Source organism: Vitis vinifera, chromosome 15 (genome assembly GCF_030704535.1).
Source record: "Vitis vinifera cultivar Pinot Noir 40024 chromosome 15, ASM3070453v1".
NCBI classification, from domain to species: domain Eukaryota; kingdom Viridiplantae; phylum Streptophyta; class Magnoliopsida; order Vitales; family Vitaceae; genus Vitis; species Vitis vinifera.
In genome coordinates, this window is record NC_081819.1 from 16,944,693 (window position 1) to 17,016,781 (window position 72,089).

Genomic DNA, 72,089 nt, shown 5'->3' on the forward strand with positions numbered 1-72,089 from the left:
TGAAATTGTGTTGCCTTGAGAAAATCCATACTGATGAGAATGGATTCGATATGATGACAAAACCAATACCTACAGAGAAACTATAATTATGAAATCGACATTCAATCGTCAAGTAATGCATTTATCTTCTCCTTACACTACATCTCTCATCTCCTTTTGACAAACTCTTTGAGTCTCCACCTAACTACACTAAACTTCGGGTGTTCAGTTTCTTATGTTATCCATGGATTCGTTCTTATTTTCAACATAAACTTGACTCTCGTTCCACTCCTTGTGTTTTTCTTAGTTACTCTTCAACACAAAGTGCCTACATCTGTCTTGATCTATCCACTTCTAAAACATATATTTCTCGTCATGTCAAATTTCTTGAAAACTCTTTTCCCTTTACCACTCATCAATCTCATATAGCTTGTCCCACCCTAGAGATCATTTCCACCTAGCTTCCTTCAGTCCAAGCTCTAACCATTTCAAATGGCTCACTCAATATGCCTCCACAAAGGGATTCCTCGTTTCAACATCCATCCCAAAATGCCCAACCTGTCGACTGCCCCTCCTCACTAATCGACCATTTACCACCAGAACCACACAATTCTGAGACCTCTTATGCTTTAACCACAACTCCACCCACCCATCAAAATACCCATCCCATGACCACTAGAGCCAAAAACAACATTCATAAACCCCTAACCAAGATGAATCTCACTGTTGTCCTTTCTCAACCATTAGACATTGAGCCTCATATTGTTAACCAAGCCCTAACAGATCCCAAATGGAGACAAGCTATGAATGATGAATTTGATGCTCTTGTTCGGAATGGAACTTGGGAGCTTGTTCCATCTATTTCTATGCAGAATTGTTGGATGTAAGTGAGTTTTTCGTATTAAACGACTTCCTGATGGCTCTATTGACAGGTACAAAGCCAGATTAGTTGCCAAAGGTTTTCATTAGCGACCTAGTGTGGATTATCATGACACCTTTAGTCCGATTGTCAAGCCGACAACAATATGACTTGTTCTAAGCTTGGCAATCAGTAAGGGTCATTCGTCTTGCGGTGCGCGATACGTAGGTAAAGGACCTTCGTTAGGCCATACACCGCGCACATTAGGGGGGGGGGGGGGGTTCCGCATTTCCAGGATATGTGGCCTCCTGGTTATGTTTGGAGTTTTTCCCTTGGCCTCTCGGTCGCTGGTCACGAGGAGGCCCTGATAATGAAACTTGGATTCTCAACACATCGTTTTCTTCCGTGAGTCTCTTTGTTTCTTGGAGTAGGGCTTGTACTTGCCGCTCACTTTCTTGCTGTCGTCTTTCCATGGTTTCACGCCAGTCAAAATAACTTTCATCACCCATGGCTAATGAACGACTTCTTAAGAGTATGGACATCTTCGTAAATGAAGTTCCCACAGACAACGCCAATGTTGATGTCGCGACCCGTTGGGATTACTGTATCTCTCTGATGTTGACGCTCGATCAACTAAGAGTGATGCTTCCTTCCACTCTCCTGCAAAAGATGTCCGAACAGGTTATCTAGACACACCCTCCGAAGCTCTAGTTAGATTGACAGTTCTATATAATCTCTCATCTTGGGAGTTTTTCTGAAGTAGTTGTCTTACCTCCCCTTTTATTGAGTTATGAGAAAACTTTTATAGAGTCTGGATTTTTGCCACGTTTAGGCTGGAGGGGTCCTTTGACTTTTACAGTCATGATAACGGCTCATAGGGTGGCAACCCAATCATCACTCTTTAGGCTGTTGATAGAGATTGCTAGTGGGGCAACAAGGCGGCTCATTTGTCACTTCATTCTGCAGGCAGCGCAGTGCAGAATGTGGCAGGTCACCTGAAAGGACATATGAATGTCCAATTGAGCATGCCTTTGATGGAAGGAGAATAATTGCCCGTGGAGTATGGTCAGGGACCCTACTTAGAGCGCATCATGCAGTCTTGGAAGAGCATAAGACAACTGTCCATTGACTGTTAAACCCGGATTGGATGGATTCGGATTATGAGTTCCTAACTAATGGAGCACGTCCGGATAGAGGCGAAGGGGTGCCACATGTTCATAGAAGGATTGCTTGAGAGGTTAAGGTAGGTCGCCGCGTGTTAGCTCAATGGGAAGTCCCTACAGTTGGGGCTTTTGATACAAGAAAATGATGGGGAAAAAAGTAGGAATCATGTGTATGGCATGATTGGGCAACCATAAAATAACAAGACATGAGTAAAGACTACATATCGTGAAGCCTGAAAGGAGGGGAGGGAGGGGAATGCAGTGTGTGGTTGGGAAGACGGAGCGAATTTATAAGCGAAGAGATTGAATAGTTGGTCCTCAAGTCTACATAAGCAGTTTTGCTCGGAATAGTCCCTCTCCCCCGAGTCTAGTCTTTTTACGAAATAGTCTCTCTCCATATTTTGTTTTTACCTGACCGATGTTTTGAGTCTAGTGTTTTTACGGAATAGTCCCTCTCGTCAAAGTGTTTAAGTGTGTGTTTTTTTATTGGTTGTGCTTGCATTTTTTAAGGGTATCAAAGTTTTAATAAATATATATAATATTTTTAGTTTTGAAGCGATGTGGGATAAATAATTTTTATTTCTTTTAAAAATACAGATAACACAATATCAAAGACAAAAAAAAATCTATATATCAAAAAAGAAAGCTAACTCAAAAAAAAAAAAATTATATTACAATTTAAAAACTCTTATAAACAAAAATAAAAATAAAATTCCTTACTACAATCTAATCATGTAAATCATTAAATACTAACTAATAAGTGATTTATTTTATCATTCATTTTTTTTCATTTGCTTAATATATCTTCTCTTAATTGATGTAAATTGGGATATACTTCTCTTTTATTTTTAACGTTTTAATTTTATAAATAGAAAATAAAGATAAAATTCACAAATGTATATATAAAGATGTCCAAGAAAAGATTTCACATTTCAAAAGTTTTAAAGAGATAGAAACTTGTTTTCAAATTTTATTATTAAGTTTTGAAGGTGGAAAATCATAATAAGATATTATGTTTAACTACTGCAACCACTTTAAAAACTATTTTGTTTATCATTTATCAATATTTATTACAAGTTTATAAATTTACCAAAAATTCTTCATCAATTATTAATTTTTTCTTTAAATATTTTGATCATTTCACTTAAAATTATATGACAGATAATCTTTTATCATTTTTTCGACCATATGCTAATATGTGAACAATGGATGGTAAAAGTACAAAATAATAATAATAATAATGAATATATTTTGTTTTTATTATTTATTTTTTACTATTAGTAACCACTCAATACTTTTGCACGAGGTTAAGGTCATGGTGATGGTAGTTCACCAAATAGCATTTTCCTAATAGGTGAATTTATGGCTTTTTATATAATATTAGGAAACTTAGGAAGTAGGTGATTTTAGGAATTTTTATATAATGCTAGGGAACTTGGAAGTCGGAATTTAGGACAAAACATAACTCTATATATATATAATCTATATTACAATTTACAAACCCTTGTACAAAAAAAAATTCTACACCACCATGAAATGCATTTAAAAAGAAAAAAGAAAAGAAAATCCTTATTATAGTCTAATAATGAAACCATCGACCCATACTACTATTTATTAAGTGATTTATTTAAACTTTAATTATTTTTCATATTTTTTATTTGCATAGTATATTGTTCCTTAATTAGAGTGTGTTTGATGGTAATTTTAAGAAGTGTTTCTAGTATCTTTAATATATGAAAGATAAAAATTTTCAAGTGTTAGAAAAACTAGAAACACTTTCTAAAATCACTATCAAACGCACTCTTAATATAAGTTGGAATGCAATTTTTTCTTCACAACTTTAATTTTGTTTTTTTCATTTTAGAATAAAAAATAAAGATGTTTAATTAATATAAGTTGTGAAATACTTTCTTTTCGTATTTTCTAAGAATTTTAATTTTTTATTTAATTTTAAAATAAAAAATAAATATATGAGTGATGATAAAATTTACAAAATAATAAAATACAATGTTCTACAATCAAAACAACATTAAAAACAACTTCTCCCATCAAGATATCAATAATCTAACCATGGTGGATGAAGTCATTAACACTAGCCCATTTGATTCTTTGAGGAATGGTGGGAAATGAGATTTATTTTAAGCCCCACTACAATTTTGTAATGCTTAAGAAAAGTAAAAACACATCTCACCATGAGATAAAATATTAAATGGAAAAATATTTTGTTCCCATTGATGTGGGATAAATTATTTTAAATCGAGTAAAAAGAAAATATACTCATATTTTAAACTTATAATAATTTCCAACCACTAAAAATTTATTTTTTATATAAGTAAAAATATGCTAAGGACAATACTAGACTTGTCTAATAATATTTTGAAAAACATCTCTCAAATAGTTTTTTTATAGCAGATTTTAAAAATGCTTTTCAATTATTTTTAGGAATAAAATTATTTGACAGCTCAGAATATGAAAATAATTTTCTCATCTTATCTTTTATTTATTTACATGTATTACAAAAGTTTTAAAAAATATTTTTCATATTTTTAATTGTTGTTCATAACATTTTACAAAAAATTACTAAAAACCTCAAATTTATTCTAAAAAATAACTTGCTTTCAAAACATTTTTTTAGAAAACTATTTTTTGTAAAATGTTTATCAAATTTGTTTTGGACTTAAAATCTATTTTCTATTTTAGAGAATAAAAAAACCCTATAATGGTTTTCATATATATATCACATGTATCATAAATTTATTCTTTTCATATTTTTTATATTACTTATTTTATAAAATAAAAAATTTTAGTTAAAAAAATTAATTTAAAATTTTAAAACTAAAAAAATTGTATAAAATTTATTATAAAATAATATTATTATATGTATTATTCAATATAAAAAAATATTTTTATATATTATATAACATAATATAACATATCTCAAAGAATACTATGTTCATTAAATATGATATTTTATTAAAAATAATATCATAAAATATGCATATTTTATCCTATCAACCAAATATAATATTTGAGTTTGACAACATATAATCTGTGGACAATGAGATTATGAGTATGATGGCATTGTGGAAGGTTAAACATTTTTAATATTGCTTATTTTTAAATTCTCTTAAGAGGTTATGTTTCTTAAGATTTTTGTCTTTCGAAAGCTTGTACATGTCTCATAATCCCTTTTGGCTGATGTCATGCAGAAGAATCAACTCTGCCACCAACAGGACAAAAAATTCAAATTATTGACTATAATTCATAATGCATAGGGAGATTACAGATTCTATAGATTCAACAATTGATAAGCATACGTGTTTAGATTATTGTCCCTAGCCAACAATCCCACTTTTAGATTTACTTTTGGTGTGCTTAGTTTGTAACTCACCTTTTTGTTTTACTTATTTTCAAAAATTTTAAGGTTTAAATAGAATTTAAAAAAAAAAAATCTTTTGTGCCATAACTTGATTATGTTTTTATTCTCATTTTTAATCATTTTTTCAATGAGGATGTAAATTAAGTAATGAAAAATTGAGTCTTTTTTTTTACAGAATTGTAGGAAGTGGATTGAGTAGGAAAATTCATTTGGGCCAGTTTGTGTTTCACTTCTTGGGAGATACAGCTAAGTGGGCCTATAATAAAAAAAAATAGGCATGTAAACGGACCATGCTAGCCCAAACCATCTTAACTTGCCCTAGTGGGCCTTTGGAATTGCTCCAACGCCTACTCACTTTCCTTGGGTCATAAGTTGTGCAATTTTTATTTTTTTTTTAAAATGTTTGTGTTAGTATAATGTTTGTCTCTTACAAAAATTGAAAATGGGTGAAATATAATTAAATAATAAAAAGAAAAATAAGTGAAACCCAATAGATGAAACTTAGTAAGTGATAAATTTTGGAAACGATACATTTACTTGATAATTATTTGAAAAAATAAAATAAAATTGACTTATGTTATCATAATAACAAATAATATATTCATTTGAAGTTTGAACCCAACAATCATATTGTAAGTGAGTGTCCTATTAATTTAGTCTATCATATGATGTTCTCATCTTCATTAAAAGTATACTATTTGCATTTGCAGAGAAGTAAAAAGTATATTCCAACTAAAATATTTATGCAAGTTAATTTTATAACATACACATTGTTATGCAGGGAAGAAACCAAGCCTTCATCATTTCCATGTTTGGGGATGTAAGGCTGAGGTTAGGCCATATAATCCACAGTCAAAGAAACTTGATCCTAAAACCATCAGTGGTTTCTTTGATGGTTATTGCATTGGATCAAGGGGTTCCAGATTTTATTGTCCATCTCATACCACCAGGATCATTGAGTTAGACAGGGTTGTATATTTTGAAGATGTGAGCTCTGTTGATGAAAGATCTAGTGGTATTTGAAGTTTGATAAGATTATCACCCAAAATGGCTTTAAAGATAATACAGTTGACAGATGCATATATTTGAGGGTCAGTGGGAGTAGTTACATATTTCTTGTTTTATATGTTGATGATATACTACTCGCATCAAATGATCCTGACTTGTTGATTGAGACAAAGCACATGTTGTTAACCCATTTTGACATGAAGGATCTTGGTGAGGCTTCTTATGTCTTGGGCATAAAGATTCTTCGTGATAGGGCTAATGGAGTGCTTAAATTGTCTCAAAGAGCCTATATTGAAAAGATATTGAAGAGGTTCAATATGCACAATTGTAAATCTAATAAAGCGCCAATTGTGAAGGGTGATAAATTTTCAAAGGCTCAGTGTCCTCAAAATGATGATGAGAGAGAGGAAATGAAGACCATTCCTTATTCATCTGTGGTGGGCAGCCTTATGTATGCTCAAGTATGTACACGCCCTGATATTGCTTTTGTTGTGGGCATGTTGGGAAGGTACTTGAGCAATCCTGGGAGTCAACATTGGAAAGCAGCTAAGAAGGTCCTTAGGTATTTGCAAGGAACTAAGGACTTAATGTTGAAATATTAGCGCACCAACTTACTTGATGTAGTTGGGTTTTGTGATGCTGATTTTGCTGGCTGCATAGATGATAAGAAATCCACTACGGGCTATATTTTTATGATGGCAGGAGGAGCTGTATCTTGGAAAAGTGTCAAGCAGACACTTACAGCATCCTCAACTATGGAGGCAAAGTATGTGGCATGTTATGAGGCTTGTTGTCATGCTATGTGGATACGGAATTTTATTTCAGCTTTGGGAGTTGTTGACTCCATTTCTAGACCGCTGAAATTATTTTGTGATAATTCTGCAGCTGTTGCTTTCTCCAAGAACACTAGGAGTATTTCTCGCTCCAAACATATTGATGTAAAGTTTTATTTTATTAAGGAGAAAGTGGCAGAGTCTCTTATTGATATTGAACACATGTCCACAAAAAGTATGTTGGCGGATCCATTGACAAAAGGCTTACCCATAATTGCGTTTCAGGAACATGTATCTCAAATGGGGTTATTGGAAGCCTAGGTTGTATTAAGTTAGTGGGAGCCATTTTTTGGTATTGTAATACTATGTTATTGTTGAAAGTATTGCTATTATTGTACATTTCCCTATGAATCAAGCAATGAAGCATATATGATTGCTTTTGATTATTTATTTCTGATGAGATTTTATGGGACATTGATTTATGATTATGTGTATGTTGTAATGTTTGATTATGTAGTCCAAGTGGGAGATTGTTGGAATTTTTATGTGTGGACTTACATAATCAATTTAATAATGTCATAAATCAGTGTTATTTATTTTTCCATTGTGGTCCATAATGGGACTGGACACATATTGTTGCTTGATTTTTTTATGGGCTCACCCTAATTCACTTGACTAGCCCATTAAGTCAAGTGGTGGTCCAAATAATGTGTGTGATATATATATATATGAAAGAAAAGAGAGGGCTCTCCAACTGGCTGACTGGCTCCCTGCTCCTTCCTCCTTTGGCTGAAAGAGAGCACGCACTCTCGTTTTGGACTGAATCTGGGTGTAGAAGGGAAGAGCTCATTAACCCGTAATTCTCGCACCATCAAGCACTGGAGGAGCTTCCTGAATACCAGAAAAGAGCAAGAAATGGTCTTTCACGGAATTAACCAAGGTGAACGTTTCCGTTTTTGCCGTTCAATGCATGCTTAAATGTCAACATGTGATCCTATGCTGTTTAAATTTTCTTCATGTAATTCTGAGAGCAATTTTTTTTTTTTTTTTTTTTTTGTGTAAAGAGAGAAAGTGTCAGGAAAATCAGATAGAAAATACGGAGCGAAATGCAATAAATTTTTGGTTTGATAAAGAGAAGCTTTCTTGAACAAGATCTATCAAAGAAAAACTGATCTGGAAGACCAAAAATTGCAACAAGTGGTATCAGAGCGGTTCAAGAAATGGGATCTGCGAAGTTCGATACTGAAAAGTTCTGTGGTGAAGCATTCTTCAATCAGGATGATCTTAGCTTTGGTTTCTGATAGAAACATGGAATTGGAGCAGCTAGATGTCAAAACAGCATTCCTACATGATGAACTGGGAGAGACAGTTTATATGCAACAACCTGAGGGGTTTGTGAAGGACAAAAACAAGGTATGCTTATTAAGAAAGTCTTTATATCCTAGACAGTGGTACAACTACAAGCGTTTTGATGAGTATATGCTGCATATTGGTTTCACTAGGAGTAAGTTCGATGGTTGTGTTTATATCAAATTTGAGAATGATCAGATTTGGGATGAAAGATGCTAAACCAGTTTCTACACCCATGGTGCATCATTTTAAGCTAACATCATCTCAGTCTCCAAGTACTGATGAAGAGGAGAAGTTTATGGCGATTTGGCCTATGTTGTGAGTTTGGTTAGTAGAGGTTCATGGGAAACCCGGGGAAGACCCATTGGGAGGCTTTGAAATGGATACTAAGGTATCTAAAGGGAACACAGACAAAGCTGGAAGTAGAGGTGACAATGCTAAATACAAGAAAGTAAGGTAAGGCATACCTCGCCATGCTCTGCCTTGCTTCAGTTCTGCTTCTCTTGCCTGCCTGCCTTCGATTCTGCGAGAGATGAGATGAGTTGATATTGATTCTGCAATATTGAATCTGACTTGATGACTATTCGCATATTGAATCCAACAATCCTGCTCCCTCTGCTCGTACCAACCTCTGCACTTTACAACTTTACATTGTGTGAATGGACTCCAACATCTGCTCGTACCAACCTCTGCACTTTCCATTGTGTGAATGGACTCCAACCTCTGCTCGTACCAACCTCTGCTCGTATATTTCGAGTATTCGCATATTGAATCCAACCTCACATATATGACGCACTTTACATTGTGTGAATGGACTCCAACTTTACAAATTGATTCCAATATTACATATTACATTGTCTTTGCTCACATTTTCGGAATCAATATTACATTGTGTGAATGGAACCCCCGTTCCGTTACCTGTTTTGGAAATCTTCATATCACTTTTCATTCTCCAATCCTTACACTTCCTTGAATAAAATCAAAGTTTTATTAAATATATATAATATTTTTAGTTTTGAAGTGATGTGGGATAAATAGTTTTTATTTCTTTTGAATCACCGAGACAACAGAATATCATAGAAAAAAAAAACCAAATATATATATATATATAGAAAAAGGTCACTCAAAAAAAAAGAAATCCATAAAATTTAAAAACTCTTATTCAAATAAATCTCTACACTACCATGAAATATATTTATATAAAAAAAAAATGAAAATCTCTACCACACTCTAACAATGTAAACCATTAACACATAATACTAATTTATACATTATTTATTTTTATCATTAATCATTAATCATTTTTTTATTCTTCATTTGCTCATTATATCTCCTCTTAATTGATGTAAGTTGAGATATACTTCTCTTTCATTTTTAGCATCTTTAATTGTGTCATTTAATTTTACTTCTTGAAAATAAAGATACATTCATAATAAAATTTACAAAAAAAATAAATAAATACAAATATATCCAAGAAAAGATTTCATAGTTTAAAATGTTTTTGATAAATATAAATTTGTTATTGAATTTTATTATTAAGTTTTAAAGTTGGAAACAATAACAAGATATGATTTTTTTTTAATTCTATTATTTAACAAAAAAAAAAACTCTCAAAATATATATTTTTTAAATAAAAAAATATTTAAAATTATGTGTGAGAGTATTGTTATCTATTTATTTCTTTTTTTTCATTCTCGTTTTGATTGTTACCAAACATTGGTATGAAAATAAACAATCATTCTAATCTAAGTAATCTTACATTTGTAAGTGTATTGAAACACAAATTAAAATCATTAAATTCATTCATATTCACATATAAATAAGAATCGGAATAAAATGTTCAATTTTATGCCTCATTTTCATATATCAAATATGCCTTTATAATATTGTATTATTGAACATTTTCTTTTTATTCACAAGACAATTGAAGTACAAAATAAAAACAAAATGTTAGAATATGCTAAAAGTAGTGGTTGATAAACTAAAAATTAAATATTAAATTTTAGTGTTTAATGATAAATAAATAAAGTCTAAAAACTATTTATTTTTCAAATTTTTTCTTTTATTTAACCACCATCATTTTTAATTGGACTAGGTTCCACGTGCTAAAAGCATATATTGATAGATGAAATTATTAACATTGAGCTCACTTGTTCCTACTTCCTAGAAGGATGAAGGGGATTAAGACTTAGATGATGTTTGTTTTTTTTAGTTTTTTGTTGAAAACAATTTGCTTTTAGAATTTATGTTGTTTGTTTTTATAATTTTTTTTATAACTTGCTATAAATTTTTTGCTGAATAAAAAATACTAAAATATTTTGAATCTTTCTAAATAAAAAAAGTAATATGTTGATTTTTCTTTACTTTTTAATATTCAATAAAAATAAAATATTAAAAAAATAAACAATCTAATGTTTAATAATATTAAAAATTAAAGTTCTATTTAAATTACCTAACGCTCTACAATTCTGTAATGCTTAAGAGATGAAAAAACTCATATTTTAATGAGATAAAATATAAGTCGATAAATATTTCATTCCCCGATTGATATAAGATAAATTCTTTTAAATGATGTAAACTACATGAGAATTTTATATATGAAAAAAAAAATTAAGAAGAAAAATATAACAGCCATTTAACATTATAGTTCTCAAATCGTTTTTATATAATAGTTTTTTTTTTAATTTCTCATTTATTTTCATAAACAAAATTATTTGAGAACTCAAATATGAAAATAAAAATTTCAACTTATGCATTTACTCATATATATATATATATATATCTATAATACAATTTTTTTTTATAGAGAATTCGTCATATTTTTAATTATGGTATATAATATTTCATAAAAATAATTAAAAACACCTCAAATTTATTTTTTATTTAAAAATTTAAAACATATTTTCAAAATACTATTTTCTATAAAAAAAATTATTAAATTTGTTTTTGACTTTAAAAACTACTATCTATTTTAAAGAATAAATAAAACTCAAAAATAATTTTCAAAATAGGCCATAATATACTATTTCAATATAAAACTTAATAATACAATTAATTATTGGAACGTAAAATCATATTTGGGACTAAACCCAAAAGGAAAATAATCCAATTAATAAGCTTTAAAATGAAATGAATGGATTTCAATTAATGAAAAAGTTGGTATAAAAAAGAATTGAGGCGAAAGAAATTCTTTCCCTATGAAGGGACAAAAAAAGAAATATATTTTTTTTCTTATTTTAATCACACGGTAAATCATGCCGTTTGTTGTTTGTTTTTCTTTAATTAATTCAGTTTTTTTTTATTTAGTAAAAAATGTATAATAAGTTATGTACAAATAGAAAAATAAATCATGTAAAATTTGAAAACAAATTATTTTTGACAAAAAGTAAAAAAAGAAACCCATCATTTATTTAAAATTATAAAAATAGTAAATTAATTTAACAAAAATAAAGGGGATATAAGTATTGTGAACTTCTTACTCTTCTTAAAAATGAAAATTTTACTTATATTATTTAAAAATTTAAAGAATGTATTAATTACATTTTTTTCTTTAAATTCCTTTATTATTCAACCATCAATTATAAAATTAAAATAAAAGTAATTGAGAAGAAAATTCCAGAATTCACTCAAGAAGAAGAATGATTCATCTTAGCAAAATTCTTTTTATTTATTTTTTTTTTCTCTCTCTCCTTTCATTTCATGCAAATCACGTTAAATTGAGAAGAAAAAAAAATCATGCATATTTGATATATTTTTTTCCTGAGAACATTCTAACTAAAAAATAATAAAAATCCATGGAATTAAATAAGATAAGGGTAACGGTGGAAAAGATGAAATTGTGGCTCAATGTAATGAAATTAAAATCCCATGAAATTCCACCAAATTTTTTTTAAGGAATTGAAAACTTAAATTTCTTCCTCCTAAGCCCTTTCAAATCTTTTCTCTTTGATGATTTCACATCAATTCTTTGCTTTTCTGTCCAGATTTCTCAATTCCAAATACAGCAAAACGGAAATTAAAATTATCCCTACATCGAACCATAAACATTTTATACTCATTATTTTATTAAGTGTGACAAACTATTTAGAAGAGATAACATATAAATATACCATCCAAGAAATTTAGTATATTGATATTAAAATTAAGTCTAATCTGTCCTTATTCTAATTAGCTGAAATATATGTGAAATATAGTACTTATCTAACATGATAAAAAAATACTAATAGTAATTAAAAATGTTTATCAAATGGTTTAAACTAAAATAATTAACCACTTTTGAGATTATGGTATAAATTATGAAAATTGAAAATGTACATAGGGCACCACTTAATTGGTAATAATTTTTAAAAGTACATTTTCCTACTCTAGGTAGGTGTAAACCAATATGAAGTTATGATGTACATGTTAAATATATATTTTCTATTTCTATATATTTAGGATTTCTTGAGTTTTGTTTAAAGTTATGATTTGTTGAAAATTTATTGTTATAACTTTAAAGTAATTTGTTATTGTTATAAAGAATTGTAGTGGTACCTATTGAACTCCAAATGTGGACAATTGAATATGTATGTTGAAATATAGGTCATAAAATTAGGGTATAAACAAATTAAATCAAAGTATAAAAATATAAATAAATGAGATTATGATGCAAATAATGGAATTTGAAAATGTATATGAGACATCAGTTAATTGGTGATGATTTTTAAAAGTATATTTCTATATTATAGGTGGGTCCAAATCAATACGAAGTTATGGTGTACAAGTTAAATATATATTTTTTATTTCTACATATTTAGGATTTCTTGAGTTTTATTTACAATTATGATTAATTAAAATTTTTTTGTTATAACTTGAAGACTATTTTTTTCTATTTAAGAAAGGTTAACAACAAAAAGTAAATAAAGTAAAACATGATTTTTTTTTTTCTTTTTTTATTCTCTTCTCACTAACCAATACCAATAAAAAAACCCCCTTAAAATATGATTTTTTTTAAAAATTATATGTTTTTATGAATTTCTTTTGACTTATTTTAAAAATATATATATGTTAAGCAAGTAGATTCCAAATCAAGTAACAATCGATGCAAAAAAAATATTAATTTTCAAAAATAATTTGAAACTAAAAAATGGTTCAATTAATATTAGAAAGTCATGGAACTCAAAATCTATCAAATTAACACTAGAAAGTCACAAACCTAAGCTCATTTTGAATGACTTTCCTATTTTTTTCTACATACAATCATAATTTTATTAATTTTTTCACTAGATAAATAAACTTCAAATTAAGCAAAAATTAATGCATTGAATTTGCTACCAAGTCTAGTAATTTTAATAAATAATTTTAAAACTTAAATAACGATTTAATAAATATCATAAATTTCTAAATAAAAATTGATTTGACTTTATTATTTTTCTTTTGCATAGAACAATATTTTCTTTTCAATTTTTTCACCCAAAGAAAATTAACATATTGCTAATATTTTGTTGAAAAATCAACAATGGGTAATTTGGAATTTTGATTTAGATAATCTTATTTTTTAAATTATTTATAAAAATATGACATTTTAAAATCTTTTTTTATTTAAAAAAATGATATATATCATCTTTGATATTTTATTCTTTTCTTATTTTAGGTAAAAACATCTTTTCAAAATGAGATTTTAATATGAACATAATTTATAAGTTTACACTGAAGTTTGTCTTTTTAAAATAGCAATTTTAACATTAAGCAAAAGGAAATTTTAGTATTTTTTAAATTTAATGATTTTTATTGTGTTCTATTTTTTAATATATATATATATATATATATATATATATATAGTTTTGAAAAAAAAACCAATATAATTTAATTTAACCAATAAATCATAGGTTAAAATAAAACAAATAAATAAGTTAACACAAGCCCAAGCCAAGAAGGGATGTCTTCCCATGTGCATGGACATGGGCAGCCCGATTAAATGATTTTTGGTTTAACTTTTTCTTGAAACTTGAGAAATTTGAGAAAAAAATGTAAGGAAAAAAATAGAAAAAGAAAAGAAAAAAGATTTAAAATTAATAAATTATTTTCTTATGTTATTTTAAGCTAATTTTACAATCTTTATAGCGATTAAATAATTTTAAAATATATAAATTTTCAACTATTTTTAATTATATTTAATTTAATTAGATATTTTTTTATAATAAAATCAAGAAAATAATTTTATTTTTTTAAAACTTTTTTCATCTTTCCTTCGTAGTTCTTTATTGTTTTTGTTATATTAGTTCCATAATAAAGTATATGATGTCCATAGGATCCATAATGTAACTTCCCAAAAGTTGCTCAACCTATACATTCCTCAATTGATTTTTGTGGTGTTAATCAGTTTTAGTCTTTTTTAGATTTTTCATTGTTTGGGAATACAGAAATTGAATTGTGATAGATAAGAGGAGTGATTGGAAATTTGAAAAGAGAATTGCAAAAATTTTAGTTCTATTTCTCCTGCAGTCAAACCCTAAAATGAGAATTAAGATTTATGAATTGTGCAATTCATGACGGATCTCTTGCATATATTTTCTAAATACTCTCCTTCTTGGGTTACGCTTAAGCATTAAACTAATCTCTCATATCATTATTATTTGACTTTTTCAAAATCCTCTTTCATTCTTTTACTTTATATTAATTAAGGTTTACGATAGAATGTCTTGTCTTAACATGGTTATTTGGCTTTGGCAACTATGCTGCAGCCTTCAATTGTTTCCACCGTTGGATTTGGGCTTTGGTAGGATTCCCATCTTTGTTGTCGGTCGCCAGCCACCATTGTTGACGTCCTGCTGTGGAAATAGATAAAGGAACGTCTTAAATAAGGGATTTTTTTATCAAAAATATAAAAAAAAAACTGTCTTTTTCATAAAATATTTATTAGAATATGATAATTTTGAAACTATTTCCAAATAAGTATGGATTTGAAAAAAGCTTGTGATTTGAGATTTGAAAGTCTCACTTAAGAATCTAATATTCAAAATAGTAAGATAGTTTGTGATTTGAAATTTGAAGGTTTGTTAATCATAACTATTATAGAATAGACAAATATTATAAAATAGGCACCTAAGAAGTTTAGGACACCACCGTCCATACATGCAGACTTCTTATCTTTGTTACTGATTTTGCTCTACTTTCCTATGGATTAAGATGTAACTTATTATTAGAATACCGTTGGAAAGCTCAGAACCTCAAACTTCAAAAGTTATTCAACTGCTGAAAGTGATCTACACAGTTCAAAACAGAGCAAGCTTTCCAGTTGAAGTATCAAAGTTATGCACCATATTCTTCCAAAGAACCCTTTTCTAAGCTTCTTTCTCTCAGGACGGTTTCCTATGCTTTTACTAACAACAACATTCAAGAAATTGGGGTTTGCATTTTTTAAAAGAGCATATTCAGCTCCGGGAAGGATTTCTTGAGTAAAAAGGAACAAAAATAGATCCTAAATGTTCCCCAGATTTTCCAACTTGAGACACTACTGAATTACACTAGCTTGAGTTACACTACTATCATTGTGCCAGGATCTATGTAATGCAGGCACTGACACCTCAGCAGGAAGCATGCAATGGGCAATAGCCAAGTTCATTAACTATCCTGATGCATTCATGATCTCTACAAAGATATGTGGTAGATGGAAAATAGGAACTGATCCCTAAAACAGAAAAGAATGTGTGAACCTTCCTAAAATACATCAATTACAGTAATAAAATTGATTTGACTTCCTAAACTTGCCACCAGAACCAGATATCTCAAACCTTCCCTACTTGCAAGCAGTTGTGAAAGAAACACTTAGACTGTACCTTACTTGACCTGTGACAAGGAGAAACACTGCAAAATTGTATAATTAGTTGATTCAATATGCCTGAAGAAACTGCAGTAGCAATCAATCTCTATGCTAGCATGAAAGACTGTGAGAAATGCAATGATCCTAATGAGTTCCGCTACAGGTGTTCTTGGTTTCCTCAAAAGAACAAGTGGATTTTGAACAAAAACTAAAGAAAAAACATCAATTTTGTCCCATTTGGCGGCAGGAGGAGAGGCTGCCCAGGGACATTGTTGGTATCCAGTTTGATGCATACTACGGTTGCTGCTGTTCAATGCTTTGATTAGAAGGCTGGTGGAGTTGGACATGGGGCTAAGTTGATATGCACTCTAGCCAGGCATGTCCTTGAGCATGGTTCACTCATTCATGTCATCCCATAGTTAACTGTAACCCTTTTGAGGGATATGTCTGGGTATTTGATTCTACAACGGATGCTATTATCATCTGTCCCAAGTGTTTCAATGCTCTCTAGCTATATCTGAACACTTGTTCCATGACTAAGAATGAATTATATATAACAAGACATAGTTTCTTATTGTATGTTATTGGCTGATCAGCCAAGGCTGACTATAGGACTCCAGAGCCTCGGCCACGAATCGTATCACCTAGTTGGAAACCGATAGTCATTCCAGAAGTCTATTGATTCACCATTTCCCACAAGGTTCCAGGGAAAAGACAATAATTTAAACCAACTTTGGAAACCTTTAATGTTCATTGTCTAGAGTTAGACAACCTTTTGTTTAAAAAAGGTCGTTATAAGGATTTATACGATACAATAAGTAAAGCTCTTTAATTTGAGGCCAAGATTACAGTTCAAGTAGAACAAACAATGCTTACTAAAGGAGTAGAACCAAAACAAATTTGAAAAGCTCTTCCAATCAAATCGATGACTCCATTACACTTAAATTGTTTGTCAACATTTATTTCCCTATTGGTCTTAAAGACAAAAGCATGCCACATGAGGTTTTGTCCTCAATGGAGTTGGGGATTCAATCTTTTGTACAAACCAAAAAGACTTCATCAAGATGGGCTTATCGTTAAATCCTAAACATTCTAAAAACATTATATCCCAGATACCTTGACTTAAAACTGCACATTCTTTGAAACAACAGGCATTAGAAGCTTACAATTCTAAATTTATAAAGGACATCTGATTTTTTGCTAAATGCATGGTTAAAAATATTGAATTCAAGCCGAGACAAACGTTAAAAATCCAACAACCAAAGGCGTGCCAGATGGCAACAGATCACCTCTCTAAACATCTATTTCTAAAGGGAAAATACTAGACTTCTTTTGCTGTTCTAAGTAACAAGACTTGGCTAGCCACTTTGGTTAGATCAGGTATACTAAATTCAGGCAGTTTTGACCCTCAAAACAGAATATAGGTAATCTGTTATTTATATCACTGTGAAAAACAGAACACATATCATAATAGAGATTCACCCCCACACCTTAATTTAGAAAACTAGCTCACCCCCCTTTAAGGGTGGTGTGTTGCTGATCCTCCCTATATAAATCTCTAGTCCTTTTTTTTATTTGAGACACCAAATTCCACAACCTACATTTAGTACTCTCCAATGTCATTGTTATCTATTCACCTTCTCTTGGTTTTCTATGTCTTTGGTACTAGCAGATACACTAATTACTTTCCATTTCCTGTGACGCTTGGTTGATCTACACATCTAAATATAAGTAGTAATGTTGTATCATGTTCTTTATTCTTCTCAAGTGTTGATGCGATGATTTTCACATTACAAAATAGATGCAGGAAAACTATATGGTCGGGGATCACACCTGGATCTGGAAAACCTCAACTAATGGATGGTGGGCTTGAATTAAGACCAGGTAAATCTGTAGATATCAATGCCACACAAGGGTGGTCAGGCCATTTTTGGGGCCACTGTAGTTGTTCATTTGACAACTCAGGAAAGGGAAGCTGTGTCACTGGTGATTGTGGTGGTGTGCTAAAATGTGCTGGGGCAGGTGGTAGGTGGCGCACCACTTGCAACACTTGCAGAGTTTACCCTTGATAGTAGATTTTTATGATGTTAGCCTAGTTGATGGATACAACGTGCCAGTGTCAATATTCCCTTCCGGTGTGTTTGGTGAGTGCAAGGCAATGACATGTGTTTCAGACTTGAATCAGAGATGCCCCAAGGACCTGTAAATTCTAAGGAATGGTACTGTTGTAGCTTGTAACAGTGCATGCATGGCATTCAACAAACCTGAGTACTGCTGCTCTAGAGCCTACAGGACACCTGAGACCTGCAAACCAACAGAGTATTCTAAAGTGTTCAAGGCTTCTTGTCCTACATCTTAAAGCTATGCATATGACAACCCAACAAGCACTTTCACATGCAACTGAGCTAATTACTTGATTAGATTTTGTTAAAATTTATTTCTAAAAAGAGAAGAACCCTTATATGTACAGAACATTTGAACATCATATAAGCACAATCCATGAAGATATGTTTATACTACAGGTAGGCAATATATTTGGACCTTATGAAAGTAGATTGGATAGAAATGAATTCCAGTACACTTGTGAACACAAAGAAAACCCAGATTCATGATTCTTCTTGTTATGGATGGATGGACTAGTTATGACTTGGGATTTACCTAGACATGCTAGGCACCTAAGGAGTGTAGGACACCGCCATCTATACATGCATGTTTATCTCTGTTGTTATTATTTTTGCTCTTCTTTCCTAATGATTAAGATGTAACTTATAGGTAGAATACTGCCAGAAAGCTTTGAACCTCAAACCTCAAAAGTTATTCAACTAGCCAAGCAACTGCTGAAAGCGATCTACATAGTTCAAAATAGAGCACACTATTCTGCCAAAGAACCTTTTGCAAAGCTTCTTTCTTTCAGGATGTTTTTATATGGTTCCAATTAAACAACATTCGAGAAATTGGAGTTTGGCCTTTTTTTTGTCATTAGTTGGATTTGGAAAGAGAGTATTCCTATCTAGCAAGTCATTGCTTGTGCATAGAGGGACGAAAATAGATCCTAATTGTTGTAGTTGTCTTTACCATTATGAAGCCAATTCAAATGATCCTAAGATATCTAGAGTATTTATAGGGTAATATTCCCTAATCAAATGAAGAGAAGGGAGATGAGAATGGTTAATTAAGATTTAAAACATGAGATGCAGTAACAATAGAGGTGAAGAGTTTGTCTCTTTTGCAAAGTTGAAATCATTCCTTAGTTCATATTGGATTTGGTGTACTAGAAATGAACTTGATTTAGACAAAATAATCCAACTTCTGGTCAGATCACTGAAAAATTGCTAGAATCTAAGGTCATGAGAAAATTCAGTTCTTTTAAGTCAAGATACCGCATATGACTTTTGGGTTAAAACCTATAAGGTTGTTTGGTGGATTCCACATGGTGAGGACTAGTTCAAACTAAAATCAATGGGTCAAAAAAGAGATACAAGGTACTATAGCTGGTTAATGTATAAATGAATCATATTAATTGTTTGAAGTAACAAGATTCTGGAAGAAGAAAAACAAAATGACAAGACCATAAATAACTTACAGTAAGTGTTGCTCCAAGATATCTATGCGTGTGCCCTCTGAAGAAATCCGATGATGATCAAGAAGCCAGGCTGTTTTAGAACTTGAGAAACCCAACCAACAGAGACTGCAGTTTCAACCATAAACATTGCCATTGATCACAAAGCCATGGAGGTGTCGTGCCTACAATCACTCAATTCACAGCCTCCTTAGGCCCTGTCCAAATGGGAATGTGTCATGAACAGAGAATTGAGGACTTTGCTTCATAATGTTTAGAGATAATTATAGGAAGATGATCCTTCAGTTTCGAGTTCTTAGTCATCTTGAACAGATCAATGAGCATTCAATTGTTCAGCACCCAAGAATCTACCCTTCCTCTAATTCCACCACTGGGAAAACTCTAACAAGATCTGACCAATCTATTCTTTCTTCAGATTTCACTTCCTGGGAAAAGTCACCTTCCCAATCAAGAAAATCATCAGGATTAATTTGAGCAAATATATCAGAGTATACATCAAGCAAGCCTTGATCAAAATCAAAATCCATGTTTTCACCTGGCTCCTTCTTCTGGGGGCTGGACTGTGGCTTATTAGCTTCTGTCGATTTCACATGCTTCATGAGATCTAGAACCTAAGGATCTGAAGAACCACCATATTCTTTTATTTACTCTTCCCTGAATGAAATGCCTTTTGAACTTGGGGGATCAATGGCAACAGACTCCTTAAGCTCTGGTTGATGACAATAGGGATTGGCATCCTTAATGACATTGAAATCATAGCTATGTGAAGGGAGGAAAACATGAATCCGAGGGTACTCCAAAATAACTAAATTGGCTAATTGTTGTCTTACTGGAGCTCTTATATCCAACTCACGGAATGGTAATCTGGGGTCCTACAGCGACATGGAAGAATTAGATTTTTTTCTAGATATAAATTTTTTTCTTGTTCACAAGGGGAAAAAAATGTTTTGATAGTGGTTTTTTTTTTTTTTAATACTATAAAGAGAGGAAAGTTATATACAAGGAAATGCTACAGAGAGAAAATATTTGGGTAGACATCAAGTAATGGCTGGAGTTCAGGTGGGAATAGTAGAAAATTCTTTTCATAGGTAACATGGGTGCAGTAGAATTAAAGGAAAAACAGAAACCCAAATAGGTCATCCATCAATAACCCAATTCAGTCTCAACCCAGGATGCTCATTTCCCAAATCCAAGGAAAAAAAATGTAAATTCAGGTATTTTGTTATGGACCAGTTGGGTGACCAAATATTTTACCCACCATAAACCATTATTTGGACCATAGAACCAGAGAGACAAGTATAATATTTTGGTTATCAATGCACTGCGTGTTGCAAGTTGAGCAAATCTTAGCCTCTCTTTTTCAAAGATTTCAGCAGCAGAGCCTAGCATAAATGGACCATCTCCAAAGAGGACGGACAATAAACCACAATAAAAAAACAGTGATCCAATTAACAAATAGTGCATGGATGATGTGCTATACCTAAGCTGCCATTTTGGCTCATGGCCTCAACACTAGGTCAATGAAACCCAACAATAAAGCTGGGTTCGGCACAGTTGGATTCCTAAACAAGTTGCCCCAGCTCCATAAGGGCCAAGACAATCCAATAAATTATTTTTTTTGATAAGTAAAGAAAATTCATTTAAAAAGAGACGCCTAAAGAGCGACTCAAGGTATACAGTCTATGTAAGGTATACAAACCTATACACCCGCCACCAAAAGAGACCAAAAACATATAAAGACCCACCCACCAAAAGGCCCAACCTCTTACAATGATCCCACCCAATCTATAAAATTCACCAAAGTTTGAGGGCATTCTACTATAAACAGCTTTGCCTCAGACCAAAGCGAGCATAAAAAGGAATATTTCAACCTCTGTATTGATATAACATCATCCTTGAAGGCTAAACGATTTCTCGCCTTCCAAACCGTCCAAAAAATATGCAAGGGCGCCGCCCTCCACACTTTCCTGTGTTTCTTGCCCACAGAAGAAGTCTGCCAACTAAGCAAAGTCTCTCTAACTGAACACGGCATCACCCAAGACACCCCAAACAAAGAAAAAAGCAACTCCCATAAGACTCTTGTTTTGGAGCAGTGGAGCAACAGATGATCTATGGTCTCCTCCTTTTCCATACACATGTAACATCTATTAGCCAATGACCATCCTCTTCTCTGAACAAGATCTAGGGTAAGCGCCTTGCCCCATGCGGCCTCCCACGCAAAAAAGCTGATTTTGGGTTGTACCCACACCTTCCAAATGCAGCTAGATGGGAAAGAACTAGGGCAGTCCGCTTCTAGAGCAAGGTATAGAGACTTAGCCGAAAAAATACCACTCTTTGTTTCAGTCCAAACTACCTTATCATCTTCGTCGCCAATGACTCTCTTCCCATGAAGACACCCCAAAAATAATTCCGCCTCCTCCATCTCCCAATCATTTAGGGCTCTTGAAAAACAAGGGTTCCAACCCCCTCTACCCCCTTGTACCAAGGGATCCCAAACATCCGCCACCCAAGCTTCCTTTTCAATCGATAAGGCATAGATGGAAGGAAACGAATCGCACAGAGGGGCATCCCCACACCATCTATCCCTCCAAAAGCTCACCCTCCTCCCATTGCCAACACTAAAAGAAATCCGCTCACCCACCAAATCCCAGTCCATCCTTATCGCTTTCCAAAGCCCCACGCCATGCGCCTCTCTCACTTCCCGCGTGCGCCAACCCCCTCTATCTTCCCCATACTTCCCTCTAATCACTTGATTCCACAAAGCCTCTCTCTCGTTTGCAAAACGCCAATTCCATTTAGAAAGGAGTGCCTTATTGAGATTGGAAAGGCATTTGATCCCTAAACCCCCTTTCTTCTTGCTTAAGCACACCACATTCCATCTTACTAGATGTGGTTTACGCTCCAAACTGCCACCGCCCCAAAGAAAATCCCTTTGGATTTGTTCTAGTCTTCTTCTAACTAAACTTGGTAATCTTAGAACAGACATATAGTAAATGGGAAGGTTTGACAAAGTACTCCGGATCAAGGTTGCTCTTCCTCCCTTGGATAAGTATTGTCTCTTCCACATAGTCAATCTTTTGCGAAACCGCTCTTCCACTCCGTCCCACATTGCCACTGACTTGAACGGAGCGCCCAAAGGAAGACCCAAATACGTGGACGGGAGACTACCCACTTTACATCCAAAGTCCAAGGCAAGATCATCAATATCCACAACCCTCCCTACTGGAATAAGTTCACTCTTATCCAGGTTAATTCTCATTCCCGAAACTGCCTCAAACCACATTAGCAGCCAACTTAGGTAAGTCAGCTGATCTTGGGAGGCTTGGCAAAATACCAAAGTGTCATCTGCGAACAACAAGTGGGAAATCTGAATCCCCCCTTCATTCCTTCCCTTCACTTGACAGCCCGAGATATAACCATTGTCCACAGCCCTATTAAGGAACGAGCTGAAGACCTCCATAGCAATCACGAAGAGATAAGGCGAGAGAGGATCCCCTTGCCTTAGACCCCTTGAACTTTGGAAGAAACCCTTAGGCGTTCCATTGATCAACACAGAGAAACTTGCAGTGGATATGCACCACTTGATCCACCCTAACCATTTCTCCCCAAAACCCATTTTCTGCATTACTGTAAGAAGAAAGGACCAGTCCACATTGTCATATGCCTTCTCTATGTCAAGTTTACACAAGATCCCATTTTCATTGTTCTTTAGGATCGAGTCAATGGCTTCATTAGCTATTAACACCGCATCTAGGATCTGTCTTCCCTCTACAAAAGCCCCTTGAGCCTTAGAAACCACCTTTCCAACCGCTCTTTTAAGTCTATTGGCTAAAACTTTAGCCAACCACTTATATAGGCTTCCCACTAAGCTTATGGGCCTGAACTCCCTCAAATCCTCAGCCCCCATTTTTTTTGGGATTAAAACCAAAAAAGTAGTGTTTAGCCTTTTCACAAATTTACCATGTTCATGAAACTCCCTGAAAAATCTCATCACATCTTCCTTCACAAAATCCCACGCAAACTGCCAAAAAGACATTGTAAATCCATCCGGACCCGGGGCTTTGTCCCCACTACAACCTACTAACGCGTCATGAACCTCTTCCTCCGTGAACGGCACCTCTAAAGCATCAGCATCCAGTCTCTGTAACTGTTCACACTGCAGTCCAGCCAAAGAAGGGCGCCAATCCCCCGGATTGGACAGCAGGGTTTTAAATGCATTTACTATCCCTTCACTCATCCCATTCTCCTCCGACTTCCACACACCATTAATTCTTATTCGTTCCATGTTGTTTCTTCTCCTGTGAGCATTGGCCATCCTGTGAAAGAAATTTGTATTTCTATCCCCTTCTTTCAACCACACTTCCCTAGATTTTTGTCTCCAAGTGACCTCTTCTAAAAGAACCCATTTTTTGTATTCTTCCCTCGCCTCTCTTCTAGCCTCCATCTCTTCCACCGTCAATCGACTTATCTTCTCCTTTGCATCCCAGAACTGCATCTGTTCCAAAGCAACATTTTTCCTATACTCCACTCTGCCAAAAACGTCTCTGTTCCACTCCTTCAGCTTAGTCTTCACCACCTTTAATTTTTCAGCCAGAACATAGCTTGCAGCACCATTAAAATTATCCCCCTCCCACCAGGCTTTCAATAAATCTTTAAACCCCTCCACCTTAAGCCACATGTTCTCAAATCTGAAAGGGGATGGACCATTTCTCAAGCCCCCTCCTTCTAACAGAATTGGAAAATGGTCTGACACTGGTCTCGGTAGAACGCTTTGCCTTGAATGGCTAAAACGGCAGTCCCACCCCTCATTGACCAGGAATCTATCTAGTCTTGACATGGTCTGGTTGTTCACCCCTCCACTCCAGGTGAAAGGACCCCCAAACAGAGTCAAGTCCTTTAATTGTAATTCTTCTATAACTTCTGCAAATCTTCTCATATCTGAATTAAAGCTCCCTCCTCTACTGCGCTCTTCAGGACTTAGAATAGCATTAAAATCCCCAGCAACACACCACGGCCCATTCCAAAGGCCATGGATGGCCCCCAGCTCATTCCATAGATTTTCCCTCTCTCTCCTTTTAGTCGGGCCATAAACCCCTGTGAAGGTCCACGTAAAGCCATCCTCACAATTTTTAAAATGGCAGGAAATTGAACATTCTCCCTTTTCTAGCTCAATCATCTCCAGCACCCTATTATCCCAAAGCACCACTATGCCGCCCGCTGACCCCCTTGAGTCCACAGTTCCCCAATCAAGGAATCTTCCCACCCCTATACTCCGAATAATCCCTCTAGTCAAATCCAATAAATTATATTTCTATGGAAAAACAAGAAACCTTTTAAGGCTTAAAATTGGTGCCACAGGTGTCTATAGTCAACAACCATTAATCAGCAAGGAAAAGGAAATACCTTTGGGTATTGACGAATGAAAATTTTGAGACAGTCCAACTGCTCTACATGGAATGACTTGAACTTATGATTCCATGGCCAGGGCTTTAGATGGTTCTCAATTACAGATGAGAGGGTTCAGGTTTCATTTATAATGTAATAACATTAAATGAATCAATGAAACAATAAAATTTGATAGAGTAGGAAGACTATGATATAAGCTCTCTTGAAGATAAGAATAGGTAAGAGAGCTCACCTGTGGTCAAGTAAAACAATGTCTGTTGAATGAAACTGCCATTCAATCGTCCAAGTAATGCATTTATCTCTAGTCAAAAATATTTGAAAAGGGTAATGCTAGGAACTGGAAAAAAAAAATCTCAATTTATTTAAAAAAAAAAACAAAAACAAAAACAAAATAAGGGCCAAAAATAGTTCATTGAGTTTAAAAACTAGTTTGACTACTAATTTCTTAAATAACATTGATATGAAAAAGTGGCAACCTTCTTCACATAAATTAACAATCAACCCATGAAAAAACTTTGAAACCCTAAATTTGTATCCGGACTTTGAAATTTGAAGACAAAACATTCAACTTCCTCAAGCCAATTACAAATCGCGTAATACTACACAGAAAAACCTTCAAAGAAGCCAAAAGATATAAAAAAAATATTAAATTAAAACATACCTGTAAAGGAATGGACAGACAAGCAAAAGAAAACACTGTACTATGAACATCAAATAGCAAAATTCCTCAAGCTAATTACAATACACTATTACTGAACGTCTTGAAAATGTTGAAACTTATCGAAATTTCAAGGAAAAGAAAAAAAACAGTAAACTTCCTCAATGGTGACCACAATCCACTCATGACAAACCTTCAGAATAACCAAATGGGTATTGAAATTTGATAATAAAGAACAAAATTGGGAGAAAATTTACCAGATAAGAGGAGATTACAGTCAAATTGAGAGAGGGGAACGAACTGGGTCCGCTGGCTCTTGCCCGTACACCCCAGTGTGTTGCTTGTGAGCTTTTACACAAGGAAGACTACAGGAGCGCACAAAGCAACCTGGGCATGTGTACTTTGATAGATTCAATTTGCACTCCTTTCACAGAGGTGGAAGTTTAGGGTTTTGGGCTGTTGCAGGTGAGTCTTCTCGTTGCGGAAGGCTGAGGGCTTTAAGCTTATGTTACCAGAATAACGGGCTGTTGAATGGAAAAGGACCAAATATACTTAAAGAGATTCAAGAAAAATAAACATACTTTATGAATAAGTTTGGGCGAAAGTTTAGGATGAAAAAAAATTGTTTTTTTCTCACTTTCTTTATGAGAAGAAGAGCTAAGCATTTTGGGCATTTTGGGTTTTTTTCATTCAAATGAAAATATCTAATAAGAGATATAAGTTGAAAAAAAAAAGCCAAAAAAATAGGAAAAAAGGAAAAAGGTAATTTGCTTTAGTCCCAAAAAAAAAAAAAACAATCCTGGATTGAAAATTTTCAAGACAAGAAATATAATATTTTTATAGATTTTTTAATTTAATTTTTTTATTGTCCTTAGAAAAGTTAAAGAAAAAAACTAAATTACTAAAAAAACTCACTCTAATACAAATTGAGAGGTGAATCTCAATAACGGAGGAGAGAGGATTGAATAGGTGTTGTTGAACATTTTAAAAATCTCCCAATAAAAATTACCTAACCTCATAAATTTTTACAAATCTCAACTTTCCTCTTCAAATACTTTGCAACACAAAGTAAATATCACATACAAAAATGGATGCAACAATACTCTCCCAATAAATTCAAATGTAAGTCACATGCAAATGCTTCAACACTCCCCAAGATTGATTCATAAAAACAATAATCTCCTTATCTCATTGCCAATAACTACAAGATTTCATTAACAAAAATGAATAGAAAAATTATTCAAGATATTGAATGGATAATCACATCTATTTCAACTCATTTTTCTTTCATTCAACAATAATCTCCTTAACTTGTTGCCAATAACTACAAGATAGCATTAACAAATGCTTTTTACCTTCTTCTTCCAAAGCACACTTGGAGTCCACACCAAGTTCGATCTCAACCTCTTCTTGAATCCACACAAGAAGAAAATAAGTTTTTTTTTTTTTACCCAAACCCAAATAGACTAAAAATTAAGAGATGAATGAATAAAGAATCAACCCATTTTTTCCTTAAGAAAATCCATTGAAAACAATTTATAAAACAATGGGAAAGTTGGATTTTCTTGGCAACCAAACACCCCAAAATAGGAAAGAAGAAGAGAACCAAAGGGGATGGTTGTTGTTGTCTCTCATCTCTTGAACAAGAAACAAATTTTAGGTTTTTAAATGAAGGTGCCTTTGATCCAATAGATGAGACTTCATCAAAAAAAGTGAGTGAGATCGATTCGGCTTAAAGCTGGATTGATATTGGAATAGGGCATTTTGAATACTTAGTAAAAAAAAAACTTTCCAAACATTCCTAACTCTTTAAAAAACTTTTAAGTAAAATAATATTTAAATAAAATTATTGATTCAATTTCATCCAACTCAAACTTGAACCACAAATCTTCGTTTCTTGACAAGTTTAACAAATTGATCTCTATTAGCCAAATAATATGTGAAAGGATTAGAAAATTAGACAATTAGAAATTTGGTCCGAAATTGTCGGTCTAACTAAACACTCACAATCTGGTTATCAAATTGGAGAAACGAGGCTCCTCTACAGATGTGGACTCACCAGTCATGAGTATGCCAAATAAATTGGAAACTTGACCGCTTGCTTGGTAAAGAAGATGGTGATATTGTTGCCACAAGTTGTCTCATGTCACCCTTGTTGCGAGGAAGACCCATAAAAATACATAGGCTTGAACTGTAATTGAGGAAGTTATCCTTGCTCTTGGTTGCTGTGATGCCAAGAAAATGAAGTTACTTTGATTTATAATCACATTTAATTATATGAGTGTTAAATTGACAAGTTATTAATGTTAAACAAATGCTTTTGTCATAATAATCATTTTGAGCTTGGAAGCTAGAAATCAAGGCTCGGAAAAAACTGCAAGAAATATGGGTTTGTTTTTATGGATATAAAAAATATCAATAAACAAAAATTAATAAAAAAAATTGGAACAACTCTAAAAATATAGAAGAATTAATAATATATATATATATATATATATATATATATATATATGATATAATTTGTTATATTTTATAATAATATTTAGTATATTAATAAAAATTATAAATTTTTTAAATATATACTCAATATTAGCCTACATTACGCATTTAATTTTTATTAAATTATATTTCAATAATTTATATATATTACATTATAATGGCTTGTTTAATAAAATTTGAAAAATAAAATAATTAAAATTAATGAATTTATATATATATATATATATATAATATTTGACGGCATTACACTCTTGCACCTGAGAGAACCACACAGGCCGAAAAATTCAGGAAAAAAAAATCCGAAAAACATGTAAATCCCGATAAATTCCAAAAATACGAGCCACAAGCCGAAAAATCCCGAAATCTTTTTATGTCGGGGATATACCCGAATAGGGGCCGGCATTTTTCTCCTTGTTCTCAATAACGAGAAACAGAATGACACACAAGATCATCGAACAAATTATTCTACCCACTCAAGAAAAATTAACAGCTGATTTTAATCAAGATATATATAAACACTCACGGAAGCTAACATCAATTACCTTAAGAGAAGAAAATGTGAAAGAAAATGCTTCTCTTCTTCTTCTTCTTCTTCAACAACACCAGAAAAACTAGACTCTAATCTGAAAATTAGCTTTTTATAAGAGACGTAGTTATATACATATATAGAGTAGAAACTTGAACAGTATTATGTTCTTCCCCAAATAAAAAATTTTCAAATCCAGCTTTGAAAAGAAGCGTCATCAAAGGCACATATGCACACATGGACTAGAAATTGAACACATTATGTTGTAAAACCTTACCTGGGATTCTGCGGCTCCATAGTGGGTTCCATCTCTACTGGTGAGTATTCGCCTCTGGTTCTTACTTTCTTAGGAAGTGTGGGTTTATCGGTCCCCTTGTAGCGAGTAGCAGGCAGCGAGTAGAGAGAGACTTGCCTCTGGTTCTTGCTCTCTTAGAAAGTGTGCGTTTATTGGTCCATATTTTAACCAATAAGAAAAGTACACGTATAAAGTTCACTGAATGAAAAATTGAAAGAACCAATTCTACGAGTTACCAACCGGTTACCATGTATTTTAAAAAAGAAATAATCACACGCACGTCACATTTAAGTTATTTTTACAACAGCCAATTATATCATTTAAGAAATTATTTTATAAAAGTTGTAAAATATTTAAATTTTTTTAAAAATAAAAATTTTGTGAAAGAAAAGTTGCTATTTATTTTATTTTATGATATAAATTTATAACACTAAGATCTTGTGAAAAAAAATCATTTATATATAAATTAAAATAAGTATTTATTATTAAAAAAAACTGAAAATTATATTATTAATTTTTTTGAAATATTGAAAGTATTTTTTGAAAAAAAAATTAAAATAAGACAAACATATAAAATTTGAGAGTATAAAAAATGTGAGAAGGGAATGAGTAGTCCTTTCAATTTTATTTATTTAATTTGATAAGTTTTTTTTTTCAAATATTCCATTAATTGTGACTTAATAAGTTATTTTATTGTCATTTGAAATAAAAATAAAAATCTTAAAATTAAAAGCAATAAAAAATTTTAAAAACTTTAAAAATATAATAAAAGTGCGAAAAACATAAAGATTATCTCCAATTATTTAAATATTTTCTTTCCTAGTAACTTCTATGTAACGCCAATAGGATTTTTTACTAGGTTTAATTTTAAAATGGAAAATGATGATAATGTTAATAAACTTTATTAAACCAGACAATATCTAGCAGCATACGAGTCTCTGCTTTCTGATTTTAAATCGCGGAAGGTACAAAATCTCGACTTCTTAAAGCAACAAATTCAGATTGATCAATAAAAACAATTTTAGAAAAAAGTTGCAGGTACAATGGGGTCCTCATCTCGATAGCTCATAGCTCTAAGTTCTATTCCTTATCACAAGATATGGGACCTCAAAAAGAGTGAAGCAGGACTGCACCCAAGCTTAACTAGAGACGGCCAGCTACAGCTCAAAAAAACAGATGGCAAGTCATTAATCACTGCCTAAAAAGCAAGTGGTTAACATTGCTGCTATTTTCCGGATATTGAATTTAAAACTTAAAACAGAAACAAATTTGTATTCACTACATGATATTATGACTTATCTTCATCCTAATTGTATTTTCATTCCTATTCTTTCAAATCAAATGCACTCTTAAATTATGTTTAGTTCATAAAAAAATTAAGGAAAAATACGAGGAAAATAAAAAATATATATATATATATATATATATATATATATATATACATATATAATTAATAAATTACTTTTTATATATTATTTCAAACTCATTTCATTGACTTTAATTGTTCGATATAAAAAATTAAATAATTAAAATTTTATTTTTCTCAACGTTTTTTTTCTTTTCTTAATACTTTTTGGCAATAGTCTTAGGTTATATTTAATTCTAGAAAAATACAAAGAAAATAAAAAAATACTAAAAAAATGATTTTTTTTCATATTTAATTATCTTATAAAAATATAAAAAAAATCAATTATAATTAAAATTAATTAAAAACTTGTACATTTTCATATTGTTTAATCTTTATAATGTACTTAAATAAGTGAAATGAATTTGAAATAATAAATAAAAATAATATATTGATTTTAAATCTATTTTTTATTTTCCTTTTTTTTTTCTTTCTACTTTTCCTCCTTAATTTCTTTTCTTTACATTTTCCTTTAAATTTTTTGAAAACTAAATATAACCTTAATATTTTAAATTAAAAAAAAAAATAGGAGAGATAAGTATTGTGGAGGAAGTTAATGAATCTTCAAAATTATTTTATCCAAATGCATCAAAGAGCATCCAAATGTGTTACATTTGCATGTGAGGATTTCTATCAAACACAAATTTAGCTTATATAAAAAAAATTATATATAAAAATCTAAAAAAAATGTTAAAATATGATTAGAACAATTAATTGTGGAGTTGAGTGAAGGTTAGTATGGCTTGCATCAACTTGATTAAGTTGCACTTGGAATCATATCTCATGTTTTTTTATACGGTTATTAATTATTAATAATAAAGTGAATTTATTCAATTTATAAATAAAAAATGTAAGTTTTATTAAAGACAAAACTATACAATACATTTAATAAATAAAATGATTTAGAGAGTGACAAAAAATTATTTAAGTTTAAGGATAAGAGATATGTTGAATGTTGAATTTAGTGTAAGATGTAAAATGGTATGAACCAACCCATCCAATAAATAAATAAAAGAAATGGTTTATAGACACGTTAAATAGACTTTTAGTGGTGAAACAAGAACTTTTGATGTTTTTAACACTTTTTAAATAAAATATTTGTAGAAATGGGTAATTGAAAAAATAATTTGGAATGTAGGTGATGTAAGATCACATACACTTCTAAAAGCTTAAGTTAATCGGATAAAAGTATTATTAAGTATAAGACCTAACCAATAATGGTAATCTGTCCATATAAGATATTGGAGTTCCATTCATCCTACACCAAGTACTCCTACTCAATTATTAATGCTCCGTCTACGAGGAGTACAGGAAATGTTAGGATGAACTTCGCTCAAATATCAAATGATTCAAACCACATGCCCTCCAAAAAAACTTTAGGCAGAGGTAGGTGGTGAACAAAAAATTCAAAATATTTAATTTTTTTTATTTAACTAAAAGTACCATATTAATATTAATTAATATAATTAAAGTAAACTTGTTATCAATAAATTTAGTTTAATTATATTGATTGATGTCAATTAGTCATTTTTAACTAAACAGAAAAAATCAAATATTATGATTTTTTTTATTTAGCCAAAAAAACAAACACCGTTGTAGTCTCACATGTAAGGTCTAATCAATGTTGGTAATAAGTCTTTTATCAATTATTGATTCATTTCTCATTTATTTGATTTCATGAATCTAAAAAAAAAAGGATTTTGAACAAAAAAACATAGGATTTTTTTGTATTAGAACATACAAAAGAATTTATGTAAATATTTGTATATGTGGACCCCTCATTTCAGCTCATGCGTTTCCACTCGTTGACGAACTTATTTTTTATACAATTAAAAATAAGTTAAAATTACCTAAGTTTTGTACAACTAAAATGAAAAATAAGTTTACTATAAATTAGTAAAATTGTCATCCTAAAAAACTAATATGACTGAAATAGATTTTACTTTTATGACCAAAATCAAATTTTACCATTCACTCACTATTTTCATTGTACAATGCATAAAATTTTCATGAAATTTAAATTCTATAAATTTCTTTAGGTTACTCCTTAAAATGATAAAATTTAGATTAGAAATGAATTTATTATAAAATTTTAAAATTCAGCTTCTTATTCTATAATAAAACCAAAACAAACTATCAACCAATTCCAATGAAAATTTTTAATTAGAACTTCAAAACATAATTCACACTAGAAAAAAAATTCCATTGTAATTAACTATTTCAATTAATTTTGAAAAATAAAAAAAATAGGATTTGAAACTCTTTCATAAATTAAATAAAAATTAATGAATTAATCTCAATAATAAAATACAAATAAGTAAAAAAAAATTCTTATATTTTACATAAGAGTTGCTATCCAAATTATTATCTAAATATTTAATTTTCTACTAATTATAACAAAATTTGATATTTTGAGATATTTGAAAATTATTATTTTTAAATTAAATAAAATAGTAAGTGAGTTTTTTTAGCATGTAACAATAAATAGAGACATTAATACTTAATAGCAAAGGAACTACCTCCACTCCCCACACTTTTGACAACTGTACACTCACCTACAATTTGAGAACTTCTTGGAGGCTTTGAAAGTTTAAAAAATGGTGATAGAAATGGATAAGAAACGTGTCCTACAAGTTTACGCGTCTGTGAGATATTTTCAGCATTTTGAAAAAGGATTGCAAGGCAGAAATAATTTGACAGATTTTGTAATGAGACATATGTAAAATAAAGTTCTTACCTACTTTAATAAATATTAGTAATACTTTAAAAGATTCGGATTGAGAAAATATCCCCATGTCGTGGACTCGTGGCAAAGAAAATAATAATACAATAATAAAGGTGGCCTGGTTGGCCTCATTTTGAAGCTGAGGGACGGGGACCCGAGAGAAGCCGAACTAAAAGACTCAAGAGTGTGGTCAACACCCTGTCCTAGTGCCAATCTCGATCTTTCTCTCCAGATCTCGCCGGCGGCGATCTCCCATAATCTCTGGTCAGTCAATTTCATTTTTTGTAGGGTTTTCGAAATTGGGCAACAGTATATTGAGTTTTTTGGTTTTGATTGCTGAAGAAATTGGGGATCTTTGTTTGGTTGTCTTCAAAGTTTAGGAAAGAAAGCGAAAATAAATTTATTTGGAATATTGCAATGGTTTATCAGGAGTTTTTAGGCTGATGATGTGCTTTTTAGTGGCTCCAAAATTTCTGCAGCTTAGTTGTTAATTTGGAGACACATTTGTTGTGTTGTTGTTCCAATGGAATGTTGTGAGCTTATAGGGGTTAATGTTGATGTGCAAATCTGTCTTAGTTACTGATCTTCGGTTTTCTTTTAATGGATTTAAATACGCTAAACCAGTAGAAATTAAAATGTGTATTACACAAGATTTCCTCAACGCTGTTGACGAGTGTCTCTTGGAGTCTGGAGGAACTTAAGTGTCTCTGCAAGTATTCCATTAAGCAGGTGTTTTCTGGAGGTTGGTTTTTATTTGTTTCAGTTAATTGTTGTAAGAAAGTGTCTCTTTTACTAGGATTGTTGCAAGCGTTTTTCAATTTTGGTTGGATCTTGGGATGAGAGGTTAACATATTTTGTTTATGAGAAAATACGGGGAAGAAAAGTGGATACTAAAATGCCATATATGGGATTTTCTATTGTTTGGGAACAGAAAATGCAACTTTTAAATATACCTTTTCCTGTGTTCTGTTTTGTGTAAGAACGGGAAAGATTAGCAGCTGCTATTAGTTTATACTTCCCATGTTCAGGGGATATTACGGAGAGGTAGTTGGGAGGCCTTGCTTGCTAAACAATACGTAAAAAATATGTTTTATTAGTTCAATCATGATTTTATTATATAAAACCATATTTGCAACGAAACATATCGGAATTTGATCTTATGTATAGAGAACATTTAGGGTAACCCTTTAAATATAGAAGCACATCATTTCTATAAGATAGTACATAATCTTCCTTTGGTAATGGCCTATAGGGGTAAATGCTCCTCTTGTCCACTGTGCCTCTAATGCTGGTGTTGTTTTGAGTCCTGAACATATCAAAGTGATTAAATGGTTTATTCAAGTAGCATACATGTACATAGAAAAATTGGATAGATAATGGAAGTGAGTACATGGTTAACATGAATAAATAATTCATATTCATACTGGTAATGGTATTATCAATCTAAACCCAACATACACTTGTTAAGGACTAAATTTTTGTTGTATATATCATATAGGGTGATGTATATATTCTAACTAAAACATTTATGCGAATTACACATTCTTGAATATCAATAAATATGAGTTCAATTCTATCTTATTCATACAACTTGAAAATCTGCATTGCAAGACTAAAAGTGCCAAACAAATATGAAAAAATTTAAAACCGAAGTGGTTGAAGTGTTTTGAGCATCATACCTGGGAGAAATGGAGTCTAAACTGGAAGCCTTTGTAATCCCTCTACAAATATGGGATTACGAGTCATGAACATAGCAGATAAGTAGGGTGCCAGACGACTTATTTGGTAAAGAAAATGGAGACAAAGTTGGTGTAAGTAGTCCCATGCCATCTTTACTGCAAGGAAGACCCATAAAAAAAGCAGCAATAATCCAAATATTGGAACTAAAATCAACAACAATAAGATTGGGGCAAGTGCGCCAGAGAGGAGTTGAATGGGCTCAATAAACTTAAACTTCTTGCCAACAATAATTGTTCCAACATATATGGAAATAACAACAACAAAAGAAGATATTAAGGCATCTTCAAATGGGGAAACACTGTTGGCTTGAAATTTCACTTGGATGAGGACTCCCAACGTTGAAAGGAAGAGTACATAAGCTTCAAATGCAATGGGGAAACTTGATCTTGCTCTGTGATGCCAAGAAAATGAAATTACTTTGATTCATGATCACATTTAATGAAACGAGTGTTTAATTACCAAGTTATTAATGAAATTCATAATAAACCAAGAAAATACACAAAGCCTTCTCAATAATGAAGGCACAAATACAATGCTAAATTTAATTAATTAATACTTATATTTGTGGAGTGAGTATGTGATGGTGGAAATAATTATCCGAATCCAGTGTTGTGTCATAGTTAAATGACTCAAGGTCCTTCCCTAAATTTTCCCTAAATCCATTTATCATCATCTATAAGGTTCCACAGTTTAAAAGTTTTTGATAGATAGAAATTTGAATTTTGAGAAAATGTGAGGAAGAAAAGTAGAAAGTGAAATACTATATATGGGACTTTCTGTTGTTTGGGAACACATAAAATGCAACTTCTAAATATACCTTTTCCTGGGTTCTATTTTGTGTTTGAATGGGAAAGATTAGCAGCTGCCATTGGTTTATACTTCCTACGTTTAGACGATATTATGGAGAGGTAGTTGGGAGGCCTATCTAAACAGTATGCAGAAAATATATTTTATTAATTAATTTCATAATTCGATCATATAAAACCATGTTTGCAATGAAACCTGTTATAAACTTGTGGGCATTTGATCTTTAAATATGGACAAGGGGAAGAGTAATTACCAATGTATAGAGAAAAAACAAAGATACCACCTTTTGTTAAAATAACTTACTAATATTAAGACAACACTTTTAATGAGAGTATAGGATGACACCACTTTAAAAACTACAAGAACAAAATATTTATTACTCCAATGGGCCAAAAGGCCCAAAACAACTCGACAAACTCTAAACCAAGGGTAACTGCCCCTTTTACTCTTCTTCCCTATCTCTCGTCTTGTATTGATTCTTGATCCATATGACAAGGTGTAGCCATTCAAAATATAGGATCAGGATCAACAATAACAAAGTTGCAACTACAATTCCACTCAGGTACCTAATATGACCCAACATAAGGAAATGTCTTTTGTCTTCAATTTTGAGGGTTTCATCGTATTTGAGGATTTCATAAACAACTACTATGAAATATATAAATATTGCAAATAAAAAGATTCGCATAACTATATTGGCAAACGGAGGAACATTCTCATGTAAGGACATTTGAACATAGATTCATAAGGAAAAAGATGAAAATCGATAAAGCTCATAAACAGGAAATTCAATTAAATTTACAAAAATAAGGCATTAGTAACATCAATTCAAAAAATTAAGTAAATATGATCAAATTAATCCTTTTATCTAATTTTAAAAAATACTATACAATTTCATGTAAAACAATTATATTTTTAGAATATTAAAAGTACATCAGAAATATGAAGAGTAGTGCTTTGTGTTTTAATGGATAAAAGACCTAACATCCAACATATATATTTGAGAAGCAAATGATTGAAAGAATAACTCAATTTTATTTTGAGATTTAATTTAAAACTAAGTTTGAAAAGTTGAGTACCGATAAGTAGAAAAGCATTGAGGGAAAAGAGTGCAATGTCAATAGTGGTATTATTTTCATTGAAACCATACATGAAAGACAATTTTAATTGATTAAGATATACTTTTAAATGGGTATATATCAAATGAAGGCACAAACGGAGGTACCATGTGACACATAAAAGTTGAAAGAAATGATTTAAAAAGAGTGATTGAATTCAAGAAATGGGTCAGGTAAGTTAGAGAGCATTAAAAACAAAATGGAGATGGCTCGAGGAACAAAATGGAAAAAGGGCATGAGGGAAAAGCCGTTGAGGCTTTTGATGCAAGAAAATGATGAGGAAGAGAGCAGATCATGTGTGTGGAAGAGAGTAGCAATCATGTGTGTGGCATGATTGGGCAAATATAAAATAGCAGGGAGAAGATGGCATACCGTGGTTGTCTGGCCATGAAGAGAGCAGGGAAGTCTGACTCTAGATGCAGTCTTTGAAGTCTGTAGAGGGAATGGTTATATTTATAGCAGTCTAGCGATGACGATTTAGCGATGAATAGTGGAATGGTTATATTTATAGCAGTCTAGCGATGACGATTTAGCGATGAATAGTGGAAGTATCGCTCGCTTTGTCTCCATGGATGAATGCTCTAAGATGAATAGTGGAAGTATCGCTTTTTGTCCATGGATGAATGGATGAATGCTCTATTTTTATTGGTTAGCTCTTTTTGTCTCCATGGATGAATGCTCTAAGATGAATAGTGGAAGTATCGCTTTTTGTCCATGGATGAATGGATGAATGCTCTATTTTTATTGGTTAGCTCTATGTCTATTGCTTTATGGAGATGAATAGTGAAGCCTTGAAAGGGACATCACTATTTTCCCTAAATCCATTTATCATGTGCAAGGCTCAATGCTTGCATATTGATTGTGTTTGCATTTTTTTAGGAAATCCAAGTTTTAATAAATATATATAATATTTTTTGTTTTGAACCGATGTAGGATAAGTAATTTTCATTTCTTTTAAAACTACACATAACACAATATGAAAAACAAAAAATAAATAACTATATATCAAAAAAGAAAGTTAACTCAAAAATAAAAAATATCATATTACAACTTAAAAATCCCTATAGACAAAAAATAAAAAATAAAAATCTTTGCTACAATCTAATCTAACTAATAAGTGCTTAATATATCTTTTTTTTAATTGATTTAAGGAAAAATAATAGTAATTTTATATCAAATATAATCACTCTTATATAAAAACTAAATTCTTATCTTATATCCTCACAAATTGGTTCTAAAATTTTTAAAATTTGAGATTGTGAAGATATTTTAATAACTTAAATTTTAAAATAATTTTTAAAGGTAATTATATTTTTAAACAAGTCTAAAAATTCTCGTATTTTACATAAGAGTTATTATAGAAAATGAATTAGGAAACATAAGAATAGTGATTGGAAATTTGAAAAGAGAGTTGCAAAAATTTTAATTCTTTTTTTTTTTCAATTAAACCCTAAAATGAGAATTGAGATTTATGAATTGTGCGATTCATGAAGGAAGACGTTTTTATTATTTTCATATATTTTGGATATACACCTCGTTCTTGGATTCCACTTTATGTAAATGGAAGAATGAGAAAAATTAGTTGTTTCTAGTAATTTATACCTCTAATCTTCTTGGTAAGATTAGCTTAAGCATGAACTGATCACTCATATTATTATTATTATTTGACTTATTCAAAATCCTGTTTCACTCTTTTACCTTTAAATATTATATTAATTAAGGTTGATGATGCAACGTCTAGTCTTTATCATAGTCATTTGGCTTTGGCATCTCTTTTGGTCTTGAAATAGATACGTGAGCATCAGTACCTTCGCTGGATGGAGAGAGAAAGGTGCAGGATTTTTTGTATAAGTTACGTAATTTTTAAAAAATAATTTCTAAAATTTCTTTATAAAAAATTTATAAATTAAAATCGACCTCGAAAAGATGATACTAAAAAAAAAAAGACAAGACGAGTTAAGGGAAGAAGTAAATTTTTAATTTTAAAGTTTATCTAATAAAATTAATTTTAAATTTAAAACTAAATAATTATTTAATAAATAAAAAAAAAATTAATAATAACTTTATTTTTTTATAAACTTAATTTTCACATTAAATTGATAATAGTTTTTTTTTTAACCTGACAATGAAAGAAACAAAAAGTAAATAAATAATATTATTTATCTTATAAATAAAAAACAATATAAAACTAAATTAATTTCTATTTATAGTTATAATTAATTGAATTAATTTAAAGATAAATACCAAAAATATTTTTGAAATCAATATATAACTTAATATAAAATAGTATTTTTTTAATATTAATATTAAACATAATTTATATTTTTATAAATATTATTGTTGATAAATATTCTAATAATTATAATTATTTTTATAGATTGAATTTAGTAAATAAAATTAACTAATTTTATTAAAAAAACTAATTTTTGAAAATATTTTTTTGAAAAAATGATTTTATTTTTATTTATTTATTTTTATTTTTATATAATCATCTCGAAATAATTTCTCCCATAAATTTTTTTGCATAACTTTTTTCCTTTTTCCCTCTAGTCTCTCTCTCTCTCTCTTTTTTTTTTTTTTTTTTTTTTTTGTGTCAAGCTCTTATGATTTTAATCTATAAATTTTTTTAAAAGAAATTTTAGAAATGATCTTTTGAAAATATGATTTTTTCTTTTTTTTTTCTCAGTTGACAAAAACTAGAATAAATTTAGAATTATTTTTGCACCATAGTTTAGGAATTATTTTTTAAAACTGCTCTTATGAAAAATTTGAAAGCAGCCGGAAGAAGAGCAAAGTTCTTATATAATGCCACATGTCCATGAATTATGTATGGTGACGCCTTCAATTGTTCCCACCAAACCTTCCTTGTCGCTTGTTGACTTCCTGCTGTGGAAATAGAGAAAGGAACATATTAAACAAGGGATTTTGATTTTTGATTTTTATTTTTTAAAAAAGCTGTCTTTTTTTATAAAATATTTATTAAAATATGATAGTTTTGAAACCATTTCCAAATGAGTATAGATTTAATAGTTTGTGGTTTGAGATTTGAAAGTCTCATTTAAAAATCTAATATTGCTCAAAATAATAAGAAAGTTTGTGATTTGAGATTGAAAATTTCTCAATGACAACTACTATGGAATAGACAAATGTTATAAATAGCAAGATTTTGATCATTATGTTATTTTGTGTAAAGACATGTTTTCTTGATCATATTTTGCTAGAAAAGCTCCTCCAAATAAGTACAAATTAATAAGTTAGTGCAATGCTTGTTATGACACAAAAGAATATGAAATTTCAAGTAGATTAATTTTGTTTTTATTTTTATTTTAAATTACAATTATCTTAATTTATTTTTTAATTAAAACTTAACATGCTACCCCCAAATTTGTTAATTTGTTAATTTAGTTAATATTAATTTATTTTAAATTTATTATTATTATTATTATTTACTAATATTAATTTAGTTGCAGCTATTATCTTAATTTATTTTTCATTAATTTAACATTGGATTTTTATTTTTTATTTTTATTTTTATTTTTGAAATTTAATTAAGTAACAGCTCTATAAGACATGTTTATATTAATTCATTTTTCATTAATTTAACGTTGAATTATTATTATATTTTATTTTGAAAATTTGAAAATTTTCAACACTTGCCAAGTACAAGGGATTTGCACCATCATCACAATGGAACCTAGCTACACCTAAGAAGTTTAGGACACCACCGTCCACACATGCAGACTTCTTATCTTTTGTTACTAATTTTGCTCTTCTTTCCTAAGGATTAAGATGTAACTTATTGTTAGAATACTGTTGGAAAGCTCAGAACCTCAAACCTCAAACCTCAAACTTCAAAAGTTATTCAACTGCTGAAAGTGATCTACACAGTTCAAAACAGATCAAGCTTTAAAGTTGAAGTATCAAGTTATGCACCATATTCTTCCAAATGACTTTTTTCTAAGCTTCGACGGTTTTCTAAGCTTTTACTTAAAACAACATTCAAGAAATTGGAGTTTGGCATTTTTAAAAAGAGCATATTCAGCTCTGGGAAGTATTTCTTGAGCAAAGAGGAGCGAAAATAGATCCTAAATGTTCCCCAGATTTTCCAAGTTAGACACTACTGAGTTACACTAGCTTGATCTGCTTTATCTCTCATATATGCTATCATTGTGCCAGGATCCATGTAATGCAGGCACTGATACCTCAACAGGAAGCATGCAATGGGCAATAGCCAAATTCATTAACTATCCTGATGCATTCAAGGTCAGAGAAGCAATAGATTTAGTAGTTGGAGGCACTAGACTTGTTAACGAATCTGTGGTAAAAATGAATTTTGTACATTGATTTGAAAGATGAGTCTCTACAAAGATATGTGGTAGATGGAAAATAGGAACTGATTCCCTAAAACAGAAAAGAATGTATGAACCTTCCTAAAATACATCAATTACAATAATAAAATTGATTCGACTTCCTAAACTTGCCACCAGAACCAGATGTCTCAAACCTCCCCTACTTGCAAGCAGTTGTGAAAGAAACACTTAAGACTACCTTCCATGACCTTTGACAAGGAGAAACACTGCAAAATTTTGTATATTGATTTGAATGATGAGTCTCTACAAAGATATGTACAGTTAAAGTAGATGGAAAATAGGAACTGATTCCCTAAAATCTGTCATGAAGATCAGGAAATAATATCTCAAAAAAATAAAAACAAAAAAGAAGATATGAGCCTTCCTAAAATATATCAATTGCAGTAATAAAATTGATTTGACTTCCTAAACTTGCTGTCAGAACCAAATATCTCAAACCTCCCCTACTTGCAAGCAGTTGTGAAAGAAACACTTAGACTGTACCTTCCATGACCTGTGACAAGGAGAAACACAACAAAATTATGTAATTAGTTGATATATACCAGAAAAAACTGCAGTAGCAATCAATCTCTATGCTAGTATGAAAGACCGTGAGAAATGGGATGATCCTAATGAGTTCCGCTAGAGGTGTTCTTGGTTTCCTCAGAAGAACAAGATGATTTTGAACAAAAACTAAAGAAAAAACATCAATTTTGTCCCATTTGGCAACGTGAGGAGAGGCTGCCCAGTGACATTGTTGGTATCCAGTTTGATGCATACTATGGTTGCTACTGTTCAATGCTTTGATTAGAAGGCTGGTGGAGTTGGACATGGGGCTTAGTTGATATGCACTCTAGCCAGGCATGTCCTTGAGCATGGTTCACTCATTCATGTGTCATCCCATAGTTAACTGTAACCCTTTGGAGGGTCATATCTGGGTATTTGATTCTACAACAAATGCTATTATCATCTATGTCCCAAGTGTTTCAATGCTCTCTAGCTATATCTTAACAGTTGTTCCATGACTAAGAATGAATTGTATATAACAAGACATAGTTTCTCATTGTATGTTATTGGATGATCAGCCAAGGCTGACTATAGGACTCCAGAGCCTCTGCCACGAATTGTATCACCTAGTTGGAAACCAATAGTCATTCCATAAGTCTATTGATTCGCCATTTCCCACAAGGTTCCAGGGAAAAGACAATAATTTAAACCAACTTTGGAAACCCTTAATGTTCATTGTCTAGAGTTAGAAACAACCTTTTGTTTTAAAAAAGGTCGTTATCAGGATTTATATGATACAATAAGTAAAGCTCTTTAACCTGAGGCCAATATTACAGTTAAATAGAACAAGCAGTGCTTACGAAAGGAGTAGAACCAAAACAAATTTGAAAAGCTCTTCCAATCAAATTGATGACTCCATTACACCTAAATTGTTTGCAAACATTTATTTCCCTATTGGTCTAAAGACAAAAGCATGCCACATGGGGTTTTGTCCTCAATAGAGATGGGGATTCAATCTTTTGTACAAAACAGAAAGACTTCAGCAAGATGGGCTAATCATTAAAGCCTAAACATTCTAAAAACATTATATCCCAGATACCTTGACTTAAAACTGCACATTCTTTGAAACAACAGGCATTAGAAGGTTACAATTCTAAATTTAAAAAGGACATCTGATTTTCTGCCAAGTGCATGGTTAAAAATATTGAATTCAAGCCAAGACAACCCTAAAAAATTCAACAACCAAAGGCAGGCCAGATGGCAACAGATCACCTCTCTAAACATCCATTTCTAAAGGGAAAATCCTAGGCTTCTTTTGCTGTTCTAAATAACAAGATCTGGCTAGCCACTTTGATTAGATCAAGTACACTAAATTCAGGGCAGTTTTGACCCTCAAAAGAGAATCTAGGTAATCCGTTATTTTATATCACTGTGAAAAACAGAACACATATCATAACAGAGATTCACCCCCACACCTTAATTTAGAAAACTAGCTCACCCCCCTTTTAAGGATGGTGTGTTGCTGATCCTCCCCCTATATAAATCTCGAGTCCTTTTTTTTAATTGAGACGCCAAATTCCACAACCTAAATTCAGTACTCTCCAATGGCATTGTCATATATTCACCTTGTCTTGGTTTTCTGTGTCTTTGGAACTAGTAGATACACTAATTAACTTTCCATTTCCTGTGACACTTGGTTGATCTACACATCTAAATACAAGTAGTAATGTTGTATTATGTTCTTTATTCTTCTCAGGTGTTGATCCTGCGATTTTCACATTACCAAATAGATGAAGGAAAACTATATGGTCGGGGATCACACCTGGATCTGGAAAACCTCAACTAATGGATGGTGGGCTTGAATTAAGAACAGGTCAATCGGTAGATATCAATGCCACACAAGGGTGGTCAGGCCGTTTTTGGGGCCGCCGTAGCTGTTCATTTGACAACTCAGGAAAGGGAAGCTGTGTCACTGGTGATTGTGGTGGTGTGCTAAAATGTGCTGGGGCAGGCGCTGCACCACCTGCAACACTTGCAGAGTTTACCCTTGATAGCCCTGTAGATTTTTATGATGTTAGCCTAGTTGATGGATACAACATGCCAGTGTCAATATTCCCTTCCGGTGGGTCTGGTGAGTGCAAGGCAGTGACACGTGTTTCAGACTTGAATCACAGATGCCCCAAGGACCTGCAAGTTCTAAGGAATGGTACTGTTGTAGCTTGTAATAGTGCATGCATGGCATTCAACAAACTTGAGTACTGCTGCTCTGGAGCCTACAGTACTCTTGAAACCTGCGAGCCAACAGAGTATTCTAACATGTTCAAGGCTTCTTGTCCTACATCTTATAGCTATGCATATGATGACCCAACAAGCACTTTCACATGCAAAGGAGCTAATTACTTGATCAGATTTTGTTAAAATTTATTTCTAAGAAGCAAAGAACCCTTATATGTACAGAACATTTGAACATCATATAAGCACAATCCAATGAAGATACGTTTATGCTGCAGGTAAGCAATATATTTGGGCCTTATAAAAGTAGATTGGATAGAAATCAATTCCAGTACGCTTGTGAACACAAAGAAAACCCAGATTCATTTCTTCTTGTTATGGATGGATGGACTAGTTATGACTTGGGATTTATCTATACATGCTAGGCACCTAAGGAGTGTAGGACACCACCATCTATACATGCATGCTTATCTCTGTTGTTATTAATTTTGCTCTGCTTTCCTAATGATTAAGATGTAACTTATAGGTAGAATACTGTCAGAAAGCTTTGAATCTCAAACCTCAAAAGTTATTCAACTAGCCAAGCAACTGCTGAAAGCGATCTACATAGTTCAAAACAGAGCACACTCTAAGTTTAAAGTATCAAAGTTATGCACCATATTCTGCCAAAGAACCTTTTGCAAAGCTTCTTTCTTTCAGGATACTTTTCTATGGTTCCAATCAAACAACATTCAAGAAATTGGAGTTTGGCATTTTTTTGTCATTAGTTGGATTTGGAAAGAGAATATTCATATCTGACAAGTCATTGCTTGTTTGTGCATAGAAGGATGAAAATAGATCCTAATTGTTGTAGTTGTCTTTACCATTATGAAGCCAATTTGAATGATCCGAAGCCACAATCATGCAAGAGAGATATCTGGAGCATTTATAAGGTAGTATTCCTTAATCAAAATGAAGAGAAGGGAGAAGAAGTAGAATGGCTAATTAAGATTTAAAACATGAGATGCAGTAATAATAGAGGTGCAGAGTTTGTCTCTATTGAAAAGTTGAAATCATTCCCTAGTTCGTATCGGATTTGGTAGTAGAAATGAACTCAGTTTAGACAAAATAATCCAACTTCTTGTCAGATCACTGAAAAACTGCTAGAATCGAAGTAGGTCAAGAGAAAATTCAGTTCTTTGAAGTTGAGATACTGCCTATGACTTTTGGGTTAAAACCTATAAGATTGTTTTGTGGATTCCACATGATGAGGACTAGTTCAAACTAAAATCAATGGGGTCAAAAGAGAGATACAAGGTACTATAGCTGATTAATGTATAAATGAATCATATTAATTGTTTGAAGTAACAAGATTCTGGAAGAAGAGAAAGTTTGACACTGGAGAGAAACAAAATGACAAGACCATAAATAACTTACAGTAAGTGCTGCTCCAAGATGTCTATGCGTGTGCCCTCTGAAGAAATCTGATGATGATCAAGAAGCCAGGCTCTTTTAGAACTTGAGAAACCCCACCAACAGAGACTGTGGTTTCAACCATAAACATTGCCATTGATCACAAAGCGATGGAGGTGTCGTGCCCACAATCACTCAATTCACAGCCTCCTTAGGCTCTATCCAAATGGGAATTTGTCATGCACAGAGAATTGAGGACTTTGCTTCATAATGTTTAGAGATTACTACAGGGAAATGATCCTTCAGTTTTGAGTTCTTATTCATCTTGAACAGATCAATGAGCATTCAATTGTTCAGCACCCCGGAATCTGCTCTTCCTCTAATTCCTCCACTGGGAAAACTCTACCAAGATCTGAACAATCTATTCTTTCTTCAGATTTCACTTCCTTGGAAACGTCACCTTCCCAATCAAGAAAATCATCAGGATTAATTTGAGCAAATATATCAGAGTATGCATCAAGCAAGCCTTGATCAAAATCAAAATCCAAGTTTTCACCCGGTTCCTTCTTCTGGGGGCTGGACTGTGGCTCATTAGCTTCTGAAGATTCACATGTTTCATGAGATCTAGAACCTAAGGATCTGAAGAACCACCATGTTCTTCTATTTCCTTTTCCCTGAATGAAATGCCTTCTGAACTTGGGTGATCAATGGCAACAGACTCCTTAAGCTCTGACTGATGACAACAGGGATTGACATCTTTAATGACATTGAAATCATAGCTATGTGAAGGGAAGAAAACATGAATCAGAGAGTGCTCCAGAATAACGAAATTTGCTAATTGTTGTCTTATTGGAGCTCTTATATCCAACTCACGGAAAGGTGACCTGGGGTCCTGCAGTGACATGGAAGGATTAGATTTTTTTTCACATAGAAATTTTTTTCTTGTTCACAAGGGGAAAAAATTGTTTTGATAGTGTTTTTTTTTTTTTTTTTTAATAGGAAAGTTATATACAAGGAAATGTTAAAGATAGAAAATATTTGAGTAGACATCAGGTAATGGCTGGAGTTCAGGTGGGAATAGTAGAAAATTCTTTTCGTAGGTAACATGCGTGCAGTAGAATTAAAGGAAAAACAGAAACCCAAATGGAAAATCCATCAATAACCCAATTCAGTCCCAACCCGGGATGCTCATTGCCCAAATCCAGAGAAAAAAAATGTAAATTCAGGTATTTTGGTACGGACCAGTTGGGTGAACAAATATTTTACCCACCATAAACCATTATTTGAACCATAGAACTAGAGAGACAAGTATAATATTTTGGTTATCAATGCACTGTGTGTTGCAAGTTGAGCAAATCCTAGCCTCTCTTTTTCAAAGATTTCAGCAGCAGAGCCTAGCATAAATGGACCATCTCCAAAGAGGACGGACGACAAACCACAGTAAAAAAACAGTGATCCAATTAACAAATAGTGCATGGATGATGTGCTATACCTAAGCTGGCATTTTGGTTCATGGCCTCAACACTAGGTCAATGCAACCCAACAATAAAGCTGGGTTCAGCACAGTTGGATTCCTAAACAAGTTGCCCTAGCTCCATAAGGGCCAAGACAATCCAATAAATTGTATTTCTATGGAAAAACAAGAAACCTTTTAAGGCTTAAAATTGGTGCCACAGGTGTCTATAGTCAACAACCATGAATCAACAAGGAAAACGAAATACCTTTGGGTATTTACGAGCAAAAGTTTTGAGACAGTGCAACTGCTCTGCATGGAATGAAACTTATGATTCCATGGCCGGGGCTTTAGATGGTTCTCAATTACAGATGAGAGGGTTCAGTTTGCATTTATTCTGTAATAACATTAAATGAATCAATGAAACAATAAAATTTGATAGAGTAGGAAGACTATGATAAAAGCTCTCCTGAAGAAAAGACTATTATAACTACTAATTTTTTAAATAACGGTTATATGAAAACGAAGCTAGAAAATAGGAATTCCATGTAAAACATAAATCATATCAAATTCAACTAAACAACCCGTAAGTAGACATGTGGTAATCTTCCTTAAAACTAAAGACAACTAGTTATCTCATGAATACATGATTACCTTTGGTTGTATTGAGATTTATTTTTCTCCTTCTTCGACACTCCACTGGGGAGAAATAGGACTTTCGTCCTGTGACTCTGCAGCATTCCTAAGGCCTTGAAGATGGGATGGAATCTTAAAATGAGAATACCCAAACAAATTAATTCTTGTTCTCTGAGCAGATTCTGCGACCCTCTTCACTTCCTCGAACAAATTATAATCTACCAAAATAAATAAATAAATAAAACTGCAAAAAGGGTAAGTGAAATATGAAGACAACACAACAAACTTCCTTGACAATATTATAATTCACCCATAATTAAAAACTCAAAAATCATGAAATGAGTACCAAAATCTGAAGAAAAAGTGGCAACCTTCTTCACATAAATTAACAATCAATCCATGAAAAAACTTTGAAACTCTAAATTTGTATCGAAACTTTGAAATTTGAAGACAAAACACTCAACTTCCTCAAGCCAATTACAAATCACATAAGACGTACACAGCAAAATCTTCAAAGCAGCCATTACTGTGAAGGAATGGACAAACCAGCAAAAGAAAACACTATAATATGAAGAGCAAAGAGCAAACTTCCTCAAGCTAATTACAATACACCATTACTGAACATCTTCAAAATGGCGAAACATATCAAAATTTCAAGGAAATAAAAAAAATAAAAAAAATAAAACAGTAAACTTCCTCAATGGTGACCACACTCCATTCATGACAAATCTTCAGAATAGCCAAATGGGTATTGAAATTTGACAACAAAGAACAAAATCGGGAGAAAAAGTTACCAGATAAGAGAAGATTATCGTCAAATTGAGAGAGGGGAAAGAACTGGGTCCGCTGCCTCTTGCCCGTACACCTAGTGTGTTGCTTGTGAGCTTTAACACAAGGAAGACTACAGGAGCGTACAAAACAACCTGGGCGTGTGTACTTTGATAGATTCGATTTGCACTCTTTGCACAGAGGTGGGTGTTTTGGACTGTTGCAGGTGAGTCGTCTCATTCTTCCATGGGCGAAAGGTTGAGGCATTAAGCGGTGTATTCAGAAGAACTGGTCGTTAAACGGGTAAAGGAAAAGGGTCAATCATGTTTAAAAGGATTTTATCAGCCGGATTTTTTATATTATTCCTAAAATTTCAATATATTATTCCTAAAATTGTATTTTAAAAATGCTGATTTTAGTATTAAGATTGTAGGCTGAAGACACGACTTTGTTTCATTTCATTTTTTTGTTTGTTGTTACTTTCAAGGCATGACTCTATTTCATTTTTTCCTTTTTTTTTTTTAATTTTTATTATTTTTCTATCTTTTATGTTTTTTCTAAAAAAATAATTTTTTAAATTATTTTATATTCATGAAGCGTAGTTCGTTTGTAGAGGTTCATTTTGAATGAATATGGACAAAGAAAAAATAATAAAAAATAACTAAATATTAAAATTTTAAAAGTAAACAAAAAATTTTGAAAATAGATAAACTTAATTATTTAAATAAAGTCATTATCTTGATCCATTTATAAATTTATATAAATTTGAATAATTAAATGAAAATTTGAAAAGAAATACAAAAAATTAAAAATAAATAAATTTCAATTTTATTATTTTAGTTATTAAGTAAAATCGATGTTGGTTGACTTATTGTTATATTTCATTATTGGATGTTGAAATAAAGAAATTGTTGATATATTTAGGTAAATTCATTTTAGTGCCTAAAAAAATGCGATTGGTAAGAACTTTGCTGAATTAGTATTTTAAAAACATATTTTCAATTAAATATACTAAAATTATATCTTTTAAACATAATTCCATTAATTCATGCATTTTACATTGAAGTTATAAATGGAACACATGATTTCAGTATTTTTACAATGAAATTATGTTTCAAAGACACGATTTCAACAAAATACATTAAAATCGTGTCTTCAAGAAGCTATATCCATGTTTTGTTAGTACAATGTGTCATGGATTTGGAAAAAAATATCAAATTATTCATATTTTGAAAAAATAATTTTAAAAATTATGGTATTTAAAAAAAAAACCATTTATCATTCAAAAATGCCCTCAAACTTAAAAGCAAAGAAAATTTTCTTTTACCAGCTTATACCAAGTAAATACTTTAAAAATTAAAAAGAAAAAAAAACCCTACTTTATGAACAGAGGCGTGGGAAAGTTTAGAATGAAACAAAAAATTTTTCTCCCTTTATTTATTAGAAAAAAAGCTAAACACTTTAGTTTTTTTTTTTCCATTCAAATGAAAATATCTAATAAAAAATATAAATTGAAAAAGAAGGCAAAAAAGGAAAAAGTTAATTTGCTTTCAAATTTAAGTTAGAAAAGAAAATAAACAATCCCTATGTTTGGTTTGAAAATTTTCAAGATAAAAAATTAAATATTTATATATCTAATTTAATTTTTTTTATTATCCTTAGAAAAGTTAAAGAAAAAATAAAAAATTTGTAATCTTTTGATATTATGTTTAATTATGAGAAAGTAATTATGATTTTTTCCAACCACTTTTAGAATTTTTTGTATATATCTGAAATAAGCATAGACTTGAGGATGCAAGTTATTTTATCAAAAGAAAACATGAATTTGAATTATCTTACTTTACAATACAAAACAAATTGTTTATCATTTAAGGGTTATAACAATAATGGCATATGAAATCTTCCTTAAAAGTCAAAGCCACGCGTTACATTATAATTTCGTTAAATACAACTTACACCCTAAACTTTTGACTTATTTTATATTTTATCTTCTTACATTCAAAATCCAACATTTTGCTTTCAAACTTATTATAGACAACACTTCACCTCCTATTACAAACCTTCCATAAATTTTTCTTCTTTATATTATAATTCGAATACTAGTTTGAAATTGGGTAAAACCAACTTTGAATTAACAATCTTCAATTAAAATTTTATAAATATCTTCAAAATATAGTAATTATCAGTTTTAATTTTTTATTTTAAAGAGATATTCATATAATTATTCATAATTTTTTTATTTTATAGAGATATTTGTATAATTATTCATAATTTCAGTATACAACTATGAAATGTAATAGTTTCAAACTTATATCATACATATTTTTTTTATACATTTCAACTTTATTTCTTTATTTAATAAATTGTCTTCAAACTGATAAATGGTAGTTTTTTCATTCATTCATGTACAAAGTATATATAGAGGGTAATCACCATTCTAAGAATGAGAAAGAATGATACAAGGAAAGAATGATATAAGGAAATAACAACTAATATTCTAATATCTCAACTTTCCTAATATCTCAATATTCCTAATATCTTAATATTCATAATATCTCAACTTTCCTAATATCTAAACATTCATAATATCTCAACACTAAATGATATAAGGAAAGAATGATATAAGGAAAGCATTCCTAATATCTCAACAAATTGTTCATGAACTTTTTAACAAAATTGAAAGACAAAAGTATCTTATTTAAACAAATGTTAGAATTTTTAATGTAAAAAAGTAAAATATAAAATAAGTTAAAAGTTTAAGGAGTAAAATGTATTTAAGGAACGTGTTATGGACTAGCACTTTCAACTTCTTCTAGGAAAGATTTTATGATTAGATATATAACTTTTAAATAAATAAAAAAATTGTTTTCTATTTTGAAGTAAGATAATCAATAATTGCAAATGAGATTGAAGTTTGTAAAAAAACTATTATAATATACATAAGAATATTTTGAATTAATAGATATGTAAATTAACCTAATGGCTATACTTTTTTAATTAAATTAAATTCTATTCAACTAAGCACTAGTTATAAACTTATAGCTTATTAATAACTTCATCATAAGTTCATAACTATAAAATAAATAATAATTTTCTAGAAAAAAAAACAGTAGATAATGATGTGTCAATAAACTTGATTAAACTAAACACTAGACAAGCTTATTAATTGAATTTTAAAACTATAAAATAATCAATAACTTCCTACAATTTATATATTGTTTATATTTTATAATCTTAATGACAAGATTCACTTGTTTCTCTTTGGTCATGAGATCTACATTTTATAATCTAATTTACATCATTTATCAACACAATTATGTGGACTAAATTAAACATAATTATGGTTGTGTGGACCCCATATTTTAGCTCGATGCATTCCAACTTGATGGCGTGACTCGTTTTTTAATTATTTGTGAGAAATTGATTTTTAGAAAAAGACTTGCGGTCGCCACTTATTTTTTGTTTAATTTTTTAAAGGAAAAACAAAATAAGAAAGAAAACTCTAACTGTGACTCTTTATTTGAAAAAGACGGTTTGTGAAAAACCAAACTTGAGTTTGGGGGTCAGGTTACTAATTAGAAAGGTACGGTAAAGACCGTAGCACCCCTCTAAGCCCCCCAAAAATGGGTCTATACTAAATAAGGTGATACAAGTATGACAATTGATAAGAAAATCAATGGATACTAATGAATTGATCGAATAATAAAACAAATTGAGTATGAGAACGAATAAATAAATGAAGTAGGAATGAGAGCGTACCTTAGCAACAAGTAATAGTGTTCTATCATGTAAACAAGGTTAGCTCAGGTATAAAATTATCACATGCATATCAAAGAGCAAACCAAAGATCAAATAATATTCATTAAGTATAGCAATTGACAATCAGAAGAGAAAAATTATATGTGGGGTCCCCACCAAAGCCCAATTTATCTTGCATGAATTAGTCTCATAAATTCCATTATTTTGGAATTATGAAAAAATCATTCTTGTTTATTTTAAATCAAGATAAACAGAAAATTATTTGAAAATCGAAAAAAATTTGTACAAACGCATACCAAAATGAGAATGACAACAGACTTATTAAAATCAGGATTTTTGGCGACCTAAAACCCTAATAAAGGATGAAAAGTTGCAGAATTGAAAAAATATTTGACAACTGGAGTGAAATTAAAACTATTCGGAAGAAAACTAGAGTTTTGAAATTTATTTGAAGATTGAAGTTTCAAAAATTATTTGAAATTGAAGTTTTGAAAATTAAATTTAAGAATTGGAATTTTGGAAATTAAATTTGAAGATGGAATTTTTTTAAAAAATAAAAAAATAAAAAAATAATAATAACAAAATTAATAATGATTAAATACATAAATATGAAAATTGGAATTTTTGGAAATTGAGAATTAAGTTTGGAAATAAGAATTTTGAAGAATTATTTAAAGATAGAATTTAAAAAAAAAATAAATAAATAGAATAATAATAATAACGAAAAATAATAATGATTAATTAAATAAATGTGAAAATTGGAATTTTGAAAATTGGGAATTAAATTGGGAAATGGAATTTTGAAGAATTATTTAAAGATAGAATTTTAAAAATAAATAAATAAATAAATAAATAAATAAATAAATAGAATAATAATAATAACGAAAATAACAATGATTAAATAAATAAATGTGAAAATTGAAATTTTGGAAATTGAGAATTAAATTTGGAAATCGGAATTTTGAAGAATTATTTAAAGATGGAATTTTAAAAATAAATAAATAAATAGAATAATAATAATAAGAAAATAACAATGATTAAATAAATAAATGTGAAAATTGGAATTTTGGAAATTAGGAATTAAATTTGGAAATCAGAATTTTGAAGAGTTATTTAAAGATGAAATTTTAAAAATAAATAAATAAATAAATAAAATAATAATAATAACGAAAATAATAATGATTAAATAAATAAATATGGAAATTGGAATTTTGGAAATTGGGAATTAAATTTAGAAATCAGAATTTTGAAGAATTATTTAAAGATGAAATTTTAAAAATAAATAAATAAATAAATAAAATAATAATAATAACGGAAAAAACAATGATTAAATAAATAAATGTGAAAATTGGAATTTTAAAATTGGGAATTAAATTTGAAAATCAGAATTTTGAAGAGTTATTTAAAGATGAAATTTTAAAAATAAATAAATAAATAAACAAATAGAATAATAATAATAATGAAAATAATAATGATTAAATAAATAAATGTGAAAATTGGAATTTTAAAATTGAGAATTAAATTTGGAAATCAAAATTTTGAAGAATTATTTAAAGATGAAAATTTTTAAAATTAAATTTGAAAATAATTAAAGTTTGGGAAGTCAAAGTTTTGAAAATTAAACTTACAAATGGGAGTTTTGAAAAATTAAATTTGAAAAAGATTAGAGTTTTGAAAATTAATTAAAAATTGGAATTTTGAAAATTTATTTGAAAATGAAAGTTTGGAAAATTAAATTTAAAAAGATAATTAAAGTTTGGAAAGTTAAAGTTTTGAAAATTAAACTTAAAAAATGGAGTTTTGAAAAATTATCTCAAGTTTAAAATTTTGAAAATTAAATTTTTGGCATCAAAAGTTGAAGAAATAAGAAAATAAATAAATAAATAAAGACAAAAGGCCTTAGCAACATTGGCCAAACGTGTACAGGACCAACAACACCACAAACCCATTTTCATATTGCAATAATGTCATACACACACCACTATCCCATTTTCCAATGCATATATTTGTCATACTCACACCACAAACCCATTTTTTTATGCATGTGTCTGTCATACCCACACCACAAACCCATTTTCATGTATATTCAATGAGTGGATCTCATACCTGGGATGTGGTTTGTGAACGATGAAGAGACTTGTCTTATATTTCTACCTCTTGGAGTTCAAAAGATGGTAGGGGCCATCATCATAGGTGCACAAAGGGATTGCGACGGAAGAGAATGGGCTGCGAGAGACAGGGCAAGGAATATCTAAAAAAAAAAAAAAAACTGAAGCCACATGATTCTTTCGGGTCTTAAGAGTACAACCTGGTGATGGTCAGTCTGACTCATGGTGGTGCAGCATGTGTGGGCTAGGAGAATGAGTTTGAATGGAAGAGGTGGTGAAAGAAGTGGGTTCGACAGTTGAATGAAAGATAGAGATATGGGGCATGGTGACGAGCTTGATGGGTATAAAGGATGGGAAAATGGGTATGGTTATGACATTTTCAATGGGTGTGAAAGATTAGAGGGTGGCGAGCTGGGTAGGCGTGAAGCCCTTGTGTGAACAGTGAGCACTTGTGCAATTAAACAAATATCAAATTATGATAAAATAATCCAATATCTCACTCATTTATAAGAGAAATCAAAGAAACTAAAAAAAAAAGAACAAAACAAAGCAAGTGTGAAGCGAGCTTAGATTCAACAAGATCCAATCTACAACAAACGATGTTCAAGATCAACAATGGCAAGGAAGGAAAATAGAGAAATCCCAAAGTGAAGGTACCCATAACTGCCATACTTGAGCTCCTCAAGTGAAGCTCTTTCTTGTCTCCTCTCTTTTAGCTCTCCATTCTCCTTGCTTAAAAAAAAAAACTCCCCCACGTCTCCCTCCCCTGTATTGTTTTCACTCAATCTCCCTAAAAATCCCCTCCTGAGTCCAACCTCACATGCCCTTTTACTCTCACACGTCTCAGTCCCCCTAAATTAGTCGACTCACCATCTGTATCCTCTTGCTTCCTTTCTCTTCCCGAGCCCTGTTTTCTTCTCTTGCAAACTTCCACCGGCTCCCTGCTTCAACCATCATTTCATTAATTTTGTTCCAGCTATCCCCCTCCCCAACTACTCCTCCAAATGAAGTGCCTAGTTTACCCGGTCTCAATGAGGGGTGGTAAAAAAAGTTGCTTTATAATGGGGTCTACATGTTGGTATAGTGCTTATTTATAAAAGTAATTCAGAAATGAAAGAAATTGAAACAAAATTAAACATTAAAGTGAAAAGCAAATGAAAATTAACCAATCACTCAACAAGTCAAAGAAAATCGAAGTTTTTATATACTTGTGAGTGGGTTCAAAGTGGGTTCAGTATAACATTAGATTTGTAGATATTGGAAATATTTGATAATAATACTAAAGAAAAATTGAAGTTTTACAAATGACACGCCTTTAAAAATTGAGGGAGATCTTTAGATTAATACCACTTAGTAAATATTTATTCTTTTTCTTTTTAGAAAAACATTTTTTGGTATATATATTTTAAAAATATAATAGAAAAGAGGAATCATTTAAAAAAAATTAAAATTCCATACATTGTTAAATTAAATACAGTATTCATTTAAATAAAAAATAGTATTTATATCATTAAACATATTTGTGGACCCCGTATTTTTGCTCGATGCGTTCTCACTCGATGACGAAACTTGCTTTTTATTTTATTTGGTGAAAATTTGATTTTTAAAAAAAGACTTGAAGTCGCCACTTATTTTTGTTTTATTTTTAAAGGGAAAAACAAAATAAAAAAGAAAAACCTTAAGTGTGACTCCTAAAGGAAAAACAAGTTTATGAAAAACCGAGTTTGGGTCTGGGGGTCAGGTTACTTATTAGGAAGGTACGGTGGTGAGCCGTAGCACCCTTTTAAGCCTATATATATATGGTCTCTACTAAACGAATTAAGGGAATTGTGACAATTAATTAATTAATTATGGATATCGAGAAAATAATTAATGTAGAAGTCACGGTGAAAATTAATATACACAAAAATAATGACGAAATCTAATTATAAGAATACACAAAATAAATGACAAAAGAATGATGCAACATGATTTATTGAACTAAATAAATAAATAATAAAAAATATTAAAAAAATAGTTTTCAAAAAATTTTAAAGGATTTTATTAAAAATGAATTTGAATGAGTGATTTCAATTTATTTATTTACAAAATATTTTCTTTAAGTGATTTGATTCAATTTCATTTGTATTTAATTTTCAAAAAAAGTTATTTACACTTATTGTATCAAAAGAATTCATTACAAAATTTCAATTTGGGTACAAAAATTATTTTTTACTTGTTTTTTTTTAAAAAAGAATGAATTTTTACAATTTTATTTACAAAAGTATTTTGATTCGTTTTCATTTAAAAAAAGTGATTTATACAAATTATTTAAAAAAAAACATAACTTTATTTGCAAAAGAAATCTTAATTAAAAAGAAAAAAAATTAAATCTTCTATTTCTAAAAAATACTTTTAATCACATTTTAATTGAGGAAAAAAAAAGAATTCATTTAAAATAACATTTTTTTGGACAATTTTATTAAAAAAATAATTTTTGGGACAAATTTATTTACAAAACAATTTTTGGACAATTTTTATTAAAGGAAGAAATTTTTGGACAATTTTATTAAATTTTTTTTAAAAAAAATTCTATAAAAAAAATTCTTTTGGATTTTTCTAAATGCATTTTTCTGAATTTTTATAAATAAATAAAAACTTTCTCTTATTAGAATATTTTAAAATCATTATTTTATTAAAACATATTTATTGAATTATTTCCCTTATTTAAATAAAATTTCTAATTTGTTCAACCACCAATTCTGTACACAACAAATAAACATATACAAACAAATATTTATAAGAATTAATAAAAATAAAATAAAATAAAAGTGGTAAATAAAATATGTATCCAAATAAACTTACAAGCTCTACGTGTCATCAATTCGCACTCAGCCAACAAGATTGCAAAGTGGGTCCATGCAAAAACAAGAATAGCACAAATGTAAATATCCAGAGATATACAAAATCCCAAACAAATATTCAAACCCAAATTCTAATTTCAAATTAGTCCCATAAATTTCGTCAATTAAAATAAGTCCAAATTACTATAGGTCTTTACCTAGAACATCCAAATTAATAACAAAAAATACAAACATAATCAACCAAACCTAAAATTGGATAAATTAAAATAAATTCTATTAGGCCTAAATTTAATATTCCATAATCTAAACCTAATTTAATATACACCACAATTGTCCCATGTCCAAATTAAATAATTTAAATTGGCCAAGCCCATATCAAATATTCAAATAATCTAACAAATCCCACTCACATTATGGGCCCCAAAATTCACATCAATTAACAAGCCCACATAAAAAAAATACATGGTCAAATGAAATAATATTTCAAGCTCAATCCAATAAAACCCAAACAAATAAATAATTAACAATATGCCCAATTCCAAATAAACAATATGAAATTGATCTAATCCTAATATCACAACTTAATCACCAAATACAATATAACCACAAACCCAAATTAACAAATTTCAAATTAATCCACCAACAATAAATTAACCCAAATTTCATATTAATTCTTCAATAACAAATTAACTCAAATTTCATATTAATTTACCAACAACAAATTAACATAAATTCCATGCTAATTAATAAAGCTCAAATATAAAGCCCACAAATAAATATAAATATACAAGCCCAATTTCAACAACAATTATTATTAAAATCATAATAATAATAATAATAATAATAATAATAATAATAATAATAATAATAATAATAATAATAATGATAATAATAATAATAATCGATTGTCCCAAAAATGGATGGAAGGGAGAGATCTCCGTCTGCTGGGAATGATGCCGACGACGGCAGCTCATCGGCGACGAATAACCGATTGTGGATATGGTGTTGAGATATGATGATATATTCTAGGAAAGTAGATATTATGATATATGTTGAGATATTATGATATATTCTAGGAAAGTAGTTGCTATTGTTTGGGATTGTTTCCTAAACTCACGGTTTTCCCTTAATTAGGTTTGCTTGATGTACTATATATTTACATGGATGAATATCAATTAGGGTTAAGCTTTGACCCTTTAATCACACTTTACATGGTATCAGAGCGCTGACATGCACACACAATAAAACAATGGCCGACGACGATGAACAACCACCATTGCCGCCACCTAAAAGGGAGATGAATTCACCTTTTTTGCCCGAACAATGGAAAGCTCTTGCGGGCTTAATTGGTAATGCTCAAGTTCCGGATGACAGGTTGAATGGTAAGTTTGACACGAAGTCATGGATCATTGACACCGGGGCAACTCATCACGTGACCGGTGATTTATCTTGGTTATTTGATACTATAGCGTTGTTTGAGTGTTCGGTTGGCCTTCCTAATGGTGAATCTGTTGTTGCGACCCAATCCGGTTCCGTTCGTTTGTCGAATAACATCACTCTTCAAAACGTTCTTTATGTGCCGAAACTCAATTGCAATTTACTTTCGGTTTCACAATTGACTGATGACTTACATTGTATTGTCCAATTTAACTCTTATATGTGTGCTATACAGGACCACACCAGGGAACTGATTGGAACAGGAGTTAGGCGAGATGGACTTTACTACTTCGGTGGAGCTGAAGGTGATTCGGTACAACATGTTTCTGTCCATAACGCAGCATCCACTTTGGAGTTGTGGCACAAAAGGATGGGACATCCTTCAGAGAAAGTAGTGAAGTTACTTCCTCCAGTTAGCAATCTTAAGGGTAGTTTAAACAAAGCTTGTGAAATATGTTTTCGTGCTAAGCATCCTAGAGACAAATTTCCTTTAAGTGACAATAAGGCAACTAGAATTTTTGAGAAAATACATTGTGATTTGTGGGGCTCTTATAAACATGTCTCTTCTTGTGGAGCTCGTTATTTTTTAACTATTGTTGATGATTTCTCAAGAGCTGTGTGGATTTATTTGTTGGTCGATAAAACAGAAGTTTTTCGGATGTTTATGTCTTTTATTGCAATGGTAGATCGACAATTTTCTCAAACAGTGAAAGTTGTTCAAAGTGATAATGGTACGGAATTTAAGTGCCTACTTGACTATTTTTCTACAACTGGCATTTTATTCCAAACTTCTTGTGTGGGAACTCCGCAACAAAATGGGAGGGTTGAGAGAAAACACAAGCATATTTTAAATGTGGGGCGGGCATTATGCTTTCAAGCAAATTTGCCTATTTATTTTTGGGGCGAAAGTGTTCTTGCCGCTGCTCATTTAATAAACCGCACTCCCTCTCCTTTGTTACATAATAAAACACCTTTTGAAATCCTATTTGGCACCCCTCCTTCATATGCGGCAATTCACACCTTTGGTTGTCTTAGTTTTGCTCATGATAAAAAATCCAAAGGTGACAAATTTGCAAGTAGAAGTAGAAAATGTGTGTTTTTGGGTTACCCGTTTGGAAAGAAGGGGTGGAAGTTGTTTGATTTGGACACCAAGGAATTATTTGTTTCTCGTGATGTCAAGTTTATTGAGGATGTTTTTCCGTTTGGTAACCCGGGTGCTGTGAATATTATTCCGGAAAACATTGTGCCTATGGTAAATGTTGAAATTGATAGTGATTTTGCTGATTTTGTCGATGATGATGCTGATTTGCCTAACCCACAAGCCCAAACACAAAATCCCAACCTCATCCAACCTGAACCCCAAGCCCACCAAGATCAGGTGCCCCATTTTGATGCCGATCTAGATCTGGGCTTGAGGGAGGGTGGGCTGGCCCACACCGAGGCTTCTTCAGCTACTCTTTCACCTGGGCCGGAAGTTGTTCCCACTGTTGGGCTTGATTCACTTGGGCTTGACAATACAAGCAATGGGCAGTCTGCTCCTATGGGAAAGGGAATGAGGGATAAATTTCCTTCGGTTCTATTACGAGATTTTGTTACTCATACGGTGGTTGCTAAAAGTCCATCTCCCGCCACTTCGTCTCCACAGCATTCTTCAGGTACTCCTTATCCCATAGCACATTATATAAATTGTGACAATTTTTCTGTACATTATCGAAAGTTTCTTGCAGCTATTATTTCGAGCAATGATCCTAAGTCATTTAAAGAGGCTATGAAAGATGTCGGTTGGCAAAAGTCAATGCATGAGGAGATTCGGGCTTTGGAGGAAAATGGTACGTGGACTCTTGAACCTCTTCCAAAGGGTAAGCGTGCTTTGGGAAGTCAGTGGGTTTACAGAACCAAGTACTTCTCAAACGGTGATATTGAAAGGCTCAAATCCAGATTAGTAGTTTTAGGGAATCATCAAGAAGCCGGTATTGATTATCATGAGACATTTTCTCCAGTTGCCAAAATGACTATGGTGCGTGCTTTCTTGGTTATTGCGGGTTCGAAAAATTGGGAACTTCATCAGATGGATGTTCACAATGCCTTTTTGCATGGAGATCTTGAGGAGGAAGTGTATATGAAGCTACCCCCAGGATTTGAGCGTTCCGATCCTAACTTGGTTTGTAGGTTACGGAAATCACTTTATGGGTTGAAACAGGCTCCGAGATGTTGGTTTGCCAAGTTGGTCACGGCTCTTAAAGGATATGGTTTCTTACAATCCTACTCTGATTATTCTCTTTTTACTTACACTAAGGGCAATGTTCAAATAAATGTGCTAGTGTATGTCGACGATCTTATTATCTCTGGGAATGATTCCGCTGCACTTAAGACCTTTAAAGCCTATCTCAGTGATTGTTTTAAGATGAAAGATCTTGGTGTTTTGAAGTATTTCCTCGGAATCGAGGTGGCTAGGAGTTCGGCTGGTTTGTTCTTGTGTCAATGCAAGTACACACTTGACATTGTATCGGAGGCCGGATTACTGGGAGCCAAGCCGTGTGGCTTCCCGATCGAGCACAATCACAGATTAGGACTCGCAAATGGGGAGCTGTTGTCGAACCCTGAGTCCTATTGCAGATTAGTAGGTCGACTCATTTATCTGGCAGTGACCCGTCCAGATTTGGCCTACTCGGTTCATATATTATCTCAATTTATGCAGGAGCCTAGAATTGAGCATTGGGAGGCGGCTTTGAGAGTCGTTCGTTATTTGAAAGGTACTCCGGGTCAGGGTATCTTGTTACGTGCAGATAGTGATCTGTCCCTGCAGGGTTGGTGTGATTCTGATTGGGCAGCTTGTCCAGTCACTAGACGCTCTTTGTCCGGATGGCTTGTGTTTCTTGGGCAATCTCCTATTTCTTGGAAGACAAAGAAGCAACACACAGTTTCCCGCTCGTCTGCAGAAGCGGAATACCGAGCTATGGCAACAGTTACTTGTGAGCTCAAATGGTTGAAGGGGTTGCTTCTGAGCTTGGGTGTGCACCACCCAAAGGCAATCAAGCTCTTTTGTGATAGTCAATCAGCCCTTCATATGGCCAAAAATCCAGTATTTCATGAACGCACCAAACACATTGAGGTTGATTGTCACTTTGTTCGGGATGCGATAACAGATGGTTTGATTGCTCCGTCATATGTTCCTACCGTTACACAATTGGCGGATATTTTTACAAAGGCTCTTGGAAAGAAACAATTTGATTATCTTCTTGCCAAGTTGGGCATTTTTGAACCTCATGCTCCAACTTGAGGGAGGGTGTTGAGATATTATGATATATTCTAGGAAAGTAGATATTATGATATATGTTGAGATATTATGATATATTCTAGGAAAGTAGTTGCTATTGTTTGGGATTGTTTCCTAAACTCACGGTTTTCCCTTAATTAGGTTTGCTTGATGTACTATATATTTACATGGATGAATATCAATTAGGGTTAAGCTTTGACCCTTTAATCACACTTTACATATGGAGATAGGTTCCATGGGGAATAAAAAGAAACCAAAAAGAAAAAAGAAATGGAGGGACAAAAAAAATGAGGGAGGGGTGCGGCAGTGGGTGTTCTGGAGGAGAAAAGAAACCAGAAAAGAGAAAAAAAAAATGGAGATGAAAGGAAAGGGAAGAGAGAAGATGGCGGGTGTGTTGTCGGTGCGACGTTTGGAGAGAGAATGGTGGTCTTGGGCGGAAGCTCAAAAAATTGGGTGGGCAACTGTTGAGAATGGGAGTGGAGTTGGAGAGCGAGAATGAGTGGAGCGGAAAAGAGCTAAAAAAAATTAAGGGCCGACCATTTTCCGAGTTAGGGGAGTAAGGCCTGAGGAGAAAGAAGAGATGAAGGAAAAAATGGGGGGGAAAAGTCTTGGGAATTGGGGGGAAAAGATGGAGGGAGGGGGAGCCGGCCAAAGGAAGTCTTGAGGAAGAGAGAAGAGTGGGAGGAAAAAAAAAATTTGGGGGGAAAAATGAAAAGTGGTCGGTGGTGAGGAGTAGGGGAGGAGAGAGAAGAAGTGGGTGGGTGAGGGTAGGTGGAGGAGAAAAAAGAAGAGAGAGGAGATAGAAAAATAAATAATAAATAAAAATATAAAAATATAATATAATATAATATAATATAATATAAATATAAATATAATAATAATAATAATAACAAGTAAAATTAATAAGTAAAAATAAAAAAATAAAATAAAAAAAATAATTTACAAAATAATGAAAACTAAAAATTAAAGGGTGAGTGATCCTAAAATAACACATGTAATCGGGATTTAAAATTGAGCTCAAAATTAATGTAAAGATAAAATTGGGACAAATTTTGGGGTTTATAAATATGCCTATTTTCAGTAGAGTTCATGAGTAAAATGAGTGTATACACGAACGAAACAAAGTGAACTTTGCCGAAGAACAAGAAAAACCGCCAAATTTGTCCTAGTATGACATGGGCTCTCTTGAATGATAAGGCTGGGAAAAAATGACTCTGAACACCAAAAGGAGGAAAGATGGTGACTCTAGGTGCCCGAATGAGTATGCACGACAACTCTGAACGCCAAAACTAAAGGAAGAAAATGACATCGAATGCCAAACTGGACATGGCTCTAAATGCCTAAAACTAATAAAATGAATGACTTTGAACGCCTAAAATTGGAAAAGATGGCTTTGAACACTTATGAAAAAAAATTGTGGCTCTGAATGCCAAAGGGAGATCTGAAGGCCTACAATTCTAAACACCCATGAAAGAAAGTAGTGGCTCTGAACACCTAAAGGGTGAAAATGGCTCTAGGTTATGAGCTTAAGGCTCTGAATGCTAAGAATGACTCTAGACCGTGAATAAGAAGAATGACTCGAGGTCGTGAGCTTAAGGCTTTGAATGCTAAGCTGACTAATGGCTCTAAATGCCAAGCTGACTGCTCTAAATGTCGAACTAAAGATATGATGGCTCTGAATGCCAAGCTAACTAATGGCTCTGAATGCCTGACCATGAACGACAGCTTTGAACGCTAAACTATGGAGAAATGGTGGCTCTGAATGCCAAACTAAGGATACGATGGCTCTAAAAGTCAAACTGTTGGAAAATGGTGTATGCTTGATTGTGAACAATGGATCTGAGTGCCAAATTGTGAACAATAGCTCTAAATACCAAAACTGCGGAGAGATGATGGCTCTGAAAGCCTGAATGTGAATGATGGCTCTAAAAGCCAAACTATAGAGAGATCATGATGACTCTGAATGCCAAACTGTGAACAATGACTTTGAACACCAAACTATGGAGAAATGATGACTCTAAACGCCTGAATGTAAACGATGGCTCTGAACGCCTGAACTATGGATAAATCATGATGGCTCTATATGTGAAATTGTGAATGATGGCTCTGAACGCCGAACTGTGAGCGACAGACTCTAAATACCAAACTATGGAGAGATGATGGCTTTGAACACCTGAATGTGAACGATGGCTCTAAACACCTAAATGTGGACAATGGCTCTGAACGCTTGAATGTGGACGATGGCTCTGAATGCCTGAACTGTGGATAAATCATGACGACTCTAAATGCCAAATTGTGAATGATGGCTCTGAATGCCAAACTATGAGCGATGGGCTCTAAATACCAAACTATGGAGAAATGATGACTCTGTACACCTAAATGTGGACGATGGCTTCGAATGGCTAAACGGTGGATAAATCATGACGGCTTTGAATGCCAAACTGTGAACGATGGCTCTGAATGCCAAACTGTGAGGGACGGGCTCTAAATGCCAAAATATGAAGAAATGATGACTGTGTACGCCTGAATGTGGACGATGGCTCTGAACGACTAAATTGTGAATAAATCATGGCAGCTTTGAATGCAAAACTGTGAACGACAACTCTGAACGCCAAACTGTGAGCGACAGACTCTAAATGCTAAACTATGGAGACGTGATGACTCTGTACGCCTAAATGTGGATGATGGCTCTAAACGCTTGAACTGTGGATAAATCATGATAGCTCTGAATGCCAAACTGTAGATGCGGTTCTGAACGTCAAACTGGAAACCGATGATGGCTCTAAACGCCAAAACTGAGAATGCGACATTTGAACGTCAAACTGGGAAGTGATAATGGCTCTGAATGTCGAAACTGAGAATGCGACTCTAAATGTCAAACTGAGAAGTGATGACTCTGAACACCGAAACTGAGAAGCGATGATGGCTCTGAACACCAAAACTGAGAATGCGATGAGGATGATTCTGAACGCCGATACTGAGAAGTGATGACTCTGACCGCCGAAACTGAGAAGCGGTGATGACTTTGAACGCCGAAACTGAGAAGCGATGATGATGACTCTGAACCCAGAAACTGAAAAATACAACTCTGAACGTCAAACTGAAAACCGATGATGGCTTTGAACGTCGAAACTAAGAATGTGACTCTGAACGTCAAACTAAGAAGTGATGATGGCTCTGAATACCAAACTAAGAATGCGATTCTGATCGTCAAACTAAGAAGTGATGGCTCTGAACGCCGAAACTGAGAAGCGATGATGGCTCTAAACGTCAAAACTGAGAATGCGATGAGAATGGCTCTAAACGCCGATATCGAGAAGTGATGGCCTTGACCGTTGAAATTGAGAAGCTATGATGATGACTCTAAACCCCAAAACTGAAAAATGGGACTCTGAATGTCAAACTGAAAACCAATGATGGCTCTGAACCCGAAACTGAGAAGCAATGATGACTCTGAATGTCGAAACTGAGAATGCGATGAGGATGGCTTTGAATGCCGATACTGAGAAGTGATGGCTCTGACTGCCGAAATTGAGAAGTTATGATGATGACTCTGAACCTTGAAACTGAAAAATGCGACTCTGAACGTCAAACTGAAAACCGATGATGGCTCTGAACGCCAAAACCGAGAATGTGACTCTGAACGTCAAACTAAGAAGTGATGATGGCTCTAGCCGCCAAAATTGAGAAGCTATGATGATGACTCTAAACCCTGAAATTGAAAAATGCGACTCTGAACGTCAAACTGAAAACCGATGATGGCTCTGAACGCCGAAACCGAGAATGTGACTCTGAACGTCAAACTAAGAAGAAATGGTGGCTCTGAACACCAAACTAAAAATAATAGCTATGAATGCCAAACAGAAACAACGACTTTGAATGCCCAACTAAACTGATAACTAGGAATGTCAGGCTGAGAAAGACGACTCTGAACGCCGTGATTGAGAAGACATGGTGGCTCTGAACACCAAGTCGAAAATGGGTGACTCTGTACGTCATATCCGAGAATGGATGGCGACTCTGAATGTTAAATGGCAAGGAAACGATGAGGGGGGGGGGGGGGGGGGGGGGGGGAATATGCCCCAATGTAGCATGCCGCCACAACTCTCTATCCTATGAGAATGTATAAAAGAGACTCCACGAGCCTCAAAAGATGCTCTGCTAGCGAGTCGGAATGATCAAATCGACTATAAACATAGTCTCTCAACCCATCCATTTGGATCACGAGGCCTGATGAGATGTCATAATAAGTCAGATGTCTCTATCTCGAAATGCTCTGCTGGAGGAATCCATCGTCATCTCAAATGGGTAATCCACTAGGGAGTCTCGAGAGAATAATCCGCTAGGGTAACTACCACGATCTCATCAAAACAATCTACTGCGGGGTCATGGATAGCAAGACAATCATAACCTGAATGTCATGCTCCATCGAAAGCTCATCTCGATGAAAACCATAGGAATAGTGACCAGTAAAGCAAATACAGTATTTCTCAGCCAAGTGATGAAAACTGTAACAGATCTATGAGAGAAAGATCATCTCCATAGCTAAAGGAAGGAATATGCCCCAGTATGGCATCAGATGTACCCGATCTGTCCTGATAACTCAAGAATAACTCCATGGGGATGCATAAAAGATCGACATATACTCCACCGAAATGGTGATATGGGAACCTATGCACCTGGAGTAACTCTACCCAAGAATCATGACAACATTGGAAAATATGAGCTTGACTAAAAGACTCAATAAAGGCTCCACTAGAGAATCAGGACAAAATAAAATCGAATCATCAACCTGACATGTATCTCATAATTGGGAATGGTCATGCAAATCCATGAAGATCTACAAATCTAGACCGAAAGGGCGAATATGCCCCAGTATGCCATCGAATGTGTGACAGGTCGGAAAGATTAAATGACATCAAATCATCAATCATCAACTATGCAATCCTGGTCACCCGAATCCATTACTGAATCATACCCACAGATCCAAAATGTACCTCTCGAATGAAGAAGTATGATGACATCTAAGTGCCGAGAAGTGCGGGCCTAGCTGGATGGCTCCCAGGATGCTCCACTGAAGAATCATCATAAAAATAGTGAACAGGTCATCATCTCGACGCGCATCCCACATAGTTCCATGAAGATCTATAACTCTTATCCAAAACCAAAATATGCCCCAGTATGACACCAGATGTATGATAGGTCAGAAATCGGGTGACATGAAATCATCCATCATCAAATGCGCGATCTCCGTAATCCAAATCAAACCCAAACATCTATGAAATGTCTCTCGGAATAATAAGCATGACGACAACCAAATGCCGAAAAAATGTGGGTCTGGTTGAATAGATCCAGAGAGGCTCCATTGAAGGATTATGATAAAATAATGAACACATCATCGTCTCAACATACATCTCGCAAGTGGGGATAAGCATGCAACTCCGTGAAGATCTATAAATCTCGTCCAGGACGGAAATATGCCCTAATATGGCATCGAATGTACGGTAGGTCAGAAACCAGGTGACATGGAATCATCTACCATCGAACATGTGATCTCCGTGATGCAAATCAAATCCAAACAACTAGGGAACGTCTCCCAGTATAAGAAGCATGAAGACAACCAAATGTCGAGAAATGTGGGCCTGGCTGAATGGCTCCACAGAGGTTCTACTGAGGGATCATCATAAAATAGCGAACCAACCAATCATCTCAGCGTACATCTCGCGAGTGGGAACAAGCATGCAACTTCGTGAAGATCTGTAGATCTCGCTCGAAACGGAATGTGCCCCAGTATGACATCGAATATGTGATAGATCAGAAAAATCAGGTAACATCAAATCATCCATCATTAAGCGCATGATCCCGGTAATCCAAACACAACTGAATCAGATCTAAACCTAAAAAATGTGAATCCCAGAAGAAGAAATATGACGATATCTAAGTATCAACCAGATCTCAAACACTTGTCCAAGTAGAGACTGTCAAAGACGACATCTGATCCCATGGCCTCAGGGTGGTCTCAAGACACGGGACGTAACGTAGGCTAAGGTGATAGGGTGATAGAAATGAGGAAAAACTAGGCTCAAATACCCAATGATAAAAAATTCATGCCCTCATATATGAAATGCAACATGTATAGTGAATCCCGTGAGCCATGGACCTGGGGATGCCTAATGTGAATATGATGTCGATGAGGAGACAAATGAAGCAAAATGAACTAATAGTGATATGTGTAATGATGATGCGAATAGAGTATCAAACCCGAGATGGGTTGCCGTAAGAAAAGAATAAGACGTGAAGTGAAAATGATGAATCAGAAGTGAAAATGAGGATGATGATGAAACAAATAACACAAAGAGGAGTAGTGATCAACTCAAATCAGACATGGAGTGAAGTCACATCAACAATGAACGTAATGATGGAAGGGACAATGACCCAGAGCTCCTAAGAGAAGGTCACTCATCCAAGGATGAAAATATCGGTAATCACGGATATATCGGTAATTCGATTTTACGGATATATCGGATATATCGGATATATCGGAGATATTTTTGGATATATCGGAGATATATCGACGGATATTATTGATAGGCTTAAAATTGTTAAAAACTCATGGAAATGTAAGAAAAACCTCATAATAATATAATTAGAAGTATAATAGACATTTTAAAATTGTTTTATTGAAAAATTTGATATATATATGATATAATTTGCGATATTAGATGTAATTATATCATGTCGATCTATAAGAAATGTTAATTTCGTAATTGTTCTCATTATAAAGTCACATCAAATACTTCATTTCATTAAATAACAATAATTTGTACACATTACATTGCAATGTCCCTTTAGTACCAAAATGAGTTTCGATGTGGTTCAATGGGATTGATAGATGAAGGAACCCCGGCTTGCTGTTGGAGACAATATTGGTACCAAGTCAATGAGCCTCGATAATGTTGGTTATAAATTCTAACATGCCATGCATATATCTCTTGAGTCCTGCCTACTGCTTCTACATGGATAAGAAACTCAAAGTTCACCCATGTGTTAACGTCAAATCCTTCTTCCATCTGATATGGAATTTGGTATGGTATTTGTCTGGAAGGGGAATAATGTGACATACCATACTCTTCATCTGTTGAACTTGAAGGTTGACCATAACTCATCACATGAGGAGGGTAGACGTTAGCCTCATTCGAGGAGTCACTAAATTGAGTCCCTATACTCATAGATTCAAAACTCCCTGAAAGTAACTCCTCGTTATATGGTTCCATCATTCGTTCTCTTCCTCTATAAGGCCTCCCAATAGCTCCTATGTCTGGACCAGCTCTTCTAGAGCCATGGTCTTTATCCTATGTGCAGTGTGTGAAATCATTTTCACAAGTAAATTGGCTGATTGGATATTGACTATGTCGACGTTCATCAATATCTCTTCCCCCATTATCACCTCCATCATCAGTTCCACCTCTTGAACCATCGTAACCAGAAGCAGAAGTACCTGCAGCACTAGGTCTACTACTATGGCCAGCACTTGTGGAGTCAATCTCTTGCTGGGAATATGTCGCATGAAGGTAATCATCAGTATCTTTGCTAAAACTTTCAGAGTGAACTTCTTCGGACAACACACGTTCAACATTAACTCCAAATTCTCGAGCATGAACGACAATTCGTGGATCAGGATTTCCAACTTCGTCATCCAAGTGTATAGGCCTAACCCACTGGAACAACTGATTATCTTCTTCTTCACCCACCTCGGCTGAAATGTCAAGAAGATCAAGGTAATCTTTTTCAGCAACTCGATCATTTTCTGCCTCCATATCGCATAACTTTAGCCTCATATTATAGTAACAAAACACTAATTGCTCCAATCGAGGGTAAGCCAAACGATTTCGTTGCTTTGTGTGGATGAGAGCAAACGTGCTCCAATTTCTCTCACATGTAGAAGATGACGCAGTTTGTGAGAGAACTTTGATGGCTAACTTTCTCAATGTAGGTGTTTGATTCCCATACATAAACCACCATTCAGCTGCAACGAATTTGATAATCATATAAATACTTATGTGGCGAACTTACAATAATAATAATCAATTTTTTCCTATAAAAACTCACCGGGCACCATGGTTGACCTTGATGCAATTGCCGCTCGATCACCGAATCCTCTTTTTGCATCTCGAAAAAGTACAAGCTATGTATTCAACATTTAATTTGTTAGTAAACGTTCAAATAAATTGATGAATGAAATTATTGTTTTATTGACAAAAATAACAATTTTTTATTCACCTCATTTCCAAATTGATCAAGCGATTCAGTAGTTGGATCTAATTTTGCAAAAACATCATGGACAGCTTGAAGTAGTTCCGGATCACTACCAACTCCACGCCTATATTGAAATCTTGGATTCAAGAAGTATGCTACAATAAAATTTAGTAGAGTTAGTATTTTTTTTTTAAAGAAACTTAAATACAAAGTAAAAACTTATAAAGATATATAGTATTTAAGTACCTGCTGCATGAAGTGGATGTTTTAGTGTTTTCTGCCAACGATCTTGTATTATTTTGAACATCCAATCTCCAGCTCCTTGACGAATAAGGTTCTCTTTCATCACGTGCATAAGCTCGTACACAAATGGCATTGTGGGAACAACTTCAGAATCCACAAGTCGAAGCACCACGTATAATGGCTCATATAATGAAACTATATTTGTCAATCTGTCCCAATACGTATGGTCAAACAATAATTGCTCCAATTCTCGTCCAAGTTTTGTTCGACTGAGTTTGTGTTGTGCCCATTCATCACTCATAAACAATTTTTTCAAATCAGCCCTTTTTTTTAGAAGACTGTCAAGAGCAATATAATTGGTAGCAAACCTTGTAGCTCTTGGTCGAACAATGTCTCCACCACAATACTTTCTCATTTGTGCTAGTAACCAACCATGATTGTAAATGAAGTTAGTTATCTTGCGAGCATTGTTTATCACCTCGATAACATTGGGTCTTTTACCGATGTCTTCAAAGATTAAGTCGATGCAGTGTGCCGCACACGGAGTCCAATATAAGTTATACTTCTTCATCAATTGTTTCCCTGCTTTCATGAATGCCGACCCATTATCTATGACAATTTGGACCACATTTTCCTTACCGACATCTTTGATAATAGTCTTCAAAAGCTCATATATATACTTGTGGTCTTTGATATAGTTCGATGCATCGACTGACTTAAGGAACACCGTGGTCCCTTTAGAATAAACCATGAAATTAATAATACTTAATTTCGTGGGCCCTGTCCATCCATCTGACATTATTGTGCACCCATATGTCTTCCATTTTTCCCTTTGTTGGTTCACATAAGCTTCCATTTCTTTGTACTCCATTTCCAAGTATTTGTTCTTTATTTCATATGGAGATGGAGGTTCGATTCCCATTCCTGCACTTCATATGTAAAACATGTCACAAAATACTATACTTACTAAAAGTATAACACAATATAACATTTGATAAATTAGTAATTACCTGCTTGTTGTGCACCAATAATCATATTCTTGAAGTGATGAGACTTTGCTTTTGCGGGTGCGACACTCTCATAAATGAAGAATTTGCTGATTAAGCGTCCCATCGTTTCTTTAATTGCACCACCCTTGAATATATCTTTGATATTTTTTTGTTTTGCTGCAGAAGACTTGTAAAGCGAAGGGGCAATAGGGGGTGAATGATGCGAATGTCGCATACTCTGTGATTTTCGCATCGTCGACGGTATACCAGTAGAAGACTCTCCCGATTTGCATTTGCTTCATACAATATTCTCATGTTGTTCACGTTCCCAATTAGATGCTTTCGAGGCACGAACTGCAGATCGATATGCATCTCGCTCATCTGGGTGCATATCTGTCGGATACATATATGCGTCCCCATTGTGCCATGTAATTGACTAAGAATTTCTTCAATATCAGCATTTTTCTTTGCTTTTGCTTTTTGTTTGTCATGCACCAACAATCGTATCACTTCTTTCACTTCGGGCGGCACTCTTGGACACTTTTTGGTGTTGTTATGCGGGTCCTTATGCATTAAATGAGACTTGAATCATGTGATGCCTCCACTTTTCATTACCAACCCACAAAAATTACAAATTGTTCCATTTCGATTACCCTCAATTGGTGAACAATACTTCCAAGCCGGATCTCGCCCTGGCACGGCAGAACCACCTTCACTAGCCATGCTAAATCTATTGCAAGAAAAATACACTTAAATTTAAATCTATGTT

At 32.6% G+C, this 72,089-nt stretch overlaps 1 protein-coding gene, 2 long non-coding RNA genes and 1 pseudogene across 6 annotated transcripts; 2 read left to right on the forward strand and 2 right to left on the reverse strand.

Annotated features, from left to right (window-relative positions):
* Window positions 1-1,345: 1,345 nt before the first annotated feature.
* Window positions 1,346-18,743, forward strand: LOC132255180 (pathogenesis-related thaumatin-like protein 3.5; annotated as a pseudogene).
* Window positions 18,744-27,838: 9,095 nt separating this feature from the next.
* Window positions 27,839-29,415, reverse strand: LOC132255208 (uncharacterized). The gene is made up of 3 exons (XR_009467863.1): window positions 29,259-29,415; window positions 28,998-29,078; window positions 27,839-28,181 (listed from the first exon to the last, which is right to left on the reverse strand). It is a non-coding gene; the product is annotated as an uncharacterized LOC132255208 (long non-coding RNA).
* An 11,972-nt stretch (window positions 29,416-41,387) lies between these two features.
* On the reverse strand, window positions 41,388-48,865 carry LOC100249535 (uncharacterized). Of its 4 annotated transcripts, none has more exons than XR_787788.3 (5): window positions 48,435-48,865; window positions 47,659-47,858; window positions 47,273-47,401; window positions 45,576-46,443; window positions 41,388-41,934 (listed from the first exon to the last, which is right to left on the reverse strand). It is a non-coding gene; the product is annotated as an uncharacterized LOC100249535 (long non-coding RNA). The 4 variants fall into 4 exon arrangements; XR_002031976.2 differs by having other exon boundaries at window positions 45,576-46,284; window positions 48,435-48,861; XR_002031974.2 differs by lacking the exon at window positions 47,273-47,401 and having other exon boundaries at window positions 48,435-48,861.
* LOC100254811 (pathogenesis-related thaumatin-like protein 3.5) lies at window positions 41,659-44,805 on the forward strand. Its single transcript, XM_059743243.1, has one exon. The coding sequence runs from the start codon at window positions 43,773-43,775 to the stop codon at window positions 44,343-44,345; it is 573 nt and encodes a 190-aa protein (XP_059599226.1). The 5' UTR covers window positions 41,659-43,772; the 3' UTR covers window positions 44,346-44,805.
* Window positions 48,866-72,089: the final 23,224 nt, after the last annotated feature.

Bases quoted from the DNA above. Each gene is read 5' to 3' on its own strand.
- LOC100254811 (XM_059743243.1), top strand. From the start codon at position 43,773: ATGGATGGTGGGCTTGAATTAAGAACAGGTCAATCGGTAGATATCAAT.